This window comes from Lycium barbarum, chromosome 4 (assembly GCF_019175385.1).
Source record: "Lycium barbarum isolate Lr01 chromosome 4, ASM1917538v2, whole genome shotgun sequence".
NCBI lineage: Eukaryota > Viridiplantae > Streptophyta > Magnoliopsida > Solanales > Solanaceae > Lycium > Lycium barbarum.
Window position 1 is genome coordinate 15,924,091 of NC_083340.1, and position 61,600 is coordinate 15,985,690.

The window sequence follows — 61,600 nt, forward strand, 5'->3', positions numbered from 1 at the left end:
CAGGGAATACTATTGATAGCAACATTTAGATCAATCAAGCTGTTAATATCTAATTAAGCCAGTTAATAACGTGAGAGAAACAGATTGAAATAGCGGTACTGAGACTAGACCTGTAGTACAAGAAGGAATAGTTTCAATTTGCATGTTACTGAGTTACATGTCAAGTAGGATCAAATAGGACTATCTATTAAATGCCGTGATTTAATTTTGTGGCAATACAATAAGAAAACAGGCTACTTACTTTTATAACTAAATACAAAGAACAAACGTCACATACTTTCACAGTACTTAAAAAAATAAATTCTCCTTTCCTTCAACACACAAAAAAACATGACAATGAACCATATGAGTCAATTTTCAGCTGGAGAAACAGGACATGGTGGTGGTGCTGGTGCAAAGATATTACGTGAACCTGGTATTCCCCTTTCGTGACGAAGACATATGAAATGGTGGAGGATCCGAACACGAACTCTATCATCTGTTGGAGTCCATCTGGTACTAGTTTCGTTATTTGGGATCATATCAGATTTAGTTTCGAGCTTTTACCAAAATATTTCAAGCATACTAATATGTCAAGCTTCACTTGTCAGCTCAATAACTGTGTAAGTTACCGCGTTTCTTGATGACTATGTACATATTTCCAATACAACGGTGATTGAAACTTATTTAACTCCAATTGTGTATTGATGATATGATTCTACAGGGGTTCAAGAAGATTGGACATCAAAAATTGGAGTATGAAAACTATTGGTTTCAAGCGGGGAAAAAACACTTGCTGACTAACATAAAGAGGCGACACTAAAGTCTGAAGAAAGATTTTAATCAAGAAACTAATTACTATTCTGGAGTAGAGGAAGAGCTGAGGAGCCAGAGAGATATCAAGGATACATTGAAGTTAGAAATCGAGAAGCTGAAGGAGAGACGATACAATATGGCTAAAAGTATCGCCTCTTTGAAGGAATACTTGAAAAATTCAGAAGCCGAGTCCATGAAACTTCTCTGTTTTCTGGCAAAAGCAGTTAAACAAGCGAAGCGTGATGTGGAAGTTAGAGATATATTCACGAGGAAACCTAGAGTAGAGGATACATCAGGAAGTAGCAAAAGCTCGGGGAACATCATGTAAGCGAGTTCCTATGAATGGGCAAAGTAAGGCACTCCCGTACTTTTTTCGATTATTATGAGTAGATAGTCACACTATAATGTGAATAAAACAAGAAGTCATTGGGATGAACATAAAGTGACAATACACGTAGTGAAGAAAACCAAGAAAATCATTGTAAAAATAGTGAACGCTGTTTTTGCTCTTCAACCAACCACCACATAGATATTTATACCACTCATGTAATACTAATCTCTTTGATACACCACCAACTAATAGGAGTATAATATTTTTTACAAACCATAATATTCACCTTGTATACCTTAATTATACAAATTATTACATTGCAGCAGCAGAAGCACGTTGGCCAGACTTTGATGAACTACCACCACCAGCCACCCTATTCCGCCGCCTAGAGCTCCGTCCCGGACGGTGTTTCCTATGGCCGTGGCTACCACCAAACTTCATCTTTTGCCTAAGCCTTCCACTGTCCTTAAACAAGTCCCTTTCAGACTGAGCAATCACACATTCTGGTGGTGGCACAGGGTACCTAAGGTTATCATAGCAATAAGAATAGTACATGTATCTTTCTCTAAAGAATTTCATGGATTTTCGCCTTTCAGGTGTGATGTTAGAGTAATTTTTAGCAAGTAATTTTGCAATCCTATCAGTGCAATTTGTAGACGAAATTTGTTCAATTGGATCTACTATGCAGCCTTCAAGAACTAAGTCTTTAAGCTCTGTTGCAAAAGGCTCATGTTTGTAGTCCACTTTAGCTTTGCCACCATTTGTAGCCCAAGATGATGCATCCCAAATTGTGGCATATAAAGACATTGGCTTTGATGGAAAGTCCCCTCCCATTGCTGGATGGCGATTTACTTCTCTAATTGGTGTCTCATCAATGTAAAATCTGTGAGAAAAAGGAAACAAAACCAAGGTTTTTGGGGTTAGTTGAAAGACTCAAAAATGGAAAAAACAAGTCTTTTACCTCTTGATAATCAGTTTAACTTCTATAACTATTAGCCTTATGTTGCTCGAACTTTTCAAAAAAGTTGACGGGTGCGTGTGGGATTCTCTAAAAATAGTTCATGTTTTGAGGATCCGATACGGTTTGGGGTAATATTTTTGGAGAGTTCGAGCAACATAAATTATAGGTAACTGCTTATAATAAGTGTAACTAGATATTTGAAAAATATAGCAAACAATATGTAAGCAACAAGTTAAATTACACTTGGTGTGCAAAAATTCTTCACGATGTCAATATATATAAGTTTAATCCTCTGATAATCATGCAATTTCAATCCTTTGATAATTATCACGTGATTGTCTCAACATCTTATGCAACTAAAAAGGCAATACAATCTTCAACAAGTTGAGGAAAAATGTACACAAATTAATGTTGTGAATTTGAGCCCCCGTCTTCCAAATGATCTGTCTATATATATATATATTGAAGGTCTATGAATAATTTGTTTGACAACTTTCTGGTAATGTGCAACTGTAAAGGGGACTTTTTTAAAAAAAAAAAAAAAAAAAAAAACTGAAATCATTCATTATGATTAATTCAATAAGTTAAAGAAAATAATCAAGAAAAGAAAATAGAAGCAAGTTGTCAATTACTTATCTAAGATACTTCTTTAATGGTTTTCCAAATCTAGATTATATTGGAAAAATCACCAAATATTTCACTATGGATTTTACTCACTCCCAAGTATAGGAAGCATATCAAAATATTTAGGAAGAGTAATATTGACACATATCTACCAAGATTGTTGAATGATTAGCTGACACTAAGAGCTTGAATATCAAATAAACAAATCTATGCCTTATTGTGAATATCAAATCGCAAGTCATTTTTTCAAGAATCATACTCAATAAGGAAGAGTTAGGGCAATAATCATCCTCAACTTTTTAAACAACTTGCTAACTTTATCTCAGAAAAAGATGACAAAACAGTTCAAAATAGGCCACTATCATATCTTCAGGAAAGATAACTAAACCTCCCATGTAATTAGCGGGAGATTTTGTTTTGTAATTCATTAATTATATTAGTTTGATAATATGACCGTTTTCACATGATGATATCAGTAAAAGATAACACAGAAAACCTTGCAGGTAGGATCATTTTTGTGGGTTCAAATTTTCTTTATAAAGCATTCTTCTTTTTTGGTTGAATTACAACATTCAGTTGGGCATATCAGTAAAAATTTGTGGCAATGTATAACTAAAAACTTGTTACTAGTGAGTGCACTCCAAAGAATTTTAGGCAAACTACAGTAAATAAGAGTAATAAGTTCCAAAGTCATGACTTATTGACCTTTTTTAAAGAATAGACAAACTCTTTAAGCGTGTACATATACAATTAGTGCAAATGTCATTTGGAAAACAGCCAATCACGCCAGTTTTCCAGCTTTAAAGAATTTTGCTAGAAAAAGGAAAAAGTAACTACAGTAGTTGCATTACCATATAACGTGCAATTAGAACTTTATACCCTTTTAGAAGATTATTCACTCTCATTAATTAATGATCTAATCAACAATTTACTGCATTTAATTATTTGCATCAGCTGATCCAATAATTAATGTAACAACTTTGGCATGTAATGATCACCCCTTTCCACCAAAGGGAAAAACAAAAATATGAAAAGAAAACTGCAGAGAAAAAATTAGTTTTACTAAATTAACTTTCAGAAAAGACCAACTATATGGCAATAAACTACCTAAAAGCAGAAGCTAACCATTATCTTATTCAACAAAAAAGCAGTAATAGTAACAAAATAATTTTAGTGTCAAACTTTTTTGAAAACGAGTCCAAATCTTTCTTCCTTAGAAATTTCTCTCTCCGCGTTAGGCCAAAAAGTATGGACAATACCATTTACAACAATTTTCTTGCTGCCGCATGCTAGCTTTTCACAACTAAGAGAATTATTCTATTAAAAGGAAAAAAGATAACCATCAAGAATCGTCATGCCACGAATGAGATTCCTTCACTCTTAATCAAAGGTTTCGGATTTGACTTTGGAATAAAGAAACTTCTAGTAGAAAGTATCACTTGGTTAAATAGGCTCTATGCGGTGCAAATTTAAATTATCGACTAGAGAGTTCAGGATACCAATTAGTGATACCAAAAAAATAACCCGAGTCGGTTTGGCGTAGTTTAAGCAGTTTCAAGTGAATGAATACTCCGAGATAGAACGAGAGAATTTGAATTTGATTAATTCAACTTATAAAACTTTAGAACAATTAGAAAATTACAAAAACGAAACGATTCAGTTTGAACACCCGAGGGAATAAATATCAAGCAATAAAAAGCATTTAAGTGTTGAAGCCATTGATTCTATAAATAATCAGTCATATATCTGGAGAGAAGTGCTAAAACTGATAATAAATAAGAGAGAACAAGAAATATAATTAGGAAAAAGATTTAAAAATATAAGGTGCTTACATGATGTTTTTGGGGGTCCAAAGAATGCTGTACTGATGGAACTCCTTGCTTGGATCAAACCACATTCTATATCTCTCTTCTCTGCCACGGCTAACGCTGCCATTTCCATACAAGTTAGTCTGAAATCTCCATGGCTGCCCATTCACATTCCCCAAAAACTCTATATCTAACTCGTCATGATTCTTCTCAAATGTGTCCGCATTTGACGTCTGCATACATCCACATTCAATCAAAATTCAATAAGTATATGCCACTCTTATGAAAAATACAACATATTGCGGAAAACAAAAAGAAAGCCCAGTGCACTAAGCTCTCTAACTATGGATAAAGTCCAAGAAAAGGTCGGGCACATTAGGAACATTTTTGCAACAACAGTATTAAGAATTTATTTTTAAGTATTGTTATTTTTCACGTGCAAAATAAGATATTAAGGTAGTTTGGTGCATGAAGCATCCAACATTCACACAGGGTTTGGGGAAGGCTCTGCTGGCTGATGTAGGTATCAATGGCTAATTCCACGACTGATTAAGCTCGTGAGCTATAGGTCACACGAAGACAACTTTAACGTTGCATCAAAGCTCCCTTCCAAAATATATATACATGTAACTATCACTTATTTTAAATTCCAATTAACAATAGAAAAGTTCAGCACGATGCAACAATAGTCAAACTACATGCATTCTCATACAACTCTTTCTCATCCAAGATAACAAATGGGCTTCTTCCTTAAAAGAAAAATTCAGGACATGGACATGCATATATTAATTATGACTAAAATAGGTAGTCAAAATAAGGGTTCTTAAACAATACTTATCTCAAACAATATCTTATGCATACATAAAAAACTATACACATACAAAAACATGCATATATTAATAGGAGTATTAATCTTTCTTAGATACTTACATAAAAAGCGACAACGATGCCTGCAGTATATATGGCCGGCAACTTAATACTAGCGCTAAAAAATCCATAATTGTAATATTCCGTTGAAATCACACCAGACCCTGAAAATAAAATAAATTTACATCAATATACATAGAAATTGTCAATATTACATATATGTATTTATGAAAATAAAAATAATATTGGAAAAAGGTTAATGAATTACCTGAGAAACGATTAAGGAGGAGACGAAAACTTGTATCATCAGGAGATCTTTCAATATTGAAATCACTAAAAAGGGGTGAATATCCTTGTTCAAATGTGATGGTTGACAGATTAAATGCCTTGGTAGTGGTAGCTGTTGCCACGGGAAAAATGTATAACAATAAAATTAGAGAGAAGGGTGTTAATGATTTTGATAGAGATGAAAGAACTCGATAATCCATAACTTCTTTTTTTTTTTGGTTTTGTAATTGTATCTATGAATTTTTTATTTTTGGTTTTTTAATATGTATGTTGGGTTCCTCTGTTCTACCTTATATATATAGTTCTCTTCTCTTCTGTTTTTTTTTTTTTTTCTCTTCTTTGGATTCTTGGTTTCATAAAGATTTATACTTGGAAACAGAATATGCAGCCATGAAGAGGAAACAAGAGAGATTTGGCAGGTTTCGGTTTTGAAGGATACAATTACGGAATAATCCTCGTGGTTGGGGATTACTTACTAGATTGCCACGAGAATTTTTTGTTTTTGTTGTTTTTTTGAAGAAAAGCAAATTATGAATTTGGGGGAAAAATATATATGAAAGAGAGTTCAACTCAATATTAGTCAAGTTAATTTGTCTTTTGTCCAGGAAAAAAGTGTAAAGAATTCTTATGATTATTAGATTAAGTTGATTTATAATAACTCTTAATTAGTATCAAACTCAATACGATAAATTAAAGAATAGGGCCTGTATGATCTCTTACTACAACAAAATTAAAATATAGTAATATTCTATTTTTTTTTTAATACTAATAACAGTATATATAACTTTGAATCGGGACTATATTGGCATGTAGGTGACGTATGCAGGTTCCTAATATGAAAAACAAATGGGGCAATTTGCAGGATTGCCCTTCGCTGGAGGTGGTCTTTAATTTTTATCCCTCAAAATTGTGGTCTTTAAATTCTGCCTACACAGGCAGAATTTGCATGGGCAGAAATTTTGCTTGTGCTCATGCAAATTCTGCCTATTTGGCCTTAAGGCAGAATTTGCATGGTAGGCAGAGAATTTTGCAACCTCTGCCTCGCGAAAATTCTGCCTTGCAATTTATTTTTATTTTTACTAAGCTGGGGTTCAAACCCACAACTTCAGAATGTTAGGCGAGGGGCAATACTTAAAGACCACCAATTTGAAGGGCAAAAATTAAAGACCACCCCAAATGAAGGATATATGCATATGGACAACTCAAAAGGAAAGCAACATTAGATTAAGTAAATAGGGGTTTGGCTATGCGATATGAAATCATGATTTCATATTTTAATTTAAAATCAGTATTTATTTATGTAATTTGCACAAAATTTCAACCTCAACTTCATATCATGATTTCAAATCCCAAATTCTCTAAAAAGGTATGATTTGGGATTTGAAATCATGATTTCTAATTATTTTAAATGTAAAATGTGACCCATAAATTTATATTTTGTAAAAATAGATCTATAAGTTGGTAAATATATTTACCAACCATTTATATCAAATATTATAAGATCTGCAAGTTGGTAATATATTTATAACAAATTTACTCTTACCAATTGCATTTACTTACACAACTCATGTTCAATTTTTATTTTATTTTATTGAATTAAAGTCCAATCACTTGATGTTGTATTTTTTTAAAAGGCCTTCTAATACTGTATTATTTTTGTAATGAATTACGATTTGCTCATTCGGTAAGATTGTATAAGAATTGATTTTCGCAACTTGTGGGTTTTTTATGTCTATGAAAAAATACAACTTAAGAAACTCAAATTGTATGTAAGCTAAATTTCAACTTCAAATCATCATGATTTCAGATCACTGATTTCAAATCATGTCCAGACGGCTCCTAAGTTGAGGTGAATTGTACTGTTTCGAGTTCTGATCTCAATATTAATCAAGTTTATCTTTTGTCCACGAAAAAAGTGTAAAGAATTCTTATATTAATAGATTAAGTTGATTTACAATAACAACTACTAACTCTTCGTATCAAACTCAATAAGGTAATATAAAGAATAGGGTATGATCTCTTACTATAAAAACATTAAATTACAGTAATATTCTATTTTTTTTTAATACTAATAACAGTATATGTTAAAATGGGACTATATGGGCATGTAGGTGGTGTATGTAGGTTCCTAATATGAAAAACAGAAATATGCAAAGTTGCAAACGGACAACTCAAAAGGAAAGGAACGTTGAGTGTTGTTTGTGTTAGTGTGTACTGTGTAGGCACGAGTTTCCTAATACGGAAGGGAGAGCTGCAAATGTGCAATTGAAAAGGAAAGCGCCATCAAGTGCTGTTTGTATTTATACACAAGAATGAGTTTGAGGAAATTGATGGTTAATTTCCTCGGCAAATATCAATCTCTAAATCAAACAAGTTAAACTAACAGCATGGTTGCTTCATTGTTCAGGAAAGATGAAGCTTAATACTGATGTTAGTGTGAAGACATCATAAATAGTTTATTATGCACATTATCACCTTAATTTATGACTTCATCATGAGAATAAATTAGTATACTTTAGTGTAATTACGTGGTGCAGCAAGTTTGTATATATGTTTTGTGCATTCACTATGCAGGGTATTTTCTTTTTTTTCGGTTGATCATTTGCCAGCAAATAATAGGTAGGAGTACTTTTTAATTTGTCTTAATAGTTTTATGTAGAAAGACCAACAGAAATGCACTATAAATATGTATCAATTTCTAATGTAAACTTTTTTTTTTTTGGGTCAAGGAGCAATTAGTGTAGACAGCCTATATTAGACGTTGAAACTTTCGGTAAAGGAACTCGTCATCTCTTCACCTCGAGTGACTTTTTTTTTTATGTAAACAATATTTATATTAATACTTACTGTACGTCATAAGTCACTATGAATCGGAGTCCAAGTTCTTAGCTGAAATTTTTCTAACAAAAGTAATTTCTAGTTTGTCTGCGCCCACGGCTTCTTCAACCAACAAAGGAGGAACTGCCATATATATAACACACTATACAAGAGCCAAAATGAATTTGTCAGCTACTTGTATTCATATATGCAGCTAAACACAGAACGGATGAGTTATTTGGTAATGTTACATTCTTCAATTTGTGTGATTAGTTGTAAAACTTAACTTCAGTATATATCGTCACACTTTTGTCCAAACTTTTGAAGCATCGACTTATTTCATTGGGCATAGAGCAAATTCAATATGTAAAACAGAAGAAACACTTATTCTAGAAAATGATTAAAATATTGATCATTTGGTATAAATCCGTGTTTTGAAACAGCAAATCGAACACCGAAAAGACTAATACGTTATTGGTCGTGTCAGGGGACCAACGTCAAATTGGTGAAAAAGTAAAAGGACAAAAAATTAAAGGGACACCAAAGTCAATGTGGACAAAGCTCAACCTCGTAAAATGTGGTTAGTGGAGGACATTTTAGTTAACTTCTCAATTTGTCAAAAAGATTGTAAAAAGAAACTACCTTTATAGAGTTTGCAAGTATATGATTTTAATATGTTACAATCCATTAATTGTGATGATAAAAGAGCTCTCTACCGAACCATTGAAAACCAGGATTAGCTTATATCTTATGAAAATATACTAGTGAGTTTGAAAGGCAATCCGTGGAAAAACTTCAAATAACTCAGTATATAAGACCCATACAGAATAATCGAAAATCCAAACTGAAACCGAACCGTGAATTATAAAAAAAAAAAAACGAACTGAACTAATTTCAGGTGAATTTCTCAAATGATCACTCAACTTAGATGAATTTATCTACTAAAGTCACTTATCTTTATTTTGTAATAACAAAGCCACTTAACTATTCTTTTGTTTCCAAAAAGTCACACCGCCAGAAAAGTCACCTTGAAATTTCATTTAAATTTTAAACATTTTCTTATATAGAATGTTACTGGAAAATCTTATTTTATGTAGTACATTTTTCTTTTTTATTCTGTTCTAAAAAGAATGTCATATTTATATTTAGTAAAAAATTTAACTTTATGAAATGATTTACAGTCATACAAATATTTAAGGTTTGTTTTGGATCATAAATTTTAAAAGTTATCTTTTTTCTTTAAATTTCATGCATAGTCAAATAGTGCCAAATAAATTGGGAAAGAGAGAGTAATACAAAACACATTTAGAGCCCGTTTGGATTGGCTTATAAGTTGGCTTATAAGCTGTTTTTAGCTTTTTTGAGTGTTTGGCTGACCAGCTTAAAGTCATTTTGTGTTTAAAATAAGCTCAAAAAAATAATTGAGTCAATTTGACTTAACTTATCTAAAGCAGCTTATAAGCTGAAAACAACTTATAAGCCAAAAAAAATAAGTTGGGCTACCCCAACTTATTTTTTTTGACTTATAAGCTGTTTTCAGCTTAAAGCCATAAGCCCATCCAAACAGGCTCTTAGTATAATCCACCACCTTCTTAATGCACAAGACAATTAATTAATTGTCTTAAAATTTAATATCATTTTGAGTGGACCTCTGTCGTTGACATGACCTGACTCCGATCTACAACTGTTTGACTTGGAAACAATTATGCAGAGAACCTCACAATTTACACAAGCTGATTTACCCTTTGATTCACTCCCAACTTTTTTTACATATTCATCTCCAGCTACATGTCAATGGAGCAACCTGTGAAACAATCATCTTCAACCCATCAAGTGTTGTTGAGTTTTAGAGCACAAGACACTTGCATGGCTTTCACTGACCACCTTTACAGTGCATTAGTTCAAGCTGGCATTCAAACACTGAAGGACACAACAAGAATAGAGCAAGCAATCCGAGAGTCCAAGGTTTCACTGATTGTCTTATCCCAAGGATATGCCTTGTCTCAATCATGTCTTGACCAGCTTGATGTGATTATGAAGCATAAGGAGAAATTGTATCGTACGGTTGTACCAGTGTTCTATGATGTGGATCCTTCTGATGTTAGGAAACAGAAGGGAAGGATTGGGGAAGCATTAGCTTTGCATGAAAAAGACTTGAAACTAGAAAGCAGTGGAAGGGAAAGGGTTGAAAGATGGAGGGAAGCACTTGCTAAAGTTGCTGACTTGGGGGGAATGGTCTTACAGAATCAAGATGATGGGTATATTTCTTTCTTCTTCTTGGTCAGATCTTGCTCTTCTTTTTACTATTTTAATTTTGTTCTTTCTGGAACCCCTTAAACAAGGAAAGAGAAATCCCAGGGAACATTATAAAGTCGGAAATTGAAGTTGAGAAAAGTATGTTATACAAAACATCCATGAGATGACACCTTTATTTATTTGGTTCAATACTTGTGTTAAATGATTAAGGAGAGAGGAATTGCATCCACCCAATACATTCCTTTGGTGGGAGAAGACCAGAGGCTGATCTTGTGAAGGAGCTACGGGTTCATCACTTGAGAAATTTTCTTTTACTATGTTCTAGAATGATTTATATTAGTATTACAAAGTTTATTTGTTTCTTTGGGGAAAATCAAGATTTTCGCGGTTTTTGTCCTTAATGGTCTTTCACATAAATTTTGGTGTTAATCTCTTTTTATGTTGTTGTTCTTTTCCAATATTATTCATGTTTTTCTTTGGTTAAGAAGATGCTTATGTAACTTAGGTAATCTCTGAATTGTAACTATTCTAATAATTCAAATAACAAAGTTAATCAATAGGAGGAGGGCAAAACCATAGTAGCTTTGGCTTAGATTCTATATATGTATTAAGAAAAACCATTAAATAAGTACAAAAAAATAGAATTCGGACCCAATAAATTTGAGGGATGTAGTAGAATTTCAAATCCGAACCCACAAAGTTAAAATCCTGGATCCACCTCGGTAGAAGACACCTTTGGTGCTTATAAAAGGTTTGCAACATGCGCCTACATGTGACCATTTCATCTAATAGTTTGAATTATTAGATCTATATGAGACAATTTATCAATTTAATGCGGGTCTCAAAGCACCCCAGACGTGCAGCTAAATTTTCCTGACCAAACATGTGGAAACATTTTTATTGATGGGTGGGGTGAGAGTTGAACGAGGATGATCTCTATGAGCTTTGGTGCCATATTGAATTATGTGAACCACCCCATCTAGGATCTTAATGTTAGAGAAGGAACTCTCTTATTTGCTAGTTTAAGGTTGCAACCAAAGAGAAACATGGGAAGAATAAATAGTATGAGCAATTGGAACACTCTTTTAGAAGCCTTCAATTTATTACTACTCCCTCCGTCCCATACTAAGTGTCATCTTAGCCAAAAACACGCATATTAAGAAACTAATAATGCAATGTAAAGTTTACTAAACTACCCTTATATAATAAAAATAAATTATTTTTCCCTTTTGATTAGAGCATACATGAAAAGTAAGCCTTTTAACATTGGAAATCCAACAATACCAAGTTTCTATGTGCTTTTTGTCTTGAATACATAAATTTGTCAGTTTTTGTCTAAGGGCAAAGTAGGAAAAAACTTGTCAATATATGCATTGGTTTCCTAAGGTGACACTTATTATGGGACACAAAACTTTGGCTAAGGTGACACTTATTGTGGGATGGAGGGAGTATTATTTATGTAATCTGATTTTCCTTATATTGACATTTTATGAACATATGCTTTATACATCTCGATTATCATATTAATGGCTGCACAACCTCTTTGATGATAAATTAACTGTATTTTGACAATTCATGTATGCTATATATGTTTCAATCAAGATGTGCTTAGCTGAATCATACTGATGATTTCCCTTATTACCTTCTGCCCTGATCGAAAAGAGTATATTGCATAATAAGGAACCTAGCTCAGTCATCATTCGTGGACTGAAATATTTTACATGCAATTCAGTTCTACCTCACTTTTCTTATTTATTGTCATTGAAATGTACAGGCATGAGTCGAAATTTATTCGAAAGATTGTTAATGTGGTCACAAATAGAATAAGTCGGACAGAATTGTATCTTGCACCTCACCTAATTGGCATAAAACGCCGGGTTGAACATATTAACTCGTGGCTGCAAGATGGATCAATTAATGTAGGCCTATTGGTTGTCTGCGGGATGGGTGGCATAGGGAAGACCACCCTGGCCAAATTCATCTACAATTCAAACTTTGATGTTTTTGAAGGCAGCAGTTGTGTTCTTAACATTAGAGAAGTTTCCGAGCAACCTAATGGTTTAGTTAAGTTGCAGAAGCAAATACTTTCTGACATTCTAAAAAGAGAGAAGGAAAGAGTATCATGTGTTGATGAAGGAATTGTAAAGATTTCGGATGCCGTAAGTGCAAAAAGAGTCCTACTTGTTCTTGATGATCTGGATGACTCTAATCAAGTAAATGCAGTTTTGGGGATGAAAAGTTCATTTTACCCAGGAAGTAAAATAATCATCACAACCCGACAGGAGCGTATTCTAACTCCTCGCCTAGTTGACAAGGTGTATAGCGTTGAGACACTAAGCAGTAATGAATCCTTAGAGCTCTTCAGTTGGTATGCCTTCGGAAAACCACATCCTGTAGAGGGTTTTCTTAAGTATTCAAATGAAGTAGTGAAACGGTGTGGAGGAATTCCACTTGCACTGAGAGTTTTGGGTTCTTCCCTGGCAGGACAAAATCTTGATGTATGGCAAAGTACAATAGAAAAGTTGAAAGTTGTTCCTAATAATCGGATTATTGAACTGCTCAAAATCAGTTATGAATCTCTAGAAGATGATGATAGGATTCTATTCCTTCATATAGCTTGTTTCTTTGTCTGGGAGGATAAAGATTTTGCTGTCAAAATACTAGATAAATGTGAACTTTTCACTATAGTGGGGATCCAGAACCTTATTGATAGAGATCTCTTGTCAGTACTTTCGGGTAAGCTCGTCATGCATCAACTGATTCAAGATATGGGTAGAGAGATTGTTCGCCAGCAGTCATTTGAGGAGCCAGGGAGGCGTAGTAGACTGTGGCATCATAGAGAATCTTTATACGTATTGAAAAACAAAACTGTAAGAATGTTAATCACTAGTTTCTTTCTTTAAAACATGTATACGCTTTTCTCATAGATGTCTTTTTCGTTTTCTATAAGGGTACAGAAACAATTGAAGGCATCATTCTTGACAGAAATATGATTAAAGATCACGGGAAAATCAGGATAACATCTAGTGAAATTTATGGCAAAAAACGCAAGCTGGAAGAATTTCTGAATAACTCTCAAAGATGTCGACCGGAACAAAGTTGGATGTCCATTTTCTCAAGTCATACCATGGACGCCGTGGAAGTTCCAAATGAAGATTTGGTAACTGATGCATTCATCCCAATGCGCAAGCTAAGATTTCTATTACTTAGCAACATACAACTTTCTGGATGTTACAAGAAATTTCCCAAGAAGTTAAGATGGTTGTCTTGGCATTGCCTCCAGTTAGAATCCCTACCAAGTGACATTCCATTGGAAAGCCTTGTCGCATTAGATCTTCGATACAGCAGCTTAAAACAGCTTTGGAAAGGACCAAAGGTACTTTATCCGATCACTTTGTCATCATCTATTCCAGCATTGTTTTTGAAGTCATCAATTGGCATCTAACATGTCTTTTCATTTCTTTGTTCCATTCATAGTTACTCAGATGTCTAAAGTTTCTCAATCTCAGCCACTCTTATCAGCTTAGAAGATCACCTGATTTTTCAGAACTTCCCAATCTTGAACAATTAATCCTTGAATACTGTACAAATCTAACAGAGATAGATGACTCTATCGGATATGTAGAGGGACTCACGCTGTTGAACCTTAATGGTTGTACAAAGTTGAGGAGGATTCCAGAAAGTGTTTGCATGTTAAAGTTTCTGGAGACCCTTGATATTTCTGGTTGCTCTAATCTTGAATATGCGGCCATGGATTTGCCAGGCGAGCTTTCTGACGGAATCCGAACAAACCAAATAATAACTACCAAACATGTCCGACCATGGCATACCATCTTGTGGTCCTGGCTGAGGAAGGAGAAAATATGTTGTAGAATTTCCCCAATCAGTTTTCCAGCCTCACTAGTTACTTTGAGACTTTCTGACTGCAATCTAGGTGATAATGCATTTCTCCATGTTGATTGTAGCATGCTCAACTTTCTGAAAGACTTGGATTTGAGCGAAAATCCAATTTCCTGTCCCCCAGAGAGCATCATGCATCTTAGCAGGCTTGAAAACCTTTCACTAAATTCGTGTACAAGGCTAAAATCAATCAGTGAAATTCCAAATGGTGTCGATATAGTGGATGCAACTGATTGTATATCCTTGGAGAGAGTATGTGGCCTACCTAGTTCATGTGGCGTACTTTACCTAAATTGTGCTAATCTGGTTCAGATGGATCCTTATTTCAAGTTAGAACCTCTTGAAAATGTTAATGAAGAAATTTTCAGATATTTGAATCTGTCAAACTTGGAACTGATTAGAAATGTTGCTTTTAGATTAAGATTCGACATTGAGAAATTGCATTCAAATGCAAAGGGATTTCCAAAATTCGTCCAAAATGATATGGATAAAATACAACGTCTCCCACCTAAGAGGCTTCCAGCTCAGGTATTCTTATTTGTTTCTATGTAAACTGTAGCATATTTTATGTGGATATGCTAATAATGCAACTGCTTAAATTTTATTGACTCAGGGATTTTACTGCAACGGCATCTTCTCCACATTCTTGTTGAGCGAACACATGCCAAGTTGGTTTAACACTAAGTTAAGTGTGCCTTTCCATACATCATTTACGGTAACTAATCCTGATAATCATCGAGTTCGTGGCTTAAGCTTTTGCTTGGTGTATACATGTTTGGAGAGTACGGAAATTGTAAGTGAGGGATTTTTACCGTGCATTTCAATCAATAACTTGTCGCGAAGAATGAAGTGGAGGCAAGATCCTTTGTTCCTGGGTATTCCTGAAGGTGAGGAGAGGATGATGTGGTTAAGTTATTGGGATATTGGAGATTCATTGCAACCCGGTGATATTATTGAGGTTTCAGCCAGTGTGGGATATGATAAAAAACGTTTCAGTATCAAGGAGGTTGGGATGAGAACTATATTCCTGGATGAACAACAAGACTGGAATAAAGAATCAGCTTTTGAAGTTGAAGAGTTTCCAAGGCTGTGTCATCAGAATTTGCTCCTTGCCAGAGTCTTCCCAAAATGATGCGAAAGGTAAGTAAATGATTAGTAAGATGTTAGAATAGTGTTTTGGTGTCTGATTTCAACTTCTTAATATTTGTTCATATTTCACTTAGTAGAAAGAATAATAGCATTTCGTCTCTTCACTGGACAGTGAGATGGAAGTGCAGATTTTTTCCTGTTTTTGTTAACATAATACTACCTCTTCTTAAAACATAGGAAGCAAAAAAAAAAAAAAAAAGGAGAACAGAAAAATAAAGAGCTCAGCGTTCTGAAACATGCTATAAGGTAGCACAGTGTTTGAATTTGTTTGTCCTCTTTTTCCATTTTGTGCTAAATGATCACCTTCTTATAGTGCAAAAGTATTGCTCTTACACTTCCTCACTTCTGAAGCTATGAATCTTTAAGAGGCTCGATGCTATCACCATTATACTTTTGTTACAACTTAATTGTCATTCTCTTTTACTCTTTGAAGGTTCTCATCAATTTACTCTTCAAAGATTAATATGACTAATTCTTTGTTAGAAAGCACTTGCACATGCATCGAAGTTAGTTAATTTAAATTTAGCTGGAGAATTATTCACGAATTGAGGTGATTTAAGTTTGTTTCTTTTTCTTTTTCTTTTTCTTACATTAATATTGAATCTTTACTATGAATTCGAAGGGTTTTATTCTAATATTTGATGTTTCTTATTTTTCACGCTTTTAGGAATGACTTGTAATGCCATCATGTTTACATGTGAGGTAGTAAACCGTCTTTGATATTTACTTAACATATGATTCAAGTGATAAAAAATTTCGTAAACATAATAACACATGTTCTGGACTTATTTTTTGGTGCATGCATCGGGTGGGCAAGTGTTACTTTTTGAAGGTAATTTGATTGTTGAATTTAGATGACTCGAATATTGGTGTTCGTTTCAAACAGGAACAAAAATTACTCTATTTACCAAAAAAAATATTACTCTATGTGTCTCGTTTATATTTAACAATGCTGCATTTAAACTTCTAAACATACCTATCGCTTAGAAATAAAAATTGTTGCAGGATCTATGGGTGTTGATTAATGCCTAAGGAGTAGTCTTTGCAATAATTAAAACTTTCCAGTATTTGTTTTTCTGCATGTCAACAAATTTGAGGAGTGTTGTGGAGTTCATAGAGAAAAAATGACCTACTTTAGTTAAGGACTTGAAGGTTCCAAGGGGAAGTATAAGGAGATTTTGAACAAGTATCTAGTTCAAACTAGCATTTCCCAGATGTAATAGTACATAGCAATAGAGAATCTATTTGATTATTTTTTCAATAGAATCTATCAGATATCAAATATCCTTATTTTAGCAATAGTAATTTATTTTACACCCTACTCTAATCTATGCTGCCATCAAATTCATTGTCTTGTTACATTACTGCCTGACGCAGACCTATTCAACCATATCCGCGACAATCTTAGCTAAAATCTAGCAAAGTTGACATTTATTGCAGATCGAACTTGAACAATACCCATCAGAGTGAATCTGGAAAATTCTGGGGGGAAAAGTCACGAAATGATGTTCAGAACTTTAAAGAGTTTTAATGGTGGCACTGTAATAATTACAAATTAAAATAGTTCTTTTACTCTGGAATGTGTTCTTGGTGGAATTGGATCAGTTGTTGGCTCTCAAGCCTTGGAAATTCATTCAGAATGCTGATATGTTGCCGTAGGACGATGGATTGGTCACTGATGAAGTGTTGAATATGAGGGGAAACTCAAAAAGAAATTCAGAGTTTCTTCTGAGATTTACTGAAGCTAAGAGCGATTGTTGTGAGACACAGTGAGAGTATAGACAGAGATGGATTTTCTGCAACAGCGAGGGATCAGGTGAGCTCGTTCCAATTGAGTCATTGGGTTAGCAGCAGCTAGTGCAGGGAAAGCCATTGAGTCATCATGCTGTTGACTGTCACAAATAGTTAAGATTCCTCACAGACTACTCAAAGAAAGGAGGAAAACACCCTCTTTTTGCTGCCGAACCAGATTCGACTTCAGTTTATATGGCCTTTCAACTTCTGTCTAAGTGCTGATCCATTATACACCAGTTGCCATTGAGCTGAGATATCTTGCTGATGAAATGAACTGTTGTTACCAATGACGACAAGATGCTTGCACTTTCAATTCTATTGCAGAGACCACAATGTGCTCGAGGCTGAAAGTCGTCATACAAGGCAGTGATTTAGGGAGTCTATGCTCAGGAATGGAGCTACATGGTCCAAAGGGGATTCTTCAATGGAATACCATTTGTCTTAGATTTATACTGTCCTCAAGTACACTAAATCTTTTGCATATAAGTTCATGGGATGATGCACTTGTTCAAATACCTGCATATGTAATGTTGAGCTTTCTGTTGAAGGGCCTCATGGCCATTAGTCCACTATTTAAAGTATGTGACAGGTGGCATATGAGTTTTCCATTTCATAGCTATATTGAACAATATTCTCCAACTGATTAATGATAGCAAGCCATGTCTGCCTATAAGTATTCTGATTGCGAGGCTTGTGAAGAAAGAAAAAAATATTAATGAAATTCCACTTCATGAGACAGTGCACATGTAGGCAGTCTGTCCGTTTCTCCTTGATTAACCGTATCTTGAGAATCCTCAAAATCCTTCACTGATCTGCTCCATTTCCCTAGCTATTTTTTCGTTAATCATTATGAATCTGTACTTTTAGCACTCTGTTTACATTTGCTGAAATTAGTAGTATTTGTTTACAGAAGGAAGGCAAACCATTAGCAAACTATAAGTTTTTGGTCCTTAAAAGAACTAATATTACTACTACTTTATTTTACATTCTTCTTTAGATAGTTAACTCATCAGGTGGAACAGTGGACTGATTCTTGTGCAAGGAAACATAAAGCTTGTTGGTTGGATATAGATGCCTGACTTCAGAATTAGGCAAGACAAAGCCGGCAAATTCAGATTCTGATATGGATGTTTCACAATATTATCCTTCTTATTTTTGTAATTACAACTAATAGGGGTGTTCATGGGTCGGTTTGAATCGGTTTTAGGTTAAAACCAAAACCAAAACCAAAACCAAAATCAAACCAATCTAGTCGGTTTTTACAATTATTAAAACCAAACCAAACTAAACAAAATACATATCCATCGGCTTGGTTGTAGTCGGTTTGGGTCGGTTTTTAAGAAAATTAATGGTATTTCCCTCTTTCATGTTTTTTTCCTTACAATTAGGAGAGAATTTTCTATCATTTTCCAACTTATAATTCGTTATTACCCTTGCATTATGAAGAAAATGTCTTAAGATTTATGGTTTTAATTAAGTGAATAAAGTTTATAAGAAATACAAAAAATAAATCTAGGTAACTCTCATATAGTTGTTTCTTTGAATAAATAAGTTTGAATTCATGAATTTCTTTTTTTTTTAAATCGGCTTATAGTATAAAGTTCATTAGCCTATTAGAGATAAATAAAAATTTGCTTAAAAAGCATATAAATTATTTAAAAGTATTTATAAAAACTAATATATATAATTATAAAAATTATGTATAAAATTTGTCGGTGCAGTTAGGTTTTTTCTTCGGTTTGTTTTTAGTAAAATCAAAATCAAATCAAATATTATCGATTTTTAAAAGTTCAAAACCAAAGCAAACCTAACCCAAGTAAATATCGATTTATTTAATCGGTTTGTTTTTTATTTTCGGTTTGGATCGATTTTTAACCAAACCGCGAACACCCCTGGTACAACATATTTGTAAAGGAGAGGAGTCTTCTCATCTTCCTTTATTTAGCTTAGCCAATTTTTTGTCAAGGAAGAGAAATGACAAACAGAGCGGGAATTTCCGCTCTTAATTTGAAGGGATTTCCACTTTGCATATTCTCACACTGAAAAATTGCATCACTTCTAGTGTGGGAAAAAGAATTTATTCATGTTTGATTTTTACGTCGAATCACATTGATTTACTATGGGTAAGTCAGTAAGTGATAGATTTGAGGTGATAATATTAATTAACTATGGTTAGTGAATAAAAGTGTATATGAAAGACACGTAACGTATTTCTTGGTTTGATTTAAACACCGAACGTAAAATTTTGTTTTGTTTATGTTATTCATGCACACCATACGTCCGAAAGGAAGTTAAGATGTCCATTTCCCGATAGGTATTGAGGTGGTGAGACACTATCTACCTTTCTGTGTGTTTGACCCTTTTGGTTATTACAGTAATAATAGGTATGAATTGCCAATAATAGCATCTTCTAGCGGAGCGAGAAATTTTAATAAAGGGATTCAAAAATTCGAACTTGTGACCTCAAGCAAATTGTAAACTACTTTTGCCCCTACAAAGAAACCAAAAGTTAACTTATATTCGAAAATAATAGTTTTTGTCATATTTGCATAGTACAATTTTCCAACTACGGGGTTTCAATTGAACGGTATAAAATATAATTATGTTAAAAGTATTGCCAAGGGTAGCTGAGGGTATAGCCCAAAAGCCAGCATTACTCCAATGCCTGCAAATGAGGTCTAATCAAAGTTCTTGTCTTTCTTGTACAACTTCAAAATTTTGACGTGTGAGAGTGAACTCCCCAATATTGAGGGATAGAAAGATAAAAAGTCACAATCTTTGGTGAAATAGAAACGTATACTTATGTAAGGTAGAATTGCAACCACTAGACTGCAACTCCAATCTTCAAGTAGAAAAATTGACTCCCAAAACCTCAAAGCTGGAAATGGAGTTTCAGTAGCCAAATGTCAAATAAGGCATTTCATACTCTGAAGTAGGTCTATACTCGTTCACAGAATTAGTTTTCCACAACATTAAGTTTATTATAGTTTGAGCATTAGTCACTCTAACGAGGACAACAACTAGGATAACTTTGGGGTCATCATTAGGCATGTTACATGTACGTCCCTATACCTTGATAGAATATGACAGATGCATGTGAAATACAATGTACAATGATATCTTCCCTTTATTGTCTTATATGTAGGCCCAGTGATAGAAGCACTAAATATGTAATGGATTCAATAAAGAGTAAAAAATCGTATACATCATTCACAAAGCTTTTGGCTTCTAATTTTCTAGGTGTGGCACCGGAACGCGATACTTCTAATTTTGGATTCATCGTACTCCCTAAACAAAACAAGAAGTTACAGAACTCCCTCAAAGAAATATAACTGACCTGGCAACTCTTTATAGATAGTCTTCATTAGCTGGCCGCATCATGCATGAGAAGAGTAAGAAACTCCCACTTCATTGCTGTGATGATTACGTGCAAAGGGCAGCAAGGAAGACTCTATATCAGCATGCACGCTTTTTCTCTTTCACAAGTTAAAAATAAGTCAGCATCTCAATCATGGTTGGGGCTAAAATTATGACACAAATTGTATGTGCAATTTAGAAGCTTCCACTAGAATTGTAATGATGGCTCCATGAGATCAGCAATATTATAAGGACCACACTGTTCAACAGGATATTAGAAGCTGAAGACAGAAATACCATTACCGGATGATTATAAAATAAACAAATATGGAGGACCAAACAGGCAAACAATAAAGTTTTTGGCTGTTCGGGATGACCCCATAAAGGAACCATTCGCAGTCCGAGCCCCGGCAGCCAGCTCGAAGCGACCTGCTCTTGCTGCGGGAGCAGCTCGAACAGTCTACTGACAACCAAGGGTTCAGGACTGGAACCCGTGCCATACCGGCATAGCCAATTTTCAGAAGTTATAGAGCCATTTACCTAGACCATTGGCTGTTCACTTTGGGGACCTGAAGGGTTGTAGTACAACTGGGCGTGAATGACACTCAGAGTGCTCTGCATTTCCATGGACTGCTGGGACCACACTGGAGACCAGCATTTCCTGGAGTTGGAAGCTTAGAAATTTGGATTTGTGTCGTACAGCAGTACGCATAAAACAGATGAAATGAGCTTGTTGATTATAAGATACAAAATGCATGCTTAGTGGGTTCGAACGAGTAAACAATTTACAGAGCTAGCACATAAATAAATATTTCCTGTTGAAGTACAAAAGAATATCTCTAGCTATTGATAATATGGTATTTAGACTCAACAAAGCTTTCTGCCTCCCATAAAAATGATCCAAAAGCAACTGCCTCCAGCACCAGCATTGTCAAACCGGAGTATGTAACGGACAGCACTTCATCATTAGATACATCTAGGGTACCATCACCAGAAACTTTAACATCAGGCCTTCCAAACAGTGCTTGCGTCTGCTTTTCGATCACAGTAACTGCTTCCTTTGATCTTAAGGTTGCATATCTCTGGAGTGTCTCCGCATCCAAATACATAACATAGGATCTCAGCCTCTCTGGTTTACTCTCAAAATCAGAATCCGCAAATCCTTCTCTGTCACCATCTTCAGGGTACATTTGTATCAATGAATCTGGATCCCATAGCTGTCTTGGTTTTGCTGGCTCATCAGGATTTGTTGAGATCTGGAAACTCTCAGGAGGCTTGCTCATAGTTCTCTCAAGTTGATAACGTTCGTCAACCCTTTTGAGGAAATATCCATACATAATAGAAGCAGCATAGAGCTTACCAAGTTTGATTTTGCTCATTTGAACAATGCTATCGAGAGGCCCCACAGCACGCTCACCAAGAACTATAGATATATGGCTGATGATCATTTCAAATGCATCAGGGGAGTGTACAGATTCTAGCTTCTGCTCTTGATTTGGCCAAAAACCCACATTTCCAGTAGGATCTGATGTTTCAGATATTTTTGGGATCATTGAAATGTCATTGTCTACAAACTTATGTACAACTAAGCAGTACAGAATCTCCTCTAATACTTTCCGCCTTTCTTTGTCTCTGACTTCAGCTATTCTCCTGAAATTCAAATGGTATTTATATCAGTCATAGCCATAAAAATAGCCTTGGGTGTTATGTTTTCTGTTGGGCAGGAAACAATAACTGAAATATGTCACCCTAATCAAACATAAAGAAGCGTGGGTCAAATAAATTACTTATGGAGGACATCTTTGGATGAAGACTGGTTTTCCTTTAATTGGGTATCCCTTTCATTCTGAAGGTTCTCCAGCTGCTGTTCAATAGCTGCAGGGAGCAGATGGGGATGGGTTTGCAACATCTGTGCTAAAAATTGACCAACAGATGACTCCAACTTAACAGGAGCAACTGGGACCAAATCACCTCCTGAACTTCCTGATGCTGTTGCTCTTGTCGTCCAGCTTCTGGTTTGGGCCTTTCCTGGCCCAATTCCTAGCCTCGGAACAGACAAGGATGGAGAGCTCTGCAGAAGAAAGTAAGATTCCTATAAGCAATGAATGTAAGATTGCTACCGGTACTAAAGAAATTTCTCTTGTGAGATACTGGAAACTAGAAAGTATTGCACCTTCTTGACCCTCCATCAAGAACATCAACATACAATTGTATAATCAGCTAAATGGTCAAATTGAACTACTCGTTTTAACTTCAAGAGGAAAGATGTATTACATGAAGCCGCAGAGAGTACAATGACACACATACTATTTAACCACACGAGCCCCCCTACCCCACCCAAACCCTAACAACCTTCTCCTCTCAAGCCCCCGACCCCAAAAAGAAAGGGCTAAACAAGGAGCCCTTAAATCAGCTTAAATGTTTAAAATTCCATCACTCAAGCATACAAAATGCCACAAATAAGGTTCAAATTTTTTAACTCAAAATAAAACTTCACTTTTAGTCATAGATTGCAAATTTCATATCTTTTCAGCTGAACAAATAAGTTTTCAACACAAATAAGATATTTCATGCACTGATTAGCCAATTGTTTCTAACGAGCAAAGCTAAACAAAACAATCCCGAGAAGATATCTTTACACATTTTAAGTTTACCAAACCACACGATGTTCAAGAGCAAGTTATAAAGCTTGAAATGTTAGTGATAGGTAGATGTTTTTCCTCGATCACATGCATAATGCAACCACCTCTATATCAGTTACTGCCATGCTCCTAAAGATAATCTCTATTATTTACCAATTTAATATCAGTTACATGAAACGAATTCAACTTTTAATTGCTGACTCGGAGAGAAACTTATAATCCTGCACGATAGGTGAAATAGATCTACCTTAAGGATTTCCAGATTGAAGATAATCCCAATTCAGCCTACTTGATGTAACCCCTCGTACCTCAAATTTGCTGGTTAATTTTTGATATTCTAATATTTACATATGAAATGGAAGCCATAGGTCCAAGTTTGAATAGTGATCTCAGGCTTTAGCTTCAGCAGCCTCAAAGATTAAAACCTGAAACTAGGCTAGAATGAGCCACCCCCCGATGTGGCTCATAGAGCCCAATTGACAGCTGTAATTACAAGGAATGGTAAGATCAGAAAGATGAATGAACACGCATATCACCCTTGGGCACCAAGGCAATGACCTTAACTCATTTTTCTGTATGGAAGATATAAGGAACCTATTGGCTGAATTTCAGAGGTTAGTACTGAGGGTGGTTCAACGGTAAGAAGATCAAAGTGTGTCATCATGCATGTTTATATGATGACCCCTAAAAGGGAACATATCCTGATCTGTATGCATTACCACATACTATTATCGAATGCAGCATGATAGATAATAGACAACTAAAATTCAGAAGGAATTTCCAGGACTGTGAAATAGATAGGTGGCTCAGTTTATTCTGAACAGGAGAATACCGTATAATGATCCCAAAATCCTATTTCTTTAATATGGAAAGCAGCGAATATGGCTCTTTCTCTGTCAGGTCATGTTACAACCTAAAGGGAGAAAGTGGTAGAGAAAGATATGGCCCTGGGGAGCCTGTAGAAGAACAAAGTACCTCTAAAGATGAATTGATTCACATGGATAGCAATGCAAAAATCCAGCCTCACTCAACAGAAACTACAGAGATGTGGCCCTATATCCCACAGTAAATGCTATCTGTATTCCAGTAAAAATGATGCGCGCGTTATATAAAATCTAAATGTCTATATTTTCTATCATTTTGGTGTAAACTAAAAAATGTATATCATTACGACAGTCTTTTGGACTTTATTGACTCCTTGTATCATAGATAGAGGAGCTTTAAGTCCTTATCTTGTTTATATTTGTCTTTGTGAGGGGAAAAAAAAAATGTTTTCTCTTACACCATAGTGTTTTGTAACATTCCTATAAAGGAGAGTATATTATGGTTTAATTAATTTAATAATTTAACAAAATAAACTATCTAAACCGTAGCAATTGGAATTTCTTTCTTCAATCGTGTATTTCTCTAATGAATACTAAATAAAATTCTCTTGTGAGTTACATATTTCACAAGCTATTAACATATGTAGATGCTTAACTAAAATAGCAACAATAAACAACTAATATCAACTTTTACCTTTATCTAGCAATCCTCATAACCCAACAATGAGCACCGTCCCAGTCATATTAAGGTAACAATTTATCTAGTTTTTATAAATATCCCCAATTTATGTGATACTTTATCGTTTTCGAGAGTCAATTTGACTAAACTTTGAATAAGTCAATAATTTAAGAAGGAAGAAGCTTACTTTGGATAAAGGAGGAGAGAGAAGGGATTTGGAGTCGGAAAATGCATAGCGGCAGTGTTTTAAACAGCCCGCAACTGACGGAAGAAGAGCCGACACGTCAGCAAACATTACCGATATTTGCATCAGCTATTCCGGTGGTGGAGATTAGGAATCCTCTGGTGGTTGGTACTGCTGTTGCGGTACAGCCGCAATTTTGCTGATTTTTTTGGAGAGAGGGCATTCGTTGATTACGTGCTATTCAAACTAAAGTATCTAAATCTTGTTGGAACTCTCTTTTTTTTTTTTTCACTCCTTATCAAATTACAGTAATAAAATAAATACATCATATATATTCATATATACTACTTATGATTTTTATTATTTAATTATAGTTAAGTTTCCACCTCAATTTATGTGACACCATTTGAATAGGCATGGTGTATAAGAAAGAAAGTAACATTTAAAATTATAGTCTAAAACAAACGTTAATGTTTGTGCCGTTGTAAATCATTCCATTAAGGTGAACGGAGAATTTTGAAGTTGAATTATTTTTAAATATAGAAAGATGACATAAATTGGAACAGACCAAAATAGAAAGTGTGTCATATAAATTAGGACAAATGGAGTCTCGTTTAATTATCACAAGTTAATATAATTTTGTGTAAGCAATGAACTCTATAAGTGTCCAATCATTAGTCGAGTTTCATGCCTAATACTAAGTTTGTTCAAGTAACAAATCTCTGCTAGCCAGGATTTTCAAGTGAATTTTTTTGTTCAATCTTCAATGGGTTCCTTTTCTGGCTTCTTTTTGTGCAACATATTGAAAGTTTTTAGGGAAAGAAAATTCCCTATGCATGAATGTAATTTGGTGTTTTTATTTTCTTATTGTTCATACTAGTCATGAATGAAGAAATTTTGCGTTAAATGACTTATCTGAATTGCAACCCAGCAGTTAAGTGAAATGCCGGAGAGAATTCCTATCGCTATGCGTTATAATAGGCAATTTTTTCTTCTGATGCTTAACAAGTGTTTCTATATTATCCAGAATGCTTAACAAGTGTTTCTTCTGATGCTTAACAACTATTAGCACATAATCTTCTATATTTGTTTTCCCCCATTTAAGGGTCCAATAATGGACTACAGAACCAAATCTCCCCACGATTCAGTTGGTTCAAGTTTCCCAGCAAAACCACCGTTCACTTTCTTTAAAAAACAAAACATCCTTACATGTGAAACTGAGAAACCACCAGTGGTCCTCTGAGGGAAAGACAAAGGAATTTGATTCCAAAGGGGGAATATAATACAAGTCATATCGGACATTTATTAGTCCTAGTACTTATTTGTTGTAAGAGGAGCAAGACTCATCAACTATTTCAGTACATACAAATTTGAGCAAACACAGACACCACCTATTTGGCACAGAACTATCCCGTGCCATCGATCACATACTCTACATATTATCCAAGTTCCTCGACCATAAAAGGTTGGTCCAAATTGAGAAACAATGGACAGTATTGGACAACAAATCCTGATACTAAAAAGCCTCAGATGATTTCACACATTTTAAACTACACAATATGCAAATTAAAGACAATACTAAGTTTGTTAGGTTAAGCCCTAATTTTCAACCCACGATAATGGAGCCAGAACTTCACTGACCACCCTGTGTGGGCTCTGTTTGTGACAAATGCTGAGTATCTTTGTTTGGAGGTATGTCATTTCTACTAGGTCTTGGATCATCTCGGTCTGGAACTTCACCAAGTCTCTCCTGCGAAGTATGCCAAGAATTGAAATTAGCACTTTGAACCATGTCACAGCCCACACCGCATAAATATTACAGGCTGCTTGGTCCTTCAACTAAGAACATTAATCCTTTGACATTTCCACTCTCAGTTTCTTCATTGTGCTACCAGTAATTGGCTGACAACTATTGAATCTGTCTTTCTTTTTCTCTTCATTTGAGAGAACTAAAGAAAGGAAACGATAAAATACCTTGAGAGAGGCATTCTGAGCAGCAAGTTGGTCATGCTCACTCCTTAGACGACTCAGTTCAGCCCTAAGAGAGGCATTATCTTCCTTAAGAACTTCAGCACGCTGTGCTAGTTCATCACACTCCGCCTGGCTCCGAAAGGCAAAGTGGAGTCAGGGGTCAATCCAGATAGACAAAGAAACAAGAGAAGAATTATCCATACCTGCTTCCGTAGCCTAGACCTACGCGCAGATTCCCTGTTGGACTGCTTCCTTCTCTGCCTCTTGAGCTCCCTTTCATCCTAAATTTGAGGAAAAGAAATATCATCAGTTACTATGGACTAAATTACAAAAAGGGCAGCCCGGTGCACTAAGCTCCCATAATGCGCGGGGTCTGTTGACTGCATTTCTATAAGAGGTTGTTTCCACGGCTCGAACCCGTAACCTCCTCGTCACATGGCAGCAACAGAAAGGAAAATCAAGGGAGACATGTCTGCAGTTAGAAACACAAGAAAAGGACATCCGAGGAGCATGCAGTTAGGGTGGTTCCACCTAAGTACCCAGCATATATCTGTGGCAAGACTAAGCACAGTGATGCAGACTTTTTTATCCAGTTTTATAACTTGTGCCTCAAGGACAAGTATATCAAACTTGTGTCTAATAAGGCACGAGTAAGATATAGGAAGCAATTAATTGCCTAATCAGGCTCAAGTTTGTCCTTTTCTTTTCTATAAAGAAGTGTAGGTAGCGGAGTATACCTATGCCCTACGGCATAAGTTGTTTAGAACTCTCCAGTTAGCAGCCTGTCTGATACTAAAGTTTTTCCTTATCAGGCACAAGTTTATTATAATTGCCCTCGAGGCACAAGTTATAAAACTGGATAAAAAAGTTTGCACCACGTGCTTATTCATCAAAAGCTGCACTACCCAGGCAAATATCTGTGGCATTTACAAAGTATATATATGTGTGAACAAATTAAATCAGTTCTACCAGTTATCCTATGAGGCTATGACGACCATATTGAACGGTTCATATTCCTCCCGTGTAACTGAAGTACATGCTCTTAAAGTGGGTGTTTAGCATGAAGATAGAACATTAAGATCATATGTATATTCAAATCGAGCACCAGTCTTGTTTTTATATTGCAACATGCAGAATTGATCCGCCGCATGCTAAGTTAAAGTTTGAAAAAGAGAGAACGTAAAAAAAAAAAAAAAAAATTTTTTTTAAAAGAATACCTGAATCCACATTGGTGATTGGACCATATCCCTTGATCCAGCGGTAACCATTCCTCCAGCAACTGACGCAGACGGTACCTTCCCATGGATTGCAGGAACACTTGGTGAAGCGGCGGCATTCCAGTAGTCCATACCAATATTCAAGTTGGTTGTGGGGCCAGGAACACCACCAGGGCCAGCTGCTGACATTGGCATGATTGCCATAGTTTGGTTGATCAATGGATGAGGAGCACTAGTTCCTCCATTCTGAGAACTATGAGCAGAATTGCCATTTTGAGATGCTTCAGCTGTAGCAGAATGTCACACTTCTACATCAATAATGCATTTCAAAACTCATCACAAAACGTTTAAAGCAAAGTCACACCACCAGACCTGAATCTTGCCTGCCTGCTGACTTCATTGGTGACTCCTACACACAATCAAGAAGAATAATCAAAGATGGTACTAACTACTAAATACGAAAATATTGTTTGCATGTATACTGACTGCAATGGTAATGGAAAGAGAAACCTATGCTTGAAAAGACGAAATCGATGCATTAAGATGGAAAGCTTATTTAATAGTATGCCTAAACAAGATTTAAGAAACAATAATCCACCATAAAACCTGCCGAGGATGAGATGACATAAATCAAATATCCACCATACAATACCCACATTTTGAGAATTTGCATCACTTCCTTCGCTTGAGCCTTCACTTCCACTCTCGGCACTGCAAGCCCAAAATTGGCAAAGGTCAAACTTCTCAATAACTGACAGGACTTCCATTTTAACTTCAACGACCTAAACAAACATGCAGAACCAAATACCCATCTCTTCCTACATTGTGAAATGACAGCACAATCACAGGACATCTGTCTAGTTATGGCACGATTGAGTTTGGCGATGCTAGGAAAAGACTGGGACTGCTGTCAAGTTATCACAGAAGAGGAGGATCAATAGATTCAGAAAAGAAGATGAAGGGAAGCACCAGACTGCATATGGTGCACTATACAGAAGGAGAGGAATTCAAGATGTTTTGAATATAAGGGCAATTCAATCAAGAAAATAAAACAGAATTGTATCATATTCTTCCTCTTTTTTCAATAAGGTGAATAATTTTAGAAAAGGAAAAAAGGTTGCACTCTGAATACAAGCTCAATAAAAAACCCTACTCTTAAATCTTAACTGATGAATTTCTCATGGCATAACTTATCACAATTGATCACTAAGGAATCTAGACAATCATGATACATACACAAGCAACCAAGAAAATAAATGAAGAAATAAAGGGAGCATGAAGGTCCTAGGGCTTTGGTCCAGTAGTAAGAGGGCAGCACATGATGCGTGGATTAGGCGTATGTCACAAGTTTGAACCCTACCACAGACAAAAGTCTGATATTTATGGAGAAGGGTAGAGGGACGGGTCCATTAATTGCAGTGTTCCGGACTGTGCGCCAAATAGTGCAAGCAGATTTCTCGGTAATTAAAACATAAAAATACTCTGAGCATGAACTGGAGCCATGGATGATGGAACAACCTCAAACAACTTCAATAGAGCATGCATACTTGATAGAACCCACTAGACCAACTACCAACTAAGCCGATTACTTTATTCATAATTCATCCACCAACCATCTCAGTCAAGCTGCTTATATTTAGCAGAAAGAAATAATCAAGGCAATTTCCATGGAAGTGCCCAAGTATGTAAACCAATTCAAATAGCAACCAATCCTCTGTTTTTATATATATTTCCTCAGTTTGAGTGTCTTTCATATCAGCAATGTTTGAAGACTGAAGTACATGCTGGTTGATTTCAAGCGCAATGAAGAAGATGGGAAATGCTAAAGGATTAGGAGACTGGTGTTAATCCCCATCTCCATGTGGTAATATCTTTCTGTATGTCTTTATTTTCCATGTTCTTCCTCCCGAACGATTTATTCAGTTGAGTATAGCCATACCTTTTAGAGTAGACTCCATTTGCGGATGCTCCAGACATTTTACCAGGTTCATTATTCTTCCCGGTAATCATATTCAAACTACCCAAGCTTCCTTTAGATCTTTTAATGGGCAATTTCTCCTTTCCGTCAGATGATTTACCATCTACTTCAGCATTCCCAGAGGTGTTAACCTACAAAAGTTCATATACCAGAAGCAGCATGACAAATAGAAATTTGAACCATTGATAGAGTCAGTGAACATATCTAGCTTCGAACTTACTGCAGCTTCAGCAATGCCGTTTGGAGAAGGCATCGCAAAGGGGCTGAAGGGGTAAGATCCCTGATTAAAAGGAAAAAGATTGCATGTTAGCAAAATGAAACACGAGCTGTGTAGCAAGCTGAAAAATATTAGGGAAGAAGATGATACCGGAGGAATAGATGGATGAGCATATATTCCACCATGGGGATACATTGCGACATAAGGATGTGGTGGAGTACCATAGGGTAGCATAGGATGCTGAAAAAAGGAAAAACATATAATTGGTTAAGAAAAATAACAGTAACTTGTATGAGTTACCATCCTCAAAATGATAGCACATCGTTTTCCAAATAAATTCAAAAAAATACCGATTTAGTAAATTTTCGCTTATCACTCTAGATGCTTGACTCCTGGAAAATTTTCCAGAAGTCTCTATTTTTTCAAAACCATGGAGATGCAGGAAACAAGAAACCAACACAATATTTGAGCAGAAAAATAATTAGCTCAGACATCCTTGTAAACGACTTCGTCTTTGTGAGCTTCGCATATGACTGATTCCCTAAATAGAATGGATATAGAGGATTCATATGACTAGTTCGGGAGCTGTACTACAATTAATCATATACATCCTCTTAAATTTCACAGAATTTTAGAACCTTCAGCAAGGACTTGACCAAGCAGACTCTAGCAGTACAATTGTTGCTTTTGCTTAATTTTAGAACCTTCGCCAAGGACTTAACCAAGCATTTAATTTGCATTTTGTAGCTAATTTCCAACCCGATGTTTGTCACCTTTATCAAGACTTGAGATGCGATGGAGACAACAATAGAACCACATGAGCTAGATAACTGGATCAATCGCAATTCATATATTTTCTCGATAACTTAGGATCATTACAAGTCAGTAGCAGTTGATCTAAGAAGAATTAAGATGGATGGTCAAGAAGAGACTTGAACTAACAAAAGATTCCGCATAGAAAGCAACTTAAACTCATTAAAGGTGTTCTAGAGACTGCATCAACACAAAGTGGTACCAAAGTTCCCCAAGTTATTCTGCTATTGACGAGAATCAGCTTTAGAGCCCGTTTGGATTGGCTTATAAGTTGCTTATAAGCTATTTTCAGCTTTTTTGAGTGTTTGGCTGGCCAGCTTAAAGTCATTTTGTGCTTAAAATAAGCTCAAAAAAATAATTGGGCCCATTTGACTTAGCTTATATAAAGCGAAAACAGCTTATAAGCCAAAAAAAATAAGTTAGACTACCCCAACTTATTTTTTTTAGCTTATAAGCTGCAAACAGCTTATAGGCATAAGCCCATCCAAACAGGCTCTTAAGCTAGTAAAAAGTAGTTGCTTGAGAGTTACCTTATCAAAAAAAAAATAGCTGAGAGTTGAGATTAGACATGCATTATCCATGAGCCACAAGATGTGCATAAAGCAAACTACTGACATAATTTTCATGATAGGAAAACCCACTTAGTGAACCATGATAACAGCAGTCGCATACTATTTCATTTATTCTTTCCTTTCACGAATATTGTCCATGTATACGTATACTAGTTGCGGGAGGCCCGGCTTACTCAAGATATAAAGATAGTACGTAAATTTTATCTAATAAGTATAATTTATGTTACATTTGTCTACTATATAATTAATTTAATGTAATTGTAGGTTAAATATATTTTATTGATAAATTTTCATAATTATTAAAGTTTCTTCATCATATAATTGGATAATTTTTAAATTATTTATGAGGAAGCAAGTTTGGTAGGAAACTTAGCAAATATCAAAGGGACGCAAGCGATTCGATATTCTATAAACATGATAGAGCATGATAATTACAGCTGGATGAAGATCATTTAGTATTTTTATGATTTCGTGAGAATGCGATTTTTATTTATAGATAGAAATAGATATCTTTTCATATTTATTAAATTTTCACTCATTTATTTTATGTTTCGAGGCTTTATGCTAGTTAAATGTGGATTTTAACGTTACTTTTAGATGAAATTCAAGGAACAACCTAAATTCATTAAAATGAGCCTCAAGAATCAATTTAGTTCTTCATATAACTAGTTTTTAGTTAATCAAAGAAGAGATAATGAATATAATTTGATTTTGAATTAGACTGGTAATGCTACCTTCATCTTCAATATTATACAACACCATCCAATAATTTTTACTTTTTGTATTTGTAAGCACATGCAATCTCACTAAAGAAGCAACATGTTAGAGGTTTAAAATAATAGAGGAACATATGACGTGAGAAATGTTTAAATGTAAAGTAAGACCTAGTAAATGTTGCTATTGAAAAAAAAAAAGAAAATTTGGCTCTAAAGTTACCTAAATTTTACCCGTCTAAGGACAAATAATTTAAAAGGTTCTTCCCCGGATTCATATTATATGGTGTTTTTATGGGCACACCCTTTCAGAAATTACGCACCCCTAGAAGTAAGAAATCTTTTGACTATATTAATCCTTAAGTAAATACTATCAATTTAATACCATTTCTTGCTTTTGAAATTATTCAATTATCGAAATAAAGGTAAATTTAAAAAAATAATAATACATGCTTGACTATATAAATAATTAATTATTTTAAATTAAATATAAAAGTTAAACAACATATAATACAGATCAAAGGGATAAACTAATAAGCAACAAGAAGAAATTTTTGAAACAATCACACAACACATCAATTATAAAAGCCCACGTGGAAGTGGTCTTCACTAATAATGAGAGCAAAAATAAGCAAATGAAATTATGCAAGGACAAATCAAAGCAGCCATGAGTAAGAATTCTATATGATGCTGTGAGGATGTGAGGACAACAAACCCTCACATCCTCACTTATGTTAAATAGTAATATAAACAGGAGAGAACACCGTAAAAATATACAGGCACCAGGGTTTTCTCTATTATAAGCATCACATAAATCAGAAAAATCTCTTCAGTCAAATGTGAAAGCTAGTAAACTCTCGAAGCTCTAAAAAAGAGCATTCTGAGTATATTCTGAAGAAAGAGACTAAAGACAACTGATGCAAATTTAGGTCACGACATGCTTGATCATTGCATTAACTTGATTCCTCAAAGAGGAGTTTATAATGCCAATTATAGATACTTCCTCAGACCAATAAAACTAATTATAACAATAAAGCAGTAATAACAATAATAACAGCATAAATGGAAAAAATTCCACAAATGCTGTCTGAAACAAAGAAATGTTCCACAAGCATGGAAGTTACGTCCATAATTAAGGAGGATGCTGAAAGAAAAATGACCACGGCTTTGACATTCCTTAGAGACAGGATATAATTCAAGAATCTATCATCACAAAGGCCAAATCAACTATTCGAGTGTAAAATATACTGAAACTAACAAGTGACATTTTCATCTTTTCAGCATAGCATTCTTTTCTTTTCCTTTCTAATCTTTTTGACTACACAGGATGAGGGCATTATTGAATATAAACACACAATATCAAAAGAACCTACCGGTAGAATAATGAGACTTCAATGCATAACATGAACTTCAGTAGCAAAAAAGCAGGTTTCACCAGTAAATAGTTAGTGATAGAAAATGAGGATGCTTAAGAGCAAAGCTCATCAGCTATAAAACAAGCTTCCTGAAACTTCTCTAAAGTACAAGCCCAACTCTCTCCTTTTTCAACTCCAGAATTGGTGATAGCAAGCAGCTTTTCATTGATTATCACAGACTAATACCGCATATATCCACCATTATTGAAACATAAAACTCTATACAGCATTATGAAAACCAAGCAAGTGATCCTAAAATATCCAGAAACATGCTTGTTTACGAAGATGTGATGACTAAACTCCCTCGTGTACAGCCAATCTAATTCTTGAAGGAAACTCTAAACATATCATGAATCATAATTCGACCGTACCTGAACTCCCCACATGTAAGGGTGTGCTTGAGGACTTGAAGCCATGAACCCATGTGGAGGCATCTGAGGATATCCCTGCATGAGGATAATCCATGTCCTTTGACTACCAACAATGAAATATCAACAACTGAAGTAAAGGGCTGAGTAACAATGCTACAGAGAAACTCAACCTGAAAACCGGACCAGTCTGGATTTACTGTACCAGTGGCAGTAGATGAAGCCTGCTCCTACATGATGCAAAACAATGATGCTATGGATTTAGGCTAGCTCACATGATATATAATAACTCAGGTTATAAACAGAAATAAGAAAAAAGAAGGAAAAAAAAAGAGTTACCTGTGAATTGGGTGTTTTCGCCTCCTTTGCCTCCTTAGAGGATTTGTCAATATCACTGCTCCCCATGGCTAAACTGCACCACTACCTCAATAACTCCTCAAACCATCCTGTCACGCAAATTAAAAACACATACATGAAGTTCTTCATGAGAATCAGTTGAAGTTATCTTTTTCAACACAGACCTTACCCCTACCTTTGTGGGGTGGACAATAGAAACTCGGCTCAAAAGAAGTGTAATCAAAACAGGATAGAAAGGAAAATAACGACCGCAAAATAGCAAGATACAACAACGACGACGACGACGACAACAAACCTAGTCTAATCCCACAAATGGGGTCCGAGGAGGCAGTGGCAGAGCCACTCATGGCCAAGGGTGGTCACCTACACATCCTTGGCTGGAAAATGGTACTAGTATATAGATTAGATATTATACTCAACTGGATATAGATTAAATTTTGAACACCCTTAAAATAATTGAGATAGATAGCTTAGTGGTGAAGGGTGTTCAATTTTACCCAAAAGTCAAGGTTCAAAGCTTGCGTCAAACACTGGTCATCTTCTTTCTTTAAAAGAAAACATACAAACAATGCCTAAAGCTACTTGGTTGATTTGTATTTGCATTTATTTTCTTCCATGTTCCGACTAAACTTATTTTATCTGAGTTATGATTTGCATTTTTTTTTCTATGTCGATTTGGAGTTACGTTGGACCCATTTATTGAAACTCCTTAGTTTTTCTTCTTTCCTTCCTATTTCCCGAAAAAGAAGAGAAGTCCTTCCACGTGTTCTGGAGAGAAGAAGACGTATTGTTAAAAAGAACACGAAAAAAATCTAATAGCAAGTTAGCAACCACTTATTTTGTTCTCTTCTCTTTTTTAATTGCTTTTGTGAACATTTAATTATCCAACTTTGTTCTCTTTCTTTTCCTTTTTTCTTTTTCTTTTTTTTTTCAATTTAAAATTTGGTGATCTTTCAAGAAAATTAATTGGCTCGTTATCTTTTTCACTTTGTAACATTCTCGGAATTCCCCTTGTTGTTCTCCACTTGTGGGATTACACTGGGTATGTTGTTGCTGTCATTTGCGACTCAATCACCGTAAGAGTTTTCTAGCAATGAAATTTATCAAGAACAACTTGTGAAATCAAATGGACCATAAATTTTTAGGCAGGTATGCAGTGATGATGTTAAAAAAAATTCGTTGCACTCATTCATCGGGAAAAAACATTTACTCGTCAACATTTGAACACCCTTAGCAAAATTTCGACCTTACCCCTACCTTGCAAGGTAGAGAGGCTGTTTCCGATAGACAAAAATAGCAAGATAAACAAAGCAAATGAAGTAACAGGTAACACACACGCACACAAATCCAAAGCATGAATTAACATATCTCTACGACTAAAACACGAAATAGACCAAAATTACCACAAACAAACACATACGCAAAGGACACAAGCTCCAGCAAATTTGCAAAACTAAACCAAATAATCAACCTAAATCAGCATTACACCATCATTCCACGTGTCCATTCATATGGATTTACTATTACCTTGCTATAATCTCCACAATTTCGAATTAAAAAAGGTCAAAACTGTCTACAAAAAAAAGCATAAATCTCTCCACGTCACACACAGGTACATACAAACAATTAAACCCGCAAAAAAAAAACAGGAGGTTTAAAGAGAGTAAACATGAAAAAAGAAGCACAAAATTAAGATCAATTACCGCGAAGATAAACAGAGATACCACTGAATCTGAAGAATTAGGTCACCTTAAGCTGTAATATAAGTAAGCCCCAATAGGACTCGTTATAGAGCGCCCAGTTACGTATAACTACTATCTTTTAAGTGTGTAATGTGTATATAAGCAAAGCTCTTGTGAGTGAAATTTAAGGGTAAAATTGAGGGAATATACCCCAAATTTTGAAGATTAAGAAAGAGAAAAAGGGCTGAATTTTAGAGAGAGAAAGTTAGGGCTTTGTTTGTTTTTTTTTTTTTTTGGGAAATTGGCGATCACATTGAGTCACTGTCCCGGTGAGTTGGATGGTGACGTGGTGCACTTGACCGTGTCGTGGACTCACTGCAATGGCTCAGATTCCTTTCTGTATTATTATTAATATTATACTCACTCCGTTTTAATTTATATGAACTCATTTGACTGGACACGATATTTAAGAAAGAGGAAAGACTTTTGAAACTTGTGGTTCAAAATAAGCCTTGAAAAATTGTGTGGATAAAGTGAATTTTTTTCCAAATTAGGAAAGAGGTCATTCATTTTGATACAGACTAAAAAAGAAATAGTTTTAAATAAATTGAAAAAGAGAGAGTATTATATATTATATATACTATATGTTCTTTTTCCTTTTTTTTTTTTTTGAGTAAATACTGTACAACGTTATTTTGGACAAACATCATAATAAACCTGAAAATGGGTCAGGTTCGCCACTTAACCCCCGAGGAAATTTGAGCCCTTTTGCAGTAGGCGTTTGTTTGGTCATGAAAACCAAATATTTTTTACTTTATTTGGAATTTAGAAGGTTTGAGTTGAATTTGAGGTTTTTTTTTGTTATAGTTTTTGTCAAGAATATTTAGTTATTTAAACGTAAAGTGAAAATATGATTTTAGGTGTTTTTCAAATTTGGTATTTGAAATTTTTGCATTGATTTTCAAATAAAACGAAAAAATAATTCCGCAAAAAAGTGAAAAATGTTCATGGCCAAACGGGTCCTTAAGGTTGGTGTTTAATTTTGCAAAAGTTGATTTTTATTTATTAGTTTACTTTACTGGAGTACTATATTACTGCTCCCTCATGTTCAAAATAAGTGTTGACTTAACTTTTAGCACACCTCTTAAGAAAATATTAATTTCTAGAAAAAAAATAGATATTTTAACTAAATTACCTTTAAAGAAACGGTATTGAGATCTGGTCACTTAGCACTTAACAAGGACAAATATGAAAAGTTAAGTCAATTTCTAAATAGACACTTATTTTAAACCGCAGGGAGGAGTACATATAAATAAGTTACAAAATTGTGTAAACCTCAACAAAGAATAACAAAGTGGTTTTGTAGTTGGAAAATAAGCTATATGTGTATTTTTTTTTTAAAATCATGGTGTCCGGGTTATCTTGCGCATCTCTATTAATTCTATGGGATACTTGTCACCTCCTATCAGCAAGAGGCACCAAGTAACTCTGATCACCAAGACTAGAACAGATGAAAAGAAAGCACCTAGTATTTTTGTATCTGCTGATATTTAAACTTAACACACATATTGTTCAACTCACTTCATTGACCACTAGGTCATACCCTTAATAGGTGCCAACAAGCTAATATTATTTTGTTACAATAACTTAACAAAATGTTTTGGGGAGTGATTAAAAATGCACAGTATTGACAAACATTGTGGATCGATAGTGCTTCGGGTAAAAGAATATAGAAGATTTTTAGTCAAAATGGACAAATACTTGATTTTGGAATCTTCACTTAAGTCACATTAATAGTGGATAAAAATTTATAAGTCTACCCCTTTTGGAATAACTTCAAACTTGCATTGCTTAAAGTTATATATGGTTGAAGTTTCGTCATTTTTATTTAAAATTTGAACAGAAATGTCTAAATTTCAGATACTGTATGTTTGAAGCTGTTTTAAAGTGAGTAGACGTGTAAAAAAAAAAATAGTACATATTAAATAGTAGCATCTACCACGTGAAATTTTATGGGAAAGAACGCGTGTGCCTTATCAAACCAAAATAATTATCCGCCCTTTGTTGACACCTAATTTTTGACCTCCCGTAAGTTATTTTAATCACTCGGAGTCCCCGAGTAATAAGTGAATAAGTTGAGCATTCCTAGTAGCCTTAAATGATTTGTATAAAGTGCTCATATCAATATTTCTTCCTTTTAAATTAGCAAAAAGGATTTTCATGCATCATGTTTGATTTAGAGAATAATAAATATTTGCAAGATATTTGGTTAAATTATTTTTTAAAAGAGAGAAAGAGGAAGAATTTTTTTTTAATCATTTAAAATTATTTTCAAACATTCATTTTTCCACCTCTGAAAATTTAGATAATTTAAATAGTTTAAGTAATTAATTACTTAATCTTTTAACCCCTGATTTTTATAAAATAAGCATAATTACCCTTTGTTGTTTTGATTAGGCTGTTTAATTGATTAAATGACAATTATTGCAAAAATTGAGTCCCTTATTAGATATAAATTTTCCTTTATTGATCTTTTGCCTTGGTCAAAATTAACTTAGTTATTCCTCCATTTAAAGAAATTAGTTTATTTTTTTGCAAAATCGGCTTGTTGGTATTTAATTTAAAATAATATGTTTATCCTAATTTTCAAATATTGATTAAAAGGCCATAATTAAAATAAATATATTGGGCCAATTAATTAAAGACATCTTTTCAGGCCCATCAACGACTTAACCGACCTTTAAAATTATTTTTCTCTTTTATTATTATAAAATACGTAGCAACCCGATTTTTCCCATGATTTAAATTCTCTTTAATATTTTTAAATTATAAATGGTTAGGACTTAAATATACTCAACATATACACCAAGTATACATACATATATATGAGATATATGATATATGTGTGTGTATACTTGGTGTATACACAAGAAAAGGCTTCCCTTTTTTTAATTTTCAGTTGGATCGAGTCCAAGCCCAATGGGGCTGACCCGGCCCAAGACTCAACTGATAAGGGGTAACACCCCTTTCATTTTCCATTTTTCCCACACCAAACGACCCCTAATCCCTCTCTCTCTTCCCCTTACCCTAACCCTAGCGCCGCCTTGCTTTTTTCTTTCTCTATCATGCCAGAAATGGCAATGTTGCAGAAGGTACAAGGTTTTTGCAGCCTTCGTACAACCTTTTGCGTGATACCATTAATGATCTGGCCTCGTTTTCAGCTTCCTCACTCCAAACACGATATAAGTCACTCTCAGTTTAAGTTTTTTTCTTTAAATTTTGAGTCTAATATATGATTTCCCGCATTTGTTTGATTTTATTTTGTTGTATTCGTTCGAATTTCATTGGTCAAGTGCAAATGGGCCAGATCGAGTAGAACAATACTCAGATCTGGCCATGCATTCTTAATTCTAGCTAATTTCGACTATAGATCTTGTTTACAGAGGCCATTGAATGGAAAAAATGTTAGTCCCACATCGGTATTTTGAGGTTCCTTCACAATTTTGGGGTTTGACGAGTATCTGGCGTATATATATTTTAACTCGTACTCTGTCAAACAATAGTATAGAAAGATATCGATCCCACAGAGATTGGAATATTTAATACTCTACCTTGACTACTACCGTAAAAATATAATGACTTTTCGCTTGATAATCCTTATGAAAGTAATAAAATTAAAGTATCGTGATTAGAATTTACCAAATGGAAAAGATGTTGGAAATTGTGATTTCACTTGTTAATTTCATTGAGATACGAATTCTTTGGCGAAATAATTATTTCTTGCGAATATAATTAAATCGTATAATTCATAAATTATATTCATTTCAGATATATAATTATAAAATGATTACAAGGAGATACCTGCTATAATTCTTAGATTTAAAGATGACTCCTTTCGGATATCAAAATTAATATAATTCATTACATTAATTTCTTTTTCGCAAATAAAAATTGATATAATAAGATAAAAGAGATAAATTATAAAATCAGTAGCAAGTAATTAGGCTTATTGTATCCCAATTTAATTAACTAGATCCATCATATTTCCAACTGTTAAAGAATTAGTTCATTTTTTCACAAGATAAGAATGTAAAAGATGACGCAATATAGTGCATAATAGTGAGTAGCAACAAATGACTTTAACAACAAAATATATATAGTAATTTTATTTCACGGTATTATCTCCCTTTTGATAACACAGCTTCTTGAATTCTTCATAGTACATCCCAAGGTAAGCTTCACTGTTGAGAATTCTTTTCCATTAAGGAAGTTCCTACGTATTAAAATCACTTCTTGAATCTAGCTTCCTACAAGAGAATGATTTCCTAAAGTGGGCCCTTTCTTTTCTTCTATGAATACTTTTCAAAACAAGTAGAGAAAGGCAACTTAAAAAGTAGAAAAGAAAACTTTTTGATATCTCTTGAAAAGTGTGTCCCTGGTTGTATCACATCACCTCTTTTTATAGGATTTAAAATGTATAGCACGTTGCAGGCTTTAACTTTTCTTTAGCTCATTTGCAGATATTGATCATTGAGCTCGATGTAATATTTGAACTTTTCATCTTTTCTATTTTTGTGTATCAATTTTCTCTTTTTGTCCGGCTTCTGTTATAAATTGCTTATTCTCTTTAGGAAAGCACATTTTACCTGTAAAAATAGAAAATTAATCAGAGAAAATATAAAATATGTAAATAAAAATAGACAAATATTCAACATTATTTAAGTGCTATCAGGGTTCTATAAATAGAACCTCAATCTTCATCACAAAATCAAGTTTTAACAAGTTGAACAAATCGAAAAAAGCTAGAATTTAAAGTCAAGAACTTGAAATTTAAGCAAAAGTATAATTGTAGACTCAAAAAACTCTCATTGTCAAGTTTGAGTCCCTCAGTTATAAAATTTTATTTATTTTGTCCTTCTCTTGTGGTTGAGTTCGAGGGTGAAAGCACAAGGAGCTTTTGAATCCGTTCTTGACCAAAGGCTGCATTGTAAAAAGGTAATAGCCCAACCTTTTTACATATTTTGTTATTTTATTTATAAGTTGATGATTGGTCTGTGTTGTTAAGTGTTCCTGATCGATGGTCTTATAATAGGATTTTCGCCTTAAGTACTGTTTAAATAAGCTCAGAATGAGTCCCTCCTAAACATGATGCCCTGTTTATCATTATTTACTTGATCTAGTATTTTATTTTATTTTTTGAGTTGGATGTTCTAGATTAGTGCTAATCTTTTGCAAGAATGTTTGAGACTGCTAGAAATTTGAAATGATTCATATTGAAATGGTTTTGAGGTCTGATAAAGGTAAACAGTGCACTATTAACATACATATTGAAATAAGAGGTCTGCTTAGTTTAATTAGGGAGCACATAGGGTGTTGTAAGGCTGTTGGAATACTAATTTAGATTGTGTGATTCCTTGGTAAGACTGCTTTGTGTTAGGAAGTCCATATGACATGTTTAAAGGGTCACTATTTGATTACTTGCATCTTAATGTGATAATACCTATTTCCAAAGGGATTCATGACTTAAGTATATATTTCTAATTGTGTCTAAAGACCTTTGTTTTGACTTTGAACATGTCCATAATTATCATTAGCTGATTTGTGATGTTCTTCTTTTAAAAGTGAGATTGCCCTGCTCCTATCCTACTATGCTTAAGTAAGAATCACCTTAAAGTTGTGCTTAAAGAATTTTGGTGCAAATGTGTTATGTCTTTCATGATTGATGCTGCATTGTTGAACAAGCACCATAGCTTGACCTTCTATGTGATTTGTTCCTATTTTCTATTGGCTTGTTAAACTCTATAGTGTGCAATGGCTGTTTGACTTTGGTAAATATAAAAAAAGGGATCAGGGACACAGGCAGATTAAGAATGCAGTATTTCATTTTTAAAATAAAGAAGCCTTATGTTCTGTTCATAGATCAGTCTAGCTTAATGCCTCATGTTAAAAACAAGTCAAGTTAAAACAAGACTTACAACTTAGGTATGCTTTGTTGGGAAACTAATGTGCTTGAAGTTCTTATTTGATTATGACCTCTGGATTAAGCTTGACTAAAGAAAATAAGTAGATTGTTGTTGACAATTTAAGTTCTAAATTAAGAAATACTGAGTGGACTTAGCCTTAATAACTAGTTATTATTAAGTTAAATGTTTGAATAGCAATCAAAGGTAGAATCATAATGGGAATAAGTTTAGAAAGGTACTAAATCAAAGCTGTTAGAGGAAGAGGGGGTTAGGCTGATAATAAACCATTAGTTTATTAGGGTGACATTACTTTGCAAGTCTAGTCTATTTCAGTGTTAAAACATGACTAGGTAAAAGGGAGGGAAGATAACACCACCTAGGCTAGCTTGAACCTTGTGTACACTCATGAGAAGGGATCTGCCTAATGATTAGTTAGTAAGGGAATTTGAATCAGTTCTTTTGAGGAGGCTACCCTTTAGAACCTGAGTAGAAACCTAAACTGTTTGCCACACAGCCTTGCTTATAAGGGTACCATATTGTTCTTTGCATCTGTATTACAATTTAAGGATTTTATTTCATTTGCCAGTTGAGTTCTGTCTTCCCTCTTTCCTTTTCTTCATTTTCTGTGAATCTTGTTGTGTCAAAGCCTAAAGGTTTGATCATGCTTAAGAATTAAAGGGCTTCTATTGAGAATCAAGGCTGGTTCATGGCCATTTGGTTATTTGTTTGCTTAAAATCCCTTTGTATCCTGCTTAGAGGTTTTGAATGTCTCAAGGGGAAAGTCAACCCTGTGCTCTAGCCAATGAATGTGATCATGCTATATTCAAGATCAAATTGCCAACCTAGCCTGTATTGTTAAATCATGAGATTCCTACATGAGTTCTATTGGAATATAACTAGTTCAAGATAAAAAATGGAAATCTGCCTAGTGTCCACTACTTGAATCATTTGTGTTTGGGTCTAATCTCTAATACTCTGTCCAGATATTCTAGTTATCATCATTTACTTGACTGCCTCATACACACTTTCCATGACTTGGGCAGATGAAGTTTGTAACATAACATGACTTGCTAAATGCCTAGACTGATTTAAGATGGTTCTGTGAAGTTGAAGTAAGCTAAGGAACTTGTTGATGACACCTTGACTTATGCTGTGATTCTGTGTGAATTTTGTTAGATTCTAGTGGTGAAAATGATCCTAGTCTTAGCCTAAATGGTCCTATCTACTTATGTTTCCATACATTTGAACTTGTTAAGGCACTTGGCTGTAAGTGATTCCTGGTAGCAATGTTCTTCATGATTAGAAAAATATTGGAGGTAAGCTAAAAATCACATGGCCAGGAAGAGTCTTTTTTTAAAAGGTGCCTTGAGAGGGGATCTGGGGGGGGGGGGGGGGGGGAGGTGTGGATCAAGCACTGTTTGATTCACCACACTTTTCCTTCACATAAAAGGCACCATGGCACTTTCATAAGCCCATGATGGTGCATGCTAACTGTACAAATCTTTCAAAATCAGGTGAGCTTTGTTGCCAGAACCTAGAAAACTTGGCTAAAACCAGACATGCATTGATAAATGGCTTAGTAAAACCTAGTAATGAACCTAGGTGCATATGTACATGACTAAACTAGAATACAAAATGAAGAACTTAAAAGGAAACAGGAAATATGAATAAGTAAGGCATTGAAACTAAAACTGAGTATTTAAGGACTGTTAGGATCATGTAGATCCTTCACCTCTTCAAGAAATTCCACCAAAGAGACATGAATGATTTTATGCATTCTTTCTATGCTATGTTTGGAGCCTGCATACTTTTCACTTGATGTTTTCATCTTGTTAAGTCTAACTGGGATATGAAAATCCACCTCTGCGCCATGTTTATGTGTCTAACTTGACTGAAATCAGTTCTCTTTTCTCTATGTTATACCTGTCTGTCCAATCTGCATCTGGCCTTTGCAAATATAACCTAGAATATGCTCTCATTTTTACTTGGGCCTGCTTTGGTCCCCTTCATACGTGCAGTGTGTGTCTGTGATTGAACTCTATATTGGAATCTGTCTATGGTTGTACATCTTCATAAAGAGATTGATAAGCTTATTTTGTATAGACCACTCCTGACTTATATTGATGCATAGTTTAATGAATATATTCTTGTCCCTTGTTGCAATTGAGTAGTAGTAATGGTGAAATATTGTCCTTTGTTTATTAGGAGTTATGTTTTTTGCCTATTCCTCTATGTCCTTGTTTGAAGGCTAGACTATTCAATGATACTTAGATCTAAGTGTACACTTATGTTTGATTGTGGTAATGTTGAGGATCATTTGGGGTTGGTCTAACCTTCCCCCAGTGCCAGCCATGTCTAGGGTTCGATGAAATCCCTTGAATCTTGTGCGAACTGGGAATAAGGATGGTGACAACCACCCTAATCTCATTCCAAAATACTCAGTCCACACATCACAAAAAATGCACTATGAGAAAAAATATCATGTTAGGAAAGTTTGGCTACTTCTATTATTATTATTACTATACGTGTATATCTTCTATATATTATGTGAAATTTTATGGGATCCAGTCTAACCAAATTCCTTTTCTTTTCTCCTCTTCCCCTCTCTTACTCTTCGTATGGCCATTTGGGCCAAGGACACAACCTTTCTATTGGGCCAAAAGCCCAATAGGACAATCCTTTCAGACTTCTATCGAGTCCGAGGAAGGGAAGCTAATATGTGTATCCATGAAGGCCCAACCATGGGTGAAAATGGTTAAGGGGCTGGGTACACCCCAAGTCATTTCACTATTATTGTATGATATGTTTATATTTATACTTGTATTTGTAAACTCACATTACTATTGGAAACCAAATGGTTGGAACTAGACGATTTAGGCAAATAGTACTTAAGCCGTTTAGTTGGACTTTAGGCTCCTTCGCGAATTTTCAAAACCCGTCCTATTTTCATACTTTTAAAGAGGATTTCTGAGAGGCAAATCAGATGGTTTTTTCTTATAAAATAAACTAGATTTAGGGAAATTTGGGTAGGCGTTAGCATATAAACATTTTTATCAAAACTACTTACCGTATAGTCCTTTGTTTCAGAATTAAAGGAATACATTACCTTTTCATCATAAAACTAGTTGTTAAAAATGAGAGATTTTATATAAATCACGGCTGATTTTCCAAAACCAAAAAATGCTATACTTTGCTTAAAAAATTGGCATAGTTTTGGATAAAACCCAACAAACAAAACCGAGTTTTTGGGCCAAGGCCTACCAAATTGCCACAAATCAAGATTTTGATCCAAAGCCCAGTATTGAATGTTTTTTTTTTTTTCCAGAAATGAAACAAACAAAATACATTTTCTGGGCCAGGGCCCATTACATTTTCTTACCCAGAAATCACAACTCTTTTTTTTCCTTTAAAACGGGCATGAGTTTACATAATCCTTTACTCGTAATAAATGTATTGTAGCCTATTATTCATTATAAATTAAACCTATTGTTTTACGGCCCAATGCCGAACCAAGCCGAATTTTTAAAACAAAGTGCTAAAAAATGTTCTTTTTAATAAAATGGAATAATAAGTAAAGAGTTCTTGGCTTACATATGCGATTTACCCGAACCAAGTGTGGACTAAGGCATGAACTGGAAATTCATATATATTTTTATCACAAAATAATTTCCTTCCTTACAAAAACTATTTATCCTCATATATAAGAGGAAATATATTCATTGGTATATGATAAATCCAACCTAAAAATAAGCCCATATATAAGGGAGCTACACTCAATTCTTTCAAAGAAACTTGATATGCAATAAAAGGACAATATTTACAGGAATTTTACACTAATAAACAATTCATGCAAATACCCACACATTGGAATTCGAAGGTCAACCGTATAATACGGATCCTTAATACTAGAGTGCCTAACACCTTCCCTAGGGGATCACCAGAACCCTTACCTAGAACTTTGGATTAAGAAGAATTTTTCACGATGTATGAATAAACCCTTCAAAACTGGTTTTCCTAATTTCCTAAAAATTAGATGGCGACTCTTTTAAAACAAAGTCCGAAAGAGCACCAATGAGTTCGAAGTAACTTTTCCGAGCGCTAATCCTACCCGCAAAAATGCGAACCGTAACACCCATAACCCCATTTTTCGTACCCCTAGAAAAAGTCAAAACTATTTACCCGAGATGCCCCGAAATTATGATACCAATATGGTATATAAATATACTGAGATGGTATCATGGAAGACTGCTTCAATCCTTCTCTTAGTCCTCCATGGTACCATCATGTCATATAAATATACTGAAATGGTATTATAGATGATCACGTTCATTTATTTAAAAAGACACACTTTTCTCGAAAGAATATCCATCGTCTTATATACACATATTGTGATGGTATTATGAAGGACTGCTTCAGTCCTTCAAAGAGACACTCCTCAGGACCATGGTACCATCGCGGTATATAAATATACCGAGATGGTATCACGGAAGACTATTTCAGTCCTTCTCTTAGTCTTCCATGATACCATCGTGATATATAAATACATTACAATGGTATCACGGAGGAAGGAGCTTGGGCAAGAGGATATGTCGGGTAAATATTTCCGACTGCCTAGGGCAGAAGCGAAACTACTTTAGCAGGGACATAGAGCGGATAAATATTTTATATTATAGGGGTATTTGGTGTTGTTTTCCCAAATTTTTGTAGAAGATTTTGGATCAAATCCAAAGACAATGGACTCATTTGGCCCTTTAAAAAATTGTTCAAGAAGTTCCAGTAAATGGCACAATACATTAAAGGAAAAGAAGGAAGAAATTGCACGATTTTCCCTTCAAAGGGGTTAGTCTTTAATTTTTGCCCTTTAAAATCAAATTTAAGTTCTTTAAAAATATGCGGAAATATAAATTTATATCATGCGAAAAAATTGTTTGCTAAGAGACAAAAATTAAAGACCGGTACAAAATAGGGACCAAAGTGCAAATGACAGCCAACCTCGTCCTAATAGAAAAATAAAGACAAAAATAATTAGACGTTTTTAGGTCCCAAAGATTGAGGAGATGTTATTATTGCCCGCCAACATCCTCTTTTCTTCCACCATCTCTCTCTGCTCTCTGCTCTCTGCTAGGTTCTTCCTCACTCTATTTCTTTCCCATCACCAGTTACAGTTTTTTCAGATTGGAAATTGAACTTGGTAAGTAATAAAATATGTAAAAACCATGTAATTTTCTCCTTTTCTTAACAAAGTTGTTATTTTTAACTTGATCCCTTGTGCCTATTATTCTTGCTTGAAACCTGACCCTTGTGAAAATTTGTGATTTTGTATGTTTATTCACGTGGGGTATGGAGTAAAATCTGTTAAAAACATATACATTCTCCTGTTTTCTTATTGAAGTTGTGATTTTTAACTTGACCCCTTGTGTCTACTATTCTTTCTTGAAAAATTCCACTGACCCTTGCGAAAATTTGTGATTTTGTATGTCTATACACGTGGATATAGAGTAAAATCTGTTAAAAACATATACTTTCTCATGTTTTCTTATTGAAGTTGTGATTTTTAACTCGACCCCTTGTGCCTATTAGTCTTTCTTGAAATTTTTTCCTGACCTTGTGAAAATTTGTGATTTTGTATGTTTATTCACGTGGGTATAGAGTAATCATCTTATTCCAATTTATGTATGATAGGTCTCTTATTGGACTTGCTTCTCTTAGTTTGCCCAAATTAGTTTTAGATAACTATTTTTTTTTTTGGTAAGTTTATTTGATTCCTTTTTGAGAACTGGGCATTTATTAGTTCATTGTTTGCTTCAGTTTTGATAATGTTGGGAAGTGTATTTTCTGATTTTGTTTTTGTGAAAGAAAAAAAGATGCAATTTTTAGCTGATGACGATTGAAAAACAAGTTTGAGGTTTATTTATTTATTTTTGATTGCAAGGGAAGTATTTAGCTTAGAAATTGGCTTTGCGTGTTATTCTTTCTACAGACATCAGAACTGGAGGGTGAATCTTATACAAGTCAGCAGTGAAAATGGTTTCTGAATTAATAAATGCCAATCCGGTAGTGTATGAAAAGAAGGAGCGTCGAGATAGAGGCGCGACAGCTGTTGTGGACGAATTTGCAGCTGAACCTATTGACCAGCTAGAAATTTTTGATATCCTTCTGAATGATTGCATTGATGACTGAAATTGGATATTGTTCTTAATTTGTTATGTCAGACTTGAAATTAATCTTTATATGTTAAGGGAATATCTATGAGGCTAGAACTCCTCCACTTCAGAATATGCAATAGTCTTATGCTCACGAGCCATACAAAACCAGCATGCTAAGTCTCTGAGTAGCATTAACATATTACACCGCGAAATACCTAGAGGAGGTATTTAAATGTGCAAATTGGATAATTCGTTTGTACTAGTTGTTTTTGATATTTATTGTTGTGCCATGTAGCTTAATGTGAAAGATGAAGTGAAAAAACCTTTTGTACCTTTTCTGGTATGATAAGATTGTTTTTTATTTCATCACTCATTTATTTTGGCTAAAGCCCAAAGAATGAAGTTGGAGTAAAGTAAGCATATTGAGTGTTTGGTTACTTTGCAGTAAGAGGGGAGATGTAGTGGGATTAGTTATATGTTAGTCACTCTGCTCCATTTTCTGTAGAAACACAACAATAGCTTGCTTTTCAGAAAGCCTTTCGCTAAAGAAGTTGACATATGATTTTCTTGTCTTTATTTGCTTTTCCTCGGATTTTTTTTTTGTGTGAGTGGGGGGGGGGGGGGGGGGGGAGGGGGGACCATGCGTTATTTGCACCTTCAACATTTGTTTTAAATTTTTGGAATTTCGGCCAAGGCAAATCAAAGCATACACATTGTTTTCCAATCCCTAGCAAATGGTAGTAGAATATATTAGGAACAAAGTCATGAAAACTGTTAGGGTCGTGCTGCCTCCAGTTCTGATTTGAGGTGATAGTGTTCAATCAGGGACCGACCATCTTTGTATACTTCCTATTCAATTAAAAGATGGATCAGACTAACCAATTGCTTAATCATGATTGGAATCTTCACTTTGCTTGATGAGCCTTTACATAGTTTCATACTATTCCCTTGCATCAGAAATACCAGTGTTATTCAACGAGTAACATGAGTACAATACATTTGACTGTGTGTTTTATAGGATTCCTGCTAACTATATTCCAGCCTGTTTGGGTCAACATTGTATCATTTCGAAGAGAATTAAGCAAGTACAAAGTTTGATTTGTTGGGGCAACTTAGCAATGGAAATATAATCATTCCAATGGAAATATAATCATTCCTTAACATTCTTACACCATATTAGAGATATAAAAGATCCAGAGCATCCCTATTCTTTGGAAGAGCTGAAAGTTATAACAGAAGATGCCGTTGAGGCAGATGATGAGCGAAGCTATGTAAGGTGAGAAACGAATCCGTTTCATATGTTTCTGTTTTGATCCCTTGTAGGTGGCACTTTCGTGTTGTCTAAAAAGAGGAAATTTCTGATTCAGGGTCACATTCACGCCTACCGTTGAACATTGCAGCATGGCGACCGTTATTGGATTATGCTTGCGTGTGAAACTTATGCGAAGTTTGCCTTCCCGTTATAAGGTATGCTTTATCACCCTTCTGTTTCGATTCAATAGACTCGTATATTTGCACATCTTTTCCTGTGAAAAGCATCTTACAATTGATAAAATGTTATGCTATAATTGATGTGCTATTATGATTTTACTATAGAAGTCAGTAATTCCCAAAAACCATGGCAAAGAGGGTTAAACCTGAAGAGCTAGATGAAGCATTTATGTCACATGCTGCTATTTTTGTGTGTTTTCTTAGAACTGTTAATGACTTCAACCTCAAAGTTATTTCCTTGGCATCAGTTACGTGAATCTTCAGGCATATATCCTAGACTCTCGTGATTTCCTTTTCAAAATCTTTACCCATTTGCATATATAGTTACCTTTTGTTGAACCTGTTATTACTGGCATGCGTAGATTCTAACCGACATGGCAAGTGTCACTGTCTAGCTAATATCTGGCCTTAATTTAATTCAACCAAGCCACTGATAACAAAATTAATTCAACCAAGCCGTTGCTTTAACTCTGGTACATTGAGTAGTATTAAATGGCTAGTTTTCCTTTCGCAGCCTAAATGATACACAGTAAGCAAATGAAGTGACAAGAATTGGGAACAGGTAAAAGGACATGCGCGCGCACAGAGAGAGAGAGAGAGAGAGAGAGAGAGCCGTTACTTTAACTCTGGTACATTGAGTAGTATTAAATGGCTAGTTTTCCTTTCGCAGCCTAAATGATACACAGTAAGCAAATGAAGTGACAAGAATTGGGAACAGGTAAAAGGACATGCGCGCGCACAGAGAGAGAGAGAGAGAGAGAGAGAGAGCCGTTACTTTAACTCTGGTACATTGAGTAGTATTAAATGTCTAGTTTTCCTTTCGCAGCCTAAATGATACACAGTAAGCAAATGAAGTGACAAGAATTAGGAGCAGGTAAAAGGACATGCGCGCGCGCGCACACACACAGAGCAAGTGTCACCGTCTAGCTAATATCTGGCCTTAATTTAATTCAACCAAGGCCACTGATAACAAAATTAATTCAACCAAGCCATTACTTCAAATCTGGTACATTGAGTAGTATTAAATGGCTAGTTTTCCTTTCGCAGCCTAAATGATACACAGTAAGCAAATGAAGTGACAAGAATTAGGAACAGGTAAAAGGACATGCGTGCACACACATAGAGAGAGAGAGTGAGAGAGAGAGAGAGAGGGGGGGGGGGGGGGATTTATTAGTAGCTGAAGAGCATTTAGCATATGCACAGATCTACCTCTCTATGGTTCTTGGCTTCTTGCTGCTATTATCTTAAACGTCCCTCAGCTGTGTGGCATCTTTTAGCTTCACTGTAGCTGCCTTACGACACCATAATCATTTTATAAAAAATAGTTGGGAAAATTGGAACCGCGTTGTCCTGGTTTCCGAAATCACAGCTGAACTTTGTAATTCTGAGTTCTCTATCCCAGTCCCTTCCAAATTCCTATGAGTAGTTCATGACAACCACACTTAGTTCTGGTTTGTCTTCATGTTGTTAGGTCATATATGTTTTCCTTTAGATGCTCCAATGACATTCAATCTGAATATCTGATCAACTGTGGTTGTGGGTTTGCTTCAATTGAGAGGGAAGTGGAAAGAGTAAAAGCTGTGGGAAAAAATGTTGAAATGGAATGTGATAATGTAGAGTCTGATTTGTGGTGTAAATCATGATTTTAGGTGTTATATGTCCTGTAGAAGTAACTCAGAAAAATGATACTAGTAATTAAATCAGTGAATTTATGTCATGTCAAATTATGTTATTTTGTGTATCAGTGATTTTCTAATAAAAGTGCTAGTTGAGGAAAACTTTTTCCTTTGCGTAAGAGTGAACAGTGTCTTTTTATCCTTACTTTGGTTCAAGTAGGTTAGAATCACTTCAAAGTGTTTGTTAAAGTGATTCCTTTTACACATTCTCACAAAAAATTTGATTTTCAAAGTATTTAACCACTTTCTAGCATTGATAAAAGCAGTCCAACTATTTGTAACAAGTTTTCTCTAATTATTGTCTCAAAACTTTAATTTCAAACCACTAAGGGGTCACAATTTTTGACAAATCTTGATTCACCTCGCTACTCTTCTTTATGGTGGCATTCTGGCCAGCTTGCGAGCACATCAATTAATCTTTTTTTCTATTCTTTCTAACGTTCTTATACTCAAAAATGTTTTAGCCATTCTATTTGGTTTTAACCCAACACTCTGTTTATGTTGATATATTAATGGAAGTTACACTTAGCCAATCAAAAGAAAAAAAAGCTGTAGCCATTCTAAGGGAATTCTCGGGTTTCTCATTAGTGAGAAGAATTAACTTTTTAAGATTATGCTAGTTTTTTTTTTTTTTTTTTACCAACAGTTCTCCTGATATCAAGATTGACATTGTGCTTCCTGTAAAGAAATGGATCATGGGTCTAACTCAACCCCAAAAGCTAGCTTATGAGGGGAGGATTGCCAAGTCCATATAACGAGACCACCCATCTCATTAACCACCGATGAGGGACTTTTTTCATTCTTCAACACCCCACCTCACGCTCAGGGCTGGACATCTGGAGCGTGAGCAATTTAATTTGGGGGCCCAACATCGGGTGAGATGGGTCTTGCTCTGATACCATGTAAAGAAATGGATCATGGGCCTAACTCAACGCTAAAAGCTAGCTTATGAGGAGAGGATTGCCCAAGTCCATATAAGGAGACCACCGATCAAGGACTTTTTTTCATTCTTCAACACTTCCTATAACTTCGGGTTAGTATGGCAGCCTAACCTTTAACCCGTTAGCCAATTGAAAACAAGTTAACTAGTATTGAAGTATTGACCTTTGAAGTTCTATAATTAATACTGAAGTTGCTATGTTCCTGCCTCCCATTTATTAAAAGGGTGTTCTGAGTTTGATCAGCATATTACGAAAATTCTCTCCCCTGCACAACTTAAAGCTGTGGTTTAATTTTTAGCTGTTTCAAACCAATACCAGTTTTAAATGACGCGTTTCACCAAAAGATTAATATTAATACAGTATGACCTGAATATGAGCCCTAACATATAAGCTAAAATCTTCTAATAAGACAACATGTCGTTTCTACGTAGTCAATATAGGCTAGACGTTCGTAATCAGTTAAATGTTTGTTTTCTTTTTTAAAATTCTTGTAGTCTTGTTAGAGACTTGTACATAGATGTAGAGGTAAACATGATAAATGTGTGTTTAGAGAACCTATAGTTGTAGAGAATTTCCAATTTTCCTTACAAGACAAATTATTTATTATTGGAATAAATGGACCTGATAGAGATAAACGTGATAAATGTGTGATTTAGAGAATCTTTAATTTTAAAGAACTCTCAATTTTTCTTGCAAGACAAATTATTTAGCTTCGGAATAAACGCACTGATAGAGTTGAATAAGTATAGGTGATTTATATAAGATGATCAGCTAGTATGAGATTGTAGCTTAGTTGATCGAGCAAAAGTGATTTGTAGTCGAGCTTTCAATGATTGGATTTGTTAGCAAGGGAAGCTGCTTGTATGTCCTACGTTGGAGTTTGTACCCTTGATACCCTTTTTTTCTTACCTTATTAACAAAAAGTCAAAATAATCGTGGATGGAGAAAACAATTCTATCCCTTTCGCTCTGTACTTCAGGTTAAGTGAAAAATTGCATTCTCATTCTCATTCTTGCTCTTCAGCAAAGTTGTCATGATATTTGCAAAGTTCTTGGGTATAGCAGCTTCCTTTTCCTGAGCAAAGTAGGATCTTTTTGTCATCATATTTGCTAAGTTCTTCCGGTCCATAGCAGTTTCTCCTCTTCCTACACAAGATAGGACCCTTTTGAACTTCTCTCATTTATACCAGTCTTAAAATTGGTGTTGTTTTCATATCACCTTGTTTGTCCTGCTAAGTCTTTGAAGGTTTAGTGGTTTACTCTGTTAGGCGATGAACAACTAAATGAGCTCAGCTATCCTGAAAACGTAGAATTTGTTTATCTTTCTCCAGAAGTAAAAGGTTGGGCTTGATATGGATTGTGATATAGCTTGTATGGTGAAGGTACAAAAGGAGTCGGGTGGCTTCTTTTGGCTGCCAGAAATGAGAAATGAGGTCAATGGACTTCGTGAAATTTTCTTGTGCTTTAATTACTTGTCGTTTTCCTGCACGATATGGGTAAGCCTGTATCAGACCTTTAACCCTGTCTGTCTGCAATTTCAACTTTCTAGTTGCATTCGTAACTACAAGAATGAAATAATCATGTGAGGACTTCTGTTGGAAGTCATTTATTTTGTTATAATATCATGCAAATATTTCCACATTGAAGTTTTTTGTTGATAGCTAGCTATGTCTTTAAATTGTTTGAAATTGTTTTATCTGTTCGCAAGTATTCGGTCTGCTTGTTTTTAATAACATATCCTTGTTATCTTGCCAGGTGGATATTAGAGTAGCACCTGGGACTCATGCTACAGAAGCTGCAGGTAGTCTATCTGTCTCTCTTTATATCTGATACCACATCTGATATTTAGCCACCAATTACCCTAACTACTAACATCAACAAATCTGGAGCTCCAATTCTCTAGCTGTCGCTCTGCTGGACTTTCTCCTAATTGAACGCACCCAGGCCTGCATTTATCTCCTTGCTTTCACAAAACGGCACCTACCTTTTCCTGACAAAGCTCATGACTGTAATCATTATATTCACCGTTTTAAACATTTTTGGAATCTTTTTTCTAAGTTATAAACATATCCTAGTCGAAAAGAGGAGGAGGAAAAGAAAACCATACAACTTTCTTGTTTATTAGTATCATAAAGCATTATCTTTTTTTTTTTTTTTTTTTTCAAGAGTAGTTCGCGATTGCTTTATCCATCAACTGATAATGTATTTTCTCCCAGTAAATAAGCAGTTGAATGACAAAGAACGGGTAGCTGCAGCATTGGAGAACCCTAATCTTGTCGACATGGTTGACGAATGCCTCGCTCCATCTTATGCCTGAGGAAGCTTTTGTTTAGTATATGGAGATCCAACCTGAAAGGCTTTTCCTCAAGCATATGTTTATTGGTGTTTGGTTCACTTATTAGGTTATGCAAGAATTGTAATGTAGGGATAGTTTATGCAGGTGACTAAAGATGAAGGGCAGCGATTATATTTTTCTTATGCAGCAAACCGAATATTACATATATATTTTGTGGAATTTATGTTGAGATCAATTTCTTCAATACCACAGGCGAACGATCCCTTATTAGCATAATGTATTTTCTCTTGCTGCTGTTTAATAACATTTTTTGTTTGGATTGATTGTATCGTACTGTATTGTAATTGATAAGTTTACTAAAATGTCCTAATCTAGTGTAAATAATTTAAGACGACTTCTTTCTGCTATTTTGTCATCAATTATGCATTATAAATATATTAAGATATTAAATTCATGTAAATATATTTTTTACACTTCACTTAAAAATTAAAAATCTTGCAAAAATTACTGCCTCAATCATCAACACACAAAGAGTGAAATTGTTTATAATAGTGTTTTCATGGAAAGTTCATTAAAAAAATATACATGATTCTAATGAAGACAAAAATATATTGATCCATAGTAAAAATTAATGTCTAACGAACATGCAATAACAGAGTAGTAGTAAGAATTAACAAGAATTTTAGCAAATAACTTGGTAGTAAGAACAAGAAATTTAGCAAATAACTGAGTAGTAGTAATGAACAAGAAATTTAGCCAAAAAAAAAAGAGTAACGAACAAACTAAAAGAAAAGTCCAGAATGGAGTTAAATAATACTTCTAAGGTAAAGAATGAAATAGGATTACGAAATATTAAGTAAGGACATAACTGGAACGGGAAATAGGTAACGATGGGATAACACCAAATCGGTTGTTACATGAAATGGGGCTTTTCGTTATTATGTAATGACGGATTTAACAATACGATACAATTCATTTTAAGTAACAATCAAAACAAATATTGTATTTGTAAACGATACGATACGATACAATGGGTAACAACGATCCAAACAAAGTGTTGGTTCTCGAATCGGGTAGGAACAATCAGAGGATATGCGAGAAGAACAAACACAAACAGGGCTAGAAATTGAAAAGTTGCACGAGGGAAACTTCATCTGATAATCAGGTGTGTCCGGTTTTCGACGGACAAGAAAGATTAGGGTGTACCCTTTCTCCTTATAAATCTATTACAGTAGTTTGGCTCTTTTTTCTTTCTTATGTTTAAAATTACAAATTAGTAGGAGTTGTAGAAAGTGAGATGCAGAGTTTGACTTATTAGTTTCAATGGTAATTTTAACAGTTTTTCTGAGATAGCTCAGAGGGAGGATGAGCAAGTCGCAAATGTGGTGGCATAGTTTCAGCCATTACAAGAATTGTTAATATCAATTTTGTACTGACAAAATGAGAAGCATGAAGAACTACTTCAACTCTAGTTCGAAATTCCGAAAGCAGATCACGTAGTGAGAAGAGTTGATGAGGGGAAATGAAAACTAGGTTTTTGATATTCCTTCGTTGAATAGGTCTGGTGTAGAAGAGATGGAATCATCTGAGCCTGTTAGTTACATGCTTCTCAGTCTTCTTTTTCCAGGTCTTGGGTTTTCAAGCAAAAAAACTGGTTTAATTTGATGTCATTTTTTCGATTTTGGTGTTGTTTCCTTTATTTATCTATTTTATGGGAACATAATATACAAAGTATGAGCATACGGATCCATCGTTTCACCACACAAGAAAACTGCTAGGAGCTCAGAACTGCATTACTAATTGATATCTTGGGAAAAACAGAAATATAATCTTTCAAAATTATAAGTCACAATCTTTCGCTGACAATTGATTGGCTTTGTGCTTTTATTATAGTATAGAAGATGTATATACATATACACTAGTGGTGATAGGCCGTTGCTGAGCCCGAACTCAAACTCAGGATAGAAAACTAATACTTTTGATTAAAAATAAATAACTTGTATCACATTTTTAAGTTTCCACAAAATCTCTTATTTCACTAGATTAAAAATAATTGAATGAATTCAAATTACAATCAGGGGTATATATTTTATAGGAATTTGTTTCTTGTTAGACAAACTCCGAACTCTCCAAGAGGTTTTCCACTTTTGTATTCCTCTTTTGTGAATCCAGAGTTGATGTAAGATAAGCCATATTTAAGAAAAGTGAAAATTTCACTTTTCTTAAGTTGATGACTGTGACCTCTAAAAATGACAGATTCTATTTTCATGAGGTATAGTTAAAAGGGTACATCTGTTACGTATAGAAACTGATAAATGGAGAGCAAGAAGTGTCGGTGTAAACTTTGTTGCGACAATCAAATGTCAAGTATCTTACCTTTTTTCTGTTTGTCCCAAAAAAGCAAAAAAGTGTCTTTTTTGTCTCTTTTTATATTTAGTAAGTTTTTAATTTTAAAATTTTACATGGCAATTTAAGGCCACTACATTTAAAGGACTATACATATCATTCATTTAAGACCACAAAATTTTAAAAATCCTTTTATGTCTTAAATATCGCATTAAATCAAATTAAAACACTTAAATTAAGAAGGAGGGAGTAACACATATTTCAAGGAAAAACATTTAATCTAGATCAGTGTTTTAAAAGGCGGGGGCGTAAGACGGGGCGTTTTACATACGCCTCGACGAGGCGTAAGCCTCGAGGCACGGGGCGTAAGCCCCATGGGTATTTAATTTTTAGTATTTCTTAAAATAATATAATTACAATAAATATTTTTAAATAGGTAAAATTACATAAAAAAAAAAAGAAAACTGTAAAAATACAAAAACAATTAAAAGAAAATGAAATGAACTTTTGTAAAAACGTAGTTTACACTACACAAAGCTACGATAAAGACAATTACAAAAAGAAAAAGCATAAAAAATACAGAACATAGTATAATAGAAATTATCCTCAATATAATAGAAAGAAATATTATCTTAGAAAATCAGCAGCTAGAAAACCTTATTTAGACATAAATAGGCACGTAAGAAAATATCGCACAGAAAGAAATTATAGAAATAAATTAGAATGCTTCACTAGTGGAAGTGTAGAGCACTTAGCAAATACATGTTCAAAAAGAATAAATAATAAGACAAGAAATTCCCAGCTAATTGAAGATTTTCAAGAAACATTAATAAATGTAGACGAATATATGTCAGATACAGAAAGCATATATTCTATAGTAAGTGTAGACACTGAAGAAAAAATCAAAACAGACTCATCAGACTCAGAAGTTGATTAATGAAATACGATTAGAAAATCTAGACTTAGAAGCAATGGATAATTTAGTAAATATAGCCGAAGACTGTAACCATGAGTTTGAACGAAATAAAGGATTGGATAGTAATGCATGTTTCTTTTGTAAATGGTATCCTAGTAGAGACAAAAGAGCTAAATGTAAAAATTGTTACATAGAAGGATGTACAATGTGTATAGAAAAAGAATTAGTCTTTTTGTTTTTTCTATAGCTTCGTCTACCGCAAACTCGTCTTGTATTAATTCTATATTCATAAAAGTTGTGTCTGTAATTTCATTTTCGTCTAAAGTACTTTCTTCTTCTATGTCTTTTTATGGCATATAATTATAATTAGTAAAACGTACGGATGTCTCTCCCTTAGAATTAGTGTACATTAGGTGATATTCTGGCTGTAAAATCTTTTTTCTATTAAAATCTTCTAGATTCCATTCCATCCCTGCATATTCTTCAGGATTTATTTTTATAGGCTTTATTAGTCTTATTCCTTTATTTCCCATTATTTCTACTACATCTTCTACCTTAATTTTAAATTTTGTATTACTATTATTAGTCATTTTTCCTAGAAATCCTACGCATATTAATAAATTATTACCGTCACACATCTCTTCGTATCCCTTGGTCTGTATTCCTATTTTTATGTGCTTTCCAAATTCTGCTAAGTTCATTATAAAATCTGGGCTAATATAAAAGATTCCTCCATTATTTGTCATGTCTACTTCTGTTAGTCCTATAATTGATTTTTTCATGTCTGACCATCTATCGTCATAAATTACTATTAAAACTTTTGTTCCTAAATTCTTTCTAGTTAATCTTTTTAATCCTACTACTATTAATCCCATATGCATTAAACTTCTTCCAGTATTTTTTATTTGTCTCACAGCTACTGGGTCTATTAAATTTATGGTAGTAATTTTAGTTCCTATGGTTGATATTTGTTCTTCTCTATAATGTCTATATAATTGGGCTGTGCTTGAAAACTGTCCTATATTATATAGAGTTTTTGGATTTAACAGTTTCAATTGATTTTGTTGGAAAATTTGTATATCTCTATCTACATCTATTACTTCACTTAACTGTTGATTGTTTTCTTCTGGTGTTCTTTTATTTAAAATTCTTGATAAGAAATTATTATCTATTCTGTTATCTGAAAAATTTATTCTTTGTCTTTCTTGCCTTTCTAATCCTCCTTCGTTTCTTGGTCTAGTTGAAAGAAAGTCCATTTTTGTGGTTTTCTAAGTACTTTAACCTTTTCTTTTTGAGGTGTTATTTCTACCTTTTTTAATTGGTCTATTAATTCGTCAACTTCTTTATTTTTAAACGTCTCTTTATTTTTTTCTTTTTGTTGTTCAGTCAACCACGAAATGCGTTCGTCTAATAATTCTAACCTTGGTACTATTTTTTCTATTTTCTTTATTATTTCTAATATTAATGAAATTATAGTAGTATTCTGTTGTATTATTATTTGGTCCGATTTAGCGTTAGGTATATAATCTTTATAGTCTGCTGGTAAAGGTATAGATTTTTCTATTAATTTCGCGGCTTTTTCTTGAGCTAATGTTGGTCTACTCATGAAAGAGTGATTTCTTTTAGTTCTGCTACTGTCTTTTTTAATTCTCTAATGTTACTAGTTAAAACTTCTACTTGTTGTGTTATTTTAGAGACTATGTGGGTTGTTTTTAGTTCTATTTCTTTTGGTTTTTCTATAATAACTTTAACTAACTTTTCTATTTCCGTTTTTGTAGGTAATTTTTTTAGATTAAATTTATTAACTAGAGTCTGAACTTTCTTTTCTAATTCTAATTCTTGTGTTTTTAAGTAATCTAGGTTTTGTTCTAATTTTTCAAAGGTTTTCTTTTGCTTAGTCTGAGATGTAGCTACTACTTCTAATATTCTAGTGATATCTTTATTATTTTCTTGTATTTTTTCACTGAAATTTATGACTAAATCTACTAATGTATTTAACTGCTTGTCTTTACTATGTAATATATGTTTTCCGTTACTAAAATTACACTTTATAATACTATGGTCTGTTAATGCTCTATACTTCTTTTCTGGGTATATTTTTAAGTCTAAGTATTCTAGATTTTTTAAGATATCTATTTTTCTAGGCTTATTTATTATCCTAATGGAATTTTTATTTTACAAACTTTTTTCTGATATTTTATACTAGTCGTAAGTCTTTCTATATCTTCTCTTATACTGTGTAATTCCCAAGTTATAGCAGAGATTGTTTCTTCGTTAATCTGACTTTGTATTAGTGATGATAATGTTTCTGAATTTATTATTTCTAAATATGCACTTAGGGCTTTTTCTATTTGTTGATATTCTCGTCTTTTTTTTATATCTCTATATAAATACCAATGATTAATATGTATTTGTCTAACAAAGGGTAGTGTTCTCATACAATCAATATGGTCTAAACCGCTTTTGGTTTTTTAAAGTCTTTCCAGATTTTATATATCGTAGTAATTTATATTCTAATCCTGATATTATGTCTATTAACTCTTGTAGTCTTAACTGGTTTTCTTTGGTACTGCTTAATTTAGTATATTCCGGATATAATTTTTCTAACTCTTGTTTTACAGCTAAATAATTATCTTTCATTACCTAAAAAAAAATTAAGTGAAACTAGTTTGTATTTTTGTCTAAAGATCTTCTTGCTCTGATACCAAGGTTTAAGATAAACTACCAGGAGCTCTGATACTAGTATTAGCCAGACAAAACAAAAAGGGTGAAGTAAAGAAAAAGTCATGAAAGGTAAGACAAAAAAGGTGAAGTAGAGAAAAAGTCATGAAAGGTAGGTAAGAAAAAGACTTGGAAGACTTAGTTCGGTGAAACATGAAGAAAAGAAGACAAAGGCATTGAAAATAATATTTGGCATCATTAAAGTAGGGGACATGAGACAATAATAGAGGTAATAATAGAAGATTTTTTGACTTTGTGAAAGGACTTTGTGATCTTTCAGAAAAGATACTTTGAAGTAGAGAAATGATAGTGACACTTCAGAAAAAAGAAGACTAGACTTTATTAAAGTAGCTTTAATAAAGTAGTAGTTTTATTTAGAAATGAGACAGCTCAGCAAACGGACAAAATTATAATTTAACGTGGTCCATAGGACATAGAATACAACATATAATGGATATACTACAAGAAAAATGTACTCATATACAAATACAAAAACAGTTAAAAGAAAATGAAATGAACTTTTGTA

At 34.3% G+C, this 61,600-nt stretch overlaps 5 protein-coding genes across 10 annotated transcripts; 2 read left to right on the forward strand and 3 right to left on the reverse strand.

Moving 5' to 3' along the window:
- Positions 1 to 1,295: 1,295 nt before the first annotated feature.
- Positions 1,296 to 6,184, reverse strand: LOC132635358 (probable xyloglucan endotransglucosylase/hydrolase protein 30). Its single transcript, XM_060351718.1, has 4 exons — positions 5,655 to 6,184; positions 5,450 to 5,550; positions 4,544 to 4,752; positions 1,296 to 2,009 (listed from the first exon to the last, which is right to left on the reverse strand). Exons 1-4 carry the CDS (start codon positions 5,872 to 5,874, stop codon positions 1,439 to 1,441), a joined length of 1,101 nt encoding a protein of 366 aa, XP_060207701.1. The 5' UTR covers positions 5,875 to 6,184; the 3' UTR covers positions 1,296 to 1,438.
- Positions 6,185 to 9,800: 3,616 nt separating this feature from the next.
- Positions 9,801 to 18,263, forward strand: LOC132635360 (disease resistance protein RPV1-like). 5 transcript variants are annotated; one of them, XM_060351720.1, is made up of 6 exons: positions 9,801 to 10,749; positions 12,522 to 13,617; positions 13,698 to 14,123; positions 14,225 to 15,175; positions 15,261 to 15,787; positions 17,221 to 18,263. In XM_060351720.1, the coding sequence occupies exons 1-5, from the start codon at positions 10,280 to 10,282 to the stop codon at positions 15,777 to 15,779; spliced, it is 3,462 nt and encodes a 1,153-aa protein (XP_060207703.1). In that variant the 5' UTR covers positions 9,801 to 10,279; the 3' UTR covers positions 15,780 to 15,787; positions 17,221 to 18,263. The 5 variants fall into 5 exon arrangements, with proteins under 5 accessions (XP_060207703.1, XP_060207702.1, XP_060207704.1 ...); XM_060351719.1 differs by having other exon boundaries at positions 17,237 to 18,263; XM_060351721.1 differs by having other exon boundaries at positions 17,402 to 18,263.
- Positions 18,264 to 21,665: 3,402 nt separating this feature from the next.
- LOC132635362 (UV-B-induced protein At3g17800, chloroplastic) lies at positions 21,666 to 25,561 on the reverse strand. The gene is made up of 3 exons (XM_060351725.1): positions 25,280 to 25,561; positions 22,735 to 23,018; positions 21,666 to 22,597 (listed from the first exon to the last, which is right to left on the reverse strand). Exons 1-3 carry the CDS (start codon positions 25,400 to 25,402, stop codon positions 21,787 to 21,789), a joined length of 1,218 nt encoding a protein of 405 aa, XP_060207708.1. The 5' UTR covers positions 25,403 to 25,561; the 3' UTR covers positions 21,666 to 21,786.
- A 974-nt stretch (positions 25,562 to 26,535) lies between these two features.
- Positions 26,536 to 36,886, reverse strand: LOC132635361 (bZIP transcription factor 16). The gene is made up of 13 exons (XM_060351724.1): positions 36,601 to 36,886; positions 34,880 to 34,986; positions 34,714 to 34,770; positions 34,544 to 34,618; positions 30,810 to 30,899; positions 30,663 to 30,722; positions 30,404 to 30,573; positions 29,121 to 29,175; positions 28,837 to 28,873; positions 28,465 to 28,751; positions 27,451 to 27,528; positions 27,251 to 27,376; positions 26,536 to 27,026 (listed from the first exon to the last, which is right to left on the reverse strand). The coding sequence occupies exons 2-13, from the start codon at positions 34,943 to 34,945 to the stop codon at positions 26,910 to 26,912; spliced, it is 1,218 nt and encodes a 405-aa protein (XP_060207707.1). The 5' UTR covers positions 34,946 to 34,986; positions 36,601 to 36,886; the 3' UTR covers positions 26,536 to 26,909.
- A 10,650-nt stretch (positions 36,887 to 47,536) lies between these two features.
- On the forward strand, positions 47,537 to 55,485 carry LOC132635363 (protein AE7-like). Of its 2 annotated transcripts, none has more exons than XM_060351727.1 (6): positions 47,537 to 47,667; positions 48,523 to 48,690; positions 49,859 to 49,964; positions 50,056 to 50,155; positions 54,551 to 54,596; positions 55,012 to 55,485. In XM_060351727.1, the coding sequence occupies exons 2-6, from the start codon at positions 48,567 to 48,569 to the stop codon at positions 55,110 to 55,112; spliced, it is 477 nt and encodes a 158-aa protein (XP_060207710.1). In that variant the 5' UTR covers positions 47,537 to 47,667; positions 48,523 to 48,566; the 3' UTR covers positions 55,113 to 55,485. The 2 variants fall into 2 exon arrangements, with proteins under 2 accessions (XP_060207710.1, XP_060207709.1); XM_060351726.1 differs by having other exon boundaries at positions 47,572 to 47,733.
- The last annotated feature ends 6,115 nt before the right edge of the window (positions 55,486 to 61,600 follow it).

Excerpts from the sequence above, each read along its gene's own strand:
- LOC132635362 (XM_060351725.1), bottom strand. The coding sequence starts at position 25,402 with ATGCAAATATCGGTAATGTTTGCTGACGTGTCGGCTCTTCTTCCGTCA. Across the intron at positions 23,019-25,279 it reads TCTCTCCTCCTTTATCCAAA|AGCTCTCCATCCTTGTCTGT; the intron begins GTAAGCTTCTTC and ends TTTCTTCTGCAG. Across the intron at positions 22,598-22,734 it reads TCCAAAGATGTCCTCCATAA|GAGAATAGCTGAAGTCAGAG; the intron begins GTAATTTATTTG and ends TTTGAATTTCAG.
- LOC132635363 (XM_060351727.1), top strand. The coding sequence starts at position 48,567 with ATGGTTTCTGAATTAATAAATGCCAATCCGGTAGTGTATGAAAAGAAG. Across the intron at positions 48,691-49,858 it reads TGACCAGCTAGAAATTTTTG|ACCATATTAGAGATATAAAA; the intron begins ATATCCTTCTGA and ends TAACATTCTTAC. Across the intron at positions 54,597-55,011 it reads TCATGCTACAGAAGCTGCAG|TAAATAAGCAGTTGAATGAC; the intron begins GTAGTCTATCTG and ends ATTTTCTCCCAG.
- LOC132635360 (XM_060351720.1), top strand. The coding sequence starts at position 10,280 with ATGTCAATGGAGCAACCTGTGAAACAATCATCTTCAACCCATCAAGTG. Across the intron at positions 10,750-12,521 it reads TTACAGAATCAAGATGATGG|GCATGAGTCGAAATTTATTC; the intron begins GTATATTTCTTT and ends TGAAATGTACAG. Across the intron at positions 14,124-14,224 it reads AGCTTTGGAAAGGACCAAAG|TTACTCAGATGTCTAAAGTT; the intron begins GTACTTTATCCG and ends TTCCATTCATAG.
- LOC132635361 (XM_060351724.1), bottom strand. The coding sequence starts at position 34,945 with ATGGGGAGCAGTGATATTGACAAATCCTCTAAGGAGGCAAAGGAGGCG. Across the intron at positions 30,900-34,543 it reads CTTACATGTGGGGAGTTCAG|CATCCTATGCTACCCTATGG; the intron begins GTACGGTCGAAT and ends TCCTTTTTTCAG. Across the intron at positions 29,176-30,403 it reads AATGGAGTCTACTCTAAAAG|TGCCGAGAGTGGAAGTGAAG; the intron begins GTATGGCTATAC and ends TTGGGCTTGCAG.
- LOC132635358 (XM_060351718.1), bottom strand. The coding sequence starts at position 5,874 with ATGGATTATCGAGTTCTTTCATCTCTATCAAAATCATTAACACCCTTC. Across the intron at positions 5,551-5,654 it reads CCTCCTTAATCGTTTCTCAG|GGTCTGGTGTGATTTCAACG; the intron begins GTAATTCATTAA and ends TTTTATTTTCAG. Across the intron at positions 4,753-5,449 it reads GCATCGTTGTCGCTTTTTAT|ACGTCAAATGCGGACACATT; the intron begins GTAAGTATCTAA and ends GGATGTATGCAG.